At 40.4% G+C, this 50,681-nt stretch overlaps 8 protein-coding genes across 9 annotated transcripts in view; 7 read left to right on the top strand and 1 right to left on the bottom strand.

Annotated features, from left to right (window-relative positions):
- The window catches only part of fgf22 (fibroblast growth factor 22), a 17,781-nt gene extending 4,488 nt beyond the window's left edge, over nucleotides 1-13,293 (top strand). Inside the window, exons 2-3 of the mRNA XM_072439169.1 lie at nucleotides 10,769-10,872; nucleotides 12,053-13,293. Of these exons, the coding sequence (XP_072295270.1) occupies nucleotides 10,769-10,872; nucleotides 12,053-12,247 (299 nt within the window). The 3' untranslated portion in view covers nucleotides 12,248-13,293. The remainder of the gene's footprint in view (nucleotides 1-10,768; nucleotides 10,873-12,052) is intronic.
- Nucleotides 13,294-19,127: 5,834 nt separating this feature from the next.
- On the top strand, nucleotides 19,128-30,813 carry LOC140353508 (transmembrane protease serine 9-like). Its single transcript, XM_072438081.1, has 11 exons — nucleotides 19,128-19,212; nucleotides 19,275-19,425; nucleotides 19,728-19,854; nucleotides 19,927-20,181; nucleotides 20,248-20,406; nucleotides 28,057-28,284; nucleotides 29,288-29,345; nucleotides 29,472-29,619; nucleotides 29,703-29,841; nucleotides 30,007-30,270; nucleotides 30,339-30,813. Exons 1-11 carry the CDS (start codon nucleotides 19,155-19,157, stop codon nucleotides 30,495-30,497), a joined length of 1,746 nt encoding a protein of 581 aa, XP_072294182.1. The 5' UTR covers nucleotides 19,128-19,154; the 3' UTR covers nucleotides 30,498-30,813.
- On the top strand, nucleotides 23,005-24,239 carry LOC140353971 (duodenase-1-like). The gene is made up of 5 exons (XM_072438770.1): nucleotides 23,005-23,095; nucleotides 23,168-23,312; nucleotides 23,416-23,548; nucleotides 23,737-23,991; nucleotides 24,060-24,239. Exons 1-5 carry the CDS (start codon nucleotides 23,044-23,046, stop codon nucleotides 24,222-24,224), a joined length of 750 nt encoding a protein of 249 aa, XP_072294871.1. The 5' UTR covers nucleotides 23,005-23,043; the 3' UTR covers nucleotides 24,225-24,239.
- Nucleotides 30,814-31,313: 500 nt separating the features above from the next.
- LOC140353970 (serine protease 57-like) lies at nucleotides 31,314-34,001 on the top strand. The gene is made up of 5 exons (XM_072438769.1): nucleotides 31,314-31,448; nucleotides 31,532-31,685; nucleotides 32,267-32,396; nucleotides 32,468-32,722; nucleotides 33,793-34,001. Exons 1-5 carry the CDS (start codon nucleotides 31,403-31,405, stop codon nucleotides 33,955-33,957), a joined length of 750 nt encoding a protein of 249 aa, XP_072294870.1. The 5' UTR covers nucleotides 31,314-31,402; the 3' UTR covers nucleotides 33,958-34,001.
- A 307-nt stretch (nucleotides 34,002-34,308) lies between these two features.
- Nucleotides 34,309-36,644, top strand: LOC140353716 (spindlin-Z-like). 2 transcript variants are annotated; one of them, XM_072438409.1, is made up of 6 exons: nucleotides 34,309-34,447; nucleotides 34,502-34,628; nucleotides 35,145-35,183; nucleotides 35,263-35,504; nucleotides 35,583-35,816; nucleotides 36,045-36,644. In XM_072438409.1, exons 3-6 carry the CDS (start codon nucleotides 35,152-35,154, stop codon nucleotides 36,248-36,250), a joined length of 714 nt encoding a protein of 237 aa, XP_072294510.1. In that variant the 5' UTR covers nucleotides 34,309-34,447; nucleotides 34,502-34,628; nucleotides 35,145-35,151; the 3' UTR covers nucleotides 36,251-36,644. The 2 variants fall into 2 exon arrangements, with proteins under 2 accessions (XP_072294510.1, XP_072294511.1); XM_072438410.1 differs by having other exon boundaries at nucleotides 34,315-34,447; nucleotides 34,543-34,628.
- A 1,118-nt stretch (nucleotides 36,645-37,762) lies between these two features.
- On the bottom strand, nucleotides 37,763-38,713 carry micos13 (mitochondrial contact site and cristae organizing system subunit 13). The gene is made up of 4 exons (XM_072438428.1): nucleotides 38,572-38,713; nucleotides 38,215-38,371; nucleotides 38,079-38,136; nucleotides 37,763-37,954 (listed from the first exon to the last, which is right to left on the bottom strand). The coding sequence occupies exons 1-4, from the start codon at nucleotides 38,598-38,600 to the stop codon at nucleotides 37,857-37,859; spliced, it is 342 nt and encodes a 113-aa protein (XP_072294529.1). The 5' UTR covers nucleotides 38,601-38,713; the 3' UTR covers nucleotides 37,763-37,856.
- Nucleotides 38,714-41,106: 2,393 nt separating this feature from the next.
- Nucleotides 41,107-44,203, top strand: LOC140354124 (hydroxysteroid 11-beta-dehydrogenase 1-like protein). The gene is made up of 6 exons (XM_072439021.1): nucleotides 41,107-41,315; nucleotides 42,075-42,205; nucleotides 42,274-42,477; nucleotides 42,548-42,641; nucleotides 43,036-43,201; nucleotides 43,623-44,203. The coding sequence occupies exons 1-6, from the start codon at nucleotides 41,231-41,233 to the stop codon at nucleotides 43,804-43,806; spliced, it is 864 nt and encodes a 287-aa protein (XP_072295122.1). The 5' UTR covers nucleotides 41,107-41,230; the 3' UTR covers nucleotides 43,807-44,203.
- A 497-nt stretch (nucleotides 44,204-44,700) lies between these two features.
- Nucleotides 44,701-46,716, top strand: LOC140354215 (hydroxysteroid 11-beta-dehydrogenase 1-like protein). Its single transcript, XM_072439159.1, has 6 exons — nucleotides 44,701-44,853; nucleotides 45,185-45,315; nucleotides 45,384-45,587; nucleotides 45,658-45,751; nucleotides 46,041-46,206; nucleotides 46,277-46,716. The coding sequence occupies exons 1-6, from the start codon at nucleotides 44,769-44,771 to the stop codon at nucleotides 46,458-46,460; spliced, it is 864 nt and encodes a 287-aa protein (XP_072295260.1). The 5' UTR covers nucleotides 44,701-44,768; the 3' UTR covers nucleotides 46,461-46,716.
- Nucleotides 46,717-50,681: the final 3,965 nt, after the last annotated feature.

The raw sequence follows: 50,681 nt of genomic DNA, 5'->3' as shown, positions 1-50,681 counted from the left end.
CTCTGGGTCGTCTCAACTGAGAGTCGGGTAGTTTCAGATGGCAGTAAATGGGTAATACTGAAGGAATCTAGTATGTTTTATTAGACTTTAAATAGTAGTAAAATGTACAACTAAAATGTATTTAGCATTGGTCAATAATAATCCAGTCTTTACTACCATGAATGGATAAGAACTGGTGGCTCAGAAACATAGTAGTCGTCTGGCTTGCAGCATCCAGCTTGTCAATGGATTTACTGGGTTCATGAGCAGGTTTATTGAGGCTGGCCCCAGTCACACATCCCACTGTTCTGCACATTCTGTAGGTGTGAAGAAGACATACGGTCTCATGTGTATAGGAAGGAGCATGGCTTGTAAAACTGCTATACTAAAATTGGTGTGGCTACAGTTCTTGAGGAAGTGAGTGTATGCTCTAATCTCTCATTTAAAAGAAAACATGTTACGAATTAGGATATTTGAAATTGAACACATCAGCTCAGTTTGCATGTATTCTAAACTTAGCACTTTTAGAAAGGAGGCAAAACCAACTATCCTTGTTCGTCATTTTCCTCATTTAAAGAAGATTTGTGCTATAATTTAAAGGTTTTGTAAAGGTGGTCATTGAGTACAACCAGATCACATGAGAACAGTCAATCTCTCAACTAGCGGCGTATCTGCCAAACTCCCAGAGAAGCAGACAACTTTTTATATCAAGTCTCACACCTGAAATTGTGCACAGATTTTCTTTATTATTCTAAGAGAACCTGGAAATGTAAGCACGGGACATTAATGGCATTGTTTAGAAGCACTCACCTTCCTGCTTAAAGTGAGCCAGACACCATGCCCTGAAAAGTGTGTAGCCACTGGCCCATGAATAAATTACTGAAAGAGAAACCATGGTGTCGAGAGATGGAAAAAGAGTGATCCTAGCATCTCTTGAGCAGCCACAGCCGTGTGACTGCAGCACAGGTGAACCTTCCTGAGCCTCAGAAAGGGAAGCAATAAGAGCATGAATGTATTGCACCTGTTGCCCTAAAGACTGCTCTTTTCTTTTTTAATATTAGTCAGTTGCATCATGCTTTTTGTAATTGTATCTTTGATAATGTCTAAAAACTAAAGTACAGCCTGCTGAGACTGTCAACATTCAACTACTCAGTTTTAATTATACAGTATCATATTTAGTTTTTTTCTTTTTAAATTTAAACTAAATAATGAAATGAATAATTAAAAAGGTTGTGTGAGCTATTTCCTTCGAAAGTAAATGGACTGTGCATTTAAAGCGTAGGTGCATTACATTGTGCATGCATCCCAGAAGGCTGAGACGGATCACTTTAGATTTATTATGTACATGCTCTGGCCAAGGCGTTGTTGTGTAATATTGTAAATAGACTACTGCCTGTGTGAAGACTAAAGTGAACCCAATAATGTGAAAAATATGTGCGTGGCCTTCTCTGATGAATAACGTATGTGCTTGCAGGCCTGTGTGTGATCCTGCATTAGCAAACCTGTCAGGGTTGCCAGGGTTTTCATAGAGAAACAAGCTACTGGTACTTAAAAATAGCGCAAAACAAGGAACCCACAAAAAAAAGCCCAATGTGTGTCACCGCAGATCAAGTGCAATGACAAGCATATTTTCTTGAACATTTAACATGCTTAACAGCTTTAAACTGTTATTGTGTATATTAACATTAAACAAAACAAGTTTTAATCAAACACCGCTATTATTTAAGATGTAAAAGTGCCTTTGGAGCAAGCCCCCACAAAAACACAATCTGCAAGCAACTGTCCAGAATAAAGAAGCCCAAAGTTGATAAAGGAAGCGGACTATAGGCATGTGTGTATAGAGCAAGTGTGTAGCACATGTGAAGAAGACATGCTCCTGATTACCACACAGAGGGTGGCCCAATGTGTGATGTACGAGACCATTCAGACCACCTTCAACCATTATAATGATCATATTGTAATATAGGAAACATATGTGAGATCACTTATAGACTTATGTTATTTTAAGAGATTTTATTTTTTAATAGAACTTCACTATTTAGTCCTGGAGAGAGAGTGTGTGTGTGTGTGTGTGTGTGTGTGTTACCGATATATACATTACAGATTGATATTAATATTAAGTATTTTCAGTGTAACACCAGATTTGTCTGAATGTAAAAGTATAGCGTCTCATTTCCCCATGCACTCTCTTACTCTCATCTGCAGGGCTGAAGTTGGGTTCAGGGCCTTTTGACCAGTGGAGCAGGTGACAGCTCTGACAGAGGCTTGTGCTTCTGTCACCCCCGTCTGCCCCTGTCATTTTAATAATGAAAATAAGGGGCAGCTCCAGGTCATGGACAATATTTAGTGTCTCGCTGCGCATCATGAAACCTGTCTGCACTGAAAGCCTTAAATGGCAGTCATGTAATGTATTACTTTTAAGATGTATTACTTTGGTGCTTGTCTTCATGCTCTGTCTACAAAGAATATTTGTTCTCATGCATTTGACCCCTATGCAAAAATGTAGTTCTGGCAACCACACGCATGGGCTCTTTGGTGGTCCACATGATTTTGATGGTTACGTTTTTTATTTAAATTATTGTTATTTTATTGTATTAATGTAATCATGATGCCGACCATCAGACAGTTTGGTGGCACATGGGGCATGACTTCTTTAGCTCTTACGTACTGCTGTACCACCTATGCACCTCTACCAAGAACGTGGAGCTGTCATGGGTTACTGAGCTATTGGTGGTCTGACCTGCTCCTAAATGTCTGTCAAGCATTTGAAAACTTGCTGTTTGCTTTTAACGGATATGATGTATGATTTGGAGGCTCTCTTCCTTACCTGCCTGATTAAAGAAGAGGCCTACTGTTGGTTAGATTGCAGCCCCTCAGCTCCACATAGACACACGCTAACAGCCAGAGAACATGCTGGGGGCTTCGTTAACCTCTTTCACCTCCGCTACCTCAATACACAGGACCACCTCTTTGCTACAGACACTCAGCATCAGGTTCTCCTTTAGTGTTGCCCCAACCCAGTCGTTAATCTGGGATTTGACCAGAGAGGGTCTGTGCCCTCTGCATAGAGTCAGGGAGGTCCCTAATGAACAGAGTGATGTCTAATTACAGACAATCAGAGGACGGAAGGTTCAGGTTGAGGATTAAACACACACAGGTTGAAGCGTTGCGGTTTGATGTTGAACGTGGTGGTCTTTAGAAAGAGGTTTGGAAACCAGATGCATTTTTCACTCAGGTCCAAGTCCATGTGTCTCCGTGTGTGGTGATTGGGTCAGTCTGTCTGGGGACATATCAGACGGACTATCTGTCCCGTGAAGGGATGGAGGGTAATTGGTCACATTTGACCCCCCGGCCTTGTGGACTGTGGGAACGTAGGCATTATCTAGCAGCAGTAATTGGCTAATGAAACACTTCCGCAGCTCCTTCACTAGATTGTCATCCACAGTTGGGACAGGGCGAGTGTGGCAGGCACAAGTGGCCCCTGGGCATGTGTGTGCCAAGGAGCGCATATGTGTGTCCAGAGAAAATGGCAGGATGCGGAACTCCCTATGGCCATCTCCTGTCTTATCAGCAGCATCAGTCTCACGCTGGCAGCATACCGATACTCTGACAGAGCACAGCAAGGGCCGTGCTGCTGTGCATTTCAATGTAAATGAAAGAATGATGTCAGAATTTTAAGGAAACTTGTGGCTGATCCATGCAGAGAACCTTTAGTGAAGTGAATCATATAGTTGGTGCATGGTTTGATTCAATATTCAATAAGTCATATTTTATGTCACTATTCAGTTTAAATTCTATAAAAAGAATGGGTGGACACAAGGAAAATTGTAGCTACATCAGTAAAAAAGTGGGATGGGGAGACAGAGTGGGGTTGGTGGGGGATCTTGTGAAAAAGGGCTAAAGTTACGGTGCTGAGACAATGTCTCTGAGGTCCCATCAAGTGAGCCATTCATTGATGTTAGTCTAAGTTTGTGGAGCCAGCGAGACACTGTGATAGAGAGGGGCCCAGGGTGGCCTTGTCTTTTTGTCCCAGGCTGACCCCTGGACTCCCGCCTGGCCTCTGCGCCCCTCACCTGGCCTGTCCCAGCACTCTGGTAACAAGATACCTGTAATTTGCTCTAATGGCCTTTGAAAGACCTGGCTGGGTTAATCCCTGGAGTACTTCTTCCAGTGGTACCATATAAAAGGAGGGGGTAACAGGCCGAGTGCAGCCCTGAAAGAGGACCAGCCTCAGGATTGTGTGTGTGAGAATGTCCCTTCTTGTCGCTGGAGCATTGGAGTCACTTTTCAATAGATCACTGCCATGTGGCTGTTCACTGGTTCAAAGACCTGCGTTTAGGCTTGTACTGAGCTAAACGGTCTGCTTTACCCCTCTATTAGTGGATTTACCTGGCAAATAGTAGATAAGGGCTCATCATGACACCTACCTGTAACTGTTTGAATACTATAAATTACTTTTATCTGCTCTCTAGAGACTGTAAGAGTATTTATGTTGTTGTATTACTCCAAGCAGTGATTCCTTACATGTGTGAAGAACAATTATTTTCAGTTCTGTAAAAGTATTTATGTTGTTGTACTACTCCAAGCAGTGATTCCTTACATGTGTGAAGAACAATTATTTTCAGTTCAGACTGAAACTGTGTGAATCTGCTCTCCTTTACCTCAAGACAGACATTCTTGAGCCGCCAGTAATGGAAGAATAAATAACCTCTGCACAGTGACAGTTATAGGCGTGATACATGTGACCCAGTGTTGATGGGAGAGGGCTGACCCTGGCTGAGGGTAGGAAAGATGTGATTTAAGTGAAGTGCAGTCTGCAAAGTGGAGCTCATCTGCTTCACTTAAGAGAAACTGAGCCAAATACATATTTGCAAAAAAAAAAAAAAAATAGATTCTTTGGTTTGGATTTCAAATCTATTTTTGGTCAAGTCACAAAGTGGTTTGAGATTCTGAAAATAAGAACTGTCTGTGTAGGCAAGTCACAAGGCACAGGTATAAACACAATCACTCATCATGACATTTTGGCTCACTATACTGTTTTCATGTTAAATAAGAATTATGATTGCTGATCAAATTCAGTTTCTGAATGAAGTCGGATGTATAGAAATATGCACCTCAGTCTGTACAGCTCTTTCCTGTAAGTGATCTCTTCCTGTCTCAATGGCACTGCGGTATTCAAGAGCAGACAGACGATCCGCTTTCATATCTATGAGATCATCGACCTGTATTAAATGTCTCTTATCAAATATGAGACAAATATTAACTTTTTTTTTACTCAAAACCTAATGTATGTTTCTTATCAATAGTACATTAAATTAGTCATTTTGTTTTTTTGGCCTGTTTGTGTTTTGTTCAAACTACAATGGGACCAGTAATCTCTTAAGTCATAAATGGCTTTTTGTGTGGACTCTCCCAATGCATCCAGACATAGGAGTAGTCCTATGTCTGGAACAGTTTTCACTGTATACTCCAGTTCCCACATCAATCTAAAACAGGCACAATAGCTAAGTCACAACCAAGCATAGTTCAAGATGCAGATGAGTCATTAGATGCTGCAGAGGCCACTGCACCTAATGCATCAGTGGCATTAAATGCGGGTGCGGAGGACAAAATTCCCTACAGGGGAAATTTTAACCTTATTTTCTATTAAATAACTATTTACCCTGCCAGCTGTAAAATAAATCTGAGCTTTGGTTCTTCCAGTGTAGTGCAGCTTCTCCTGGTAAATAATACTCGAAGGTGTTTAAAGCAGTAGTGAGTGATGTTGCTATTGTCTGTACTGATAAACTCGGGCGTCCATTTTCCCTGAGACCAGGCCTTCAAGAGGGTCAAGGCAGATCAAAGGTGCTGGTCACAGCCATTAGGCCCGGCGGCCCAGAACCGACATGAAAAGCCTGTATTTTGAAAAGGAGGGCAGAAGGAAAAAAATAACAAGGCCCTCTTCATTTAAAGACCAAGCAAACTGTGAAATAATTGAAAAGGTATGTCAATCAGGAGCAGGAGCCCAGCAGGAACTCCCAACTTCCCAGGATCGGCCCCAGTCGAGCACTGAGCCGTGGAGGGCCGCTCAAGTGGACCGCCCAGGAAATTAGCCACCAGCGACCGGAGTTTACCCACTTTCGAGATGATCATTTGTAATAGACAAAAATCCGTATTGCATTTTTTATGTATTTAAAAAATATATATAACTTTGTGATAAATCTTCTTGATGTGTATTGCTGCTATTATTATTGTTGCAGTGGTCACAGATTATCAACTGCCCCCTGTCAGAAGACCTTTACTCACACCATGCTCTGAAAAGGCACTGAGTTAGCGTTCAGGCTTGACTCTGTAAATCTGACACAATGGTTTTAGAATACCTCTCTCAGGTGAGACACACACACACACACACAAACCTACACAGACACACACACACACGCGCACACCTAGACACACACACACACACACAAACAAACACACACAGACACACACACACACCTAGACACACACACACACAAATGCACACACACACAAATGCACACAGAAACACACACTCAGACACACACACACACACACACACACTCAGACACACACACACATCCTTTTCTACCCTTTTCTCTTTAGCCAGACAATGAAGAACCCACTTGTTCTTTTCTTTTTCTCAAGGTCAGAAAAGGCTTGAATGATCTGACGGTGGGCAGAAGTCCAAAAACGTGGATAATACCAGGAAAGAGTAAAAAGCACAAGCTTTTAAAAATCCAATAGAAGCTAAATAAATGGTAAATTCACACTTGACTACACATGTATAGTTGGGGCTTTTTGACACTCCCAGCCAAACATGTCAAAGGTTAAGAGATCTTACCACGGCAAATAGGAATCAAAAATACGTCGTTTTTTTTCAAAGGTTCAATGGACCAGCGGTGGCACTTCCACAGCAGGATATCAGTGCTACTGACATTCACCTTTGTCTCTCAAAGAATTAATTTGTCCCCATTGTGGTCCTCCACTCGGAAGTAATTTGGATAGTGTTTGAACACAAAAGCGAGCTCGATACACTTTGTGGTGTTTTATGTGGTGTGATTAAAGGAAAGATGTTTTGAATGTAATTTATATTTAATCTGTGGCAGAAAAAAATCTATTATAAAATAATTTTGCTGTTGCTTATGTATTGCAAATTATTATTAGTTGTTGTGCATTGTGACTTTTATACTTGGTGAGTTTTTACAGTCAGTAAAGTAGAGTAGTTTTACAAAAAGTGAGACTGGGATTTCCGTGGATCTGACTGGTGTCTCTTCCGTATGAAAGTCCATTCCTCTCATCCAATCATCTTTTGCAGTTTTTTTTTGTTTATCTGTTTAACCTTTTTTAACCTGGTAGTTCAACCAGGGTTGACTTGCTGGCAGCAAAGTAAAACATTAAGAGAAGAGGCAAGGATATAAGTTAAAAAAAAATCACACCCTTCTCATCTGTCACAAAATCTTGTCTCAAACACGCCTAGAGCACATGAAATATTGGCCATTTCTACTGGCACCACTTTCAGGAACCAGCGGTTTTCATTGGCTTGGACTAATGGCTCATAAATCCTAGCAAAGGTCCTATCGCTGGTTGGCCTTGGGCTAACGAGTGTTTTGTTTTGCACGCTCCAGGTGCCACCAGCGCTCCGGCCGTGTTTGTACACAGAGCTTGTAAAGTGGAGACTGCCATCAAAGTGTTAAAGTTTCCTGTGAGGATCAGAGGCAGCGCTGCACGATGGGGGTGCAGCTGGGTTGATACCTGGATGCGCTGTGGCATTCCCCTGTCCCTGCAGCTGTGGCAGAAGAAAGACACTCAACAGTGTGTTTGTTTACCTTCTCCTCCGTCTCCTCTTTGTACTGTGTCTGTGCGTGAGGATGACCTCACGCGGGAAGCATGACTGCCTATGTTCAGAGCTGTGAAGAGTTTCAAACATGTCCCGAGTGATGGCAGCAGCAGATGTGTAGGTCTTGGTCTTCTGATGTGATCCAAGAGGCCAGCACTAACTGCCTGATGGTATCAGCAGCTGTCCTCTTTAGAAGAGCTATGGCTTTGGTCAAGTGTGAGCTCAAGATGTGGACAAAACAACATAAAACTGTTAAGAAAGTGCACGGGTGTCGGGCTACTCACTTACCCAGAATTTAATGCTAAATCCCTGAACAATTCAGCTTTACAAAGAAAATTCAAATTGCTTTTAATGTCAGTTTAGGAATGAGAAATATGTTTTACTACTAATCTATTTTATGTGCATACATGTTCTACTGCAGTAATGACTTCTCTCTAAGTACTTCTAAGCTACTTCTAAGTGGTGTGGATAACGCAAATGGTCTATATTAGGTCAATATGAGTTGATAATAATTTGTTATCTGGAAATTAATTTCTTAATTTCTTCTTCCAAATAATTTGCGATTTAAGAAATTAATTTCCCAATTATTGGTCAAACTCTGGGCTGTATCTCACTTCGGGCTAGAGTCTATCTCAGTCGCTGAGAATAAGTGGTAATACACAACCAAGGCCTAAGAGCTGTATTGTATTGGATTCTACCCTGGATCTATATCTCTAGTGTTTTTGTAATGAATATGCCATTAGAAATTCTTCTGTGACTTTATCTTAAATTAAATGTGGTGGCTGATATACATTTGAAGCACACATTATAATGCATGTAAATCCTATGAAACATGTTTGCAGGGGTCACATGCTGCCTGATTTTGCACGGGTGTCAGATCACCTTCACCTTCGCACCTTTGGCTCCATGTTTACACCACATTTCCAAAACAAGCACAAACATCCAACCGTGGTTTGCTACTTTGGGTAAAAGGTTTTCCCTCTGAACACTCCAGGCTTAGAAGGGTGTAACGAGAAGATTTTATGGTCTGATTAGATAGCCAACCACATGAGGGTATTTTCGAAGAGGTAAGTGGGCAGAAAAGGATATTGATAAAGAAGCATGGCATGTAATCAGCCACTATTCAGCAGCTCCAGATCATCACCCAAACAACGTCTCAGTGAAACCACCACATGTGTGCACCTTTATGTTTGATAGAAAGCAAAGGATACAATTAACCAACATGTCTGAAAGCTTTTACAACCTTTTAGGGGCTTTTAAGCATTGGATAAGTGGAGTGCACGCACAGGTTTTATGTCTGTCAATAAACAACCGGGTATGATTAGGATGTAGTGTCACATCTGGGGAGGGACACTTTTTTATCACAGACACATGTTATGTAACTAGGCTAATTAAGTGTATAAAGAGTAGAGGCATTGTGTCATTTGGAAGTGTTCCATGTTAATGGAAGCGATGACTTGAGTAATACATTACTCAATAATGCATTATTATAAGCAGTATTACTGCACTGTACCAAAGAAAACGTCTGCACTCATGTTGGTGCACATGACATGTTAGACTACACAGTTCACTAAAATGTAGTGAACATGATTATAGTGTTTTTTCTGAAAAAAGAAAAAAACTTATTCTCCAGCTTGAACATTTTGATGAAGTTTATAATTGTACTTCCTGACATGAGCATCCGATCATTCCACAAATGTTACCTAGCAACAATATTGTAAACAAGGGCCCTAACTCTATATCAATTACATAATAGGACTTATGGATTTGTCAAATTATAGCACCTTCATTTTTTTAGATGATACGCAGAAAAATTGTGAGAAAAATGTGTACGTTGAATATAAATTGTATTTGTATATCAATGGAATAGGCCAGGGATTCAGTCATTTTTTCCTTAACGTTTTAACTTTTTCTTCACAAACTGCAACTTGACACTTACCACAAGATCCCACCAAACTCATATGTCATATTTGTACAGCTTTTATTAATTCCTAAATATCAGAGTTTGTGCCTAAAACGAGACTTAAAACCAGGAGCCGGCCTTTTTGGTGGTTAAACCCACTTTCATTCTCTGATTTTAACACAATTTAAGTTGTGTTGTTCTCTATGTCTTTTATTTCATTTAAATGATTTGATTTATTTTAATGTTTTTTTGTTTGAATACAAGTTGGATTAAATTGAGCATTTATTTTTTATTGTTCTCAATCTCTGCTATGCGCTATATACATTTGAGTATTGCTCAACAAATTATTGGATTGTTAAATGGATCACATAAGTGCAATTATTTATGGTTTATTTTGATGACATACTCAATATGCATATTTCACTTATCCAAATTAACAACTTCAGTATCATTAATATTTCCTTATCTTACATATAATGAACCTATACTCTGAACAGAATGAATGAAGTGCATAATCTGCTTTTACTGTATGTGGGAAGTGATTTGCATTTTAATTTGCCTTAGTCTACTGTATCTTTCTTAACTCAACACATTTTATCCAGGCTTGGGACCAGCATGACTACAGCAATGAGCTGTAGCAGAGTCACACCCTAAAATGTTATAAACTGGAGTTCGAAAGAAAGATAACATATATTAACAAGAGAAATAATATAGACATAGATCAAGACTTTTCTAAAACTATTCAGGAAAAGTTAGATTTTGTCCTGTTTATGTGTTTTGCTTTTTTCACTTACAATACTTGTTCGAATGAGTATCTAATTTCGATACTAGTTTTTGTATTGATTAGATTATTGATTGACAACTCACAGAGGACCTCTCCTTCTCTCTCTCTCATGCCTCTGTTGCATGTCCGCTGTGTCCTGCCTCTTCTCTCATGTGTGCAGGGCCGTCTGCTTTTCTACTCGCTAATGCCACAGTGTCTTTTGATGGTGGAAACTCCCAGAGCCATATGTTCCTAACCCAGACACTTGTTCCCTTTTATTTTGCAGGCCTGATGGAAATCCGATCAGTCAGTGTTGGGGTTGTTGCCATCAAATCTGTCAGCACCGGCCTGTACTTAGCCATGTCCAAGAAAGGCACGCTCTTCGGATCGGTGAGTTCACAACCTGGTCGACACGGGAGGGGACAGGGATGTTCCCAAGGTCCCAAATGGGTGCTTACTCGAACCAGAACTATGTCTGATATTTCTAGCAGAGTGGAGAGAAATCCCAGGAATCCCCACGGTCTAGTTTAAGGTCTGATGGTTGCTATCAATCACGCCAGTATACCTGAGCCGGTCCTGATGATACCTGCAGCTTGTTCTCTGTCAAAATATAGCGGAGAAAAGAAAAGCAACAATGACAAAGAGGCCAGCTGGGTCGTCTTTAAAGTGTGCGTGCCATCTGCCACTTGTTGTTCGCACAGCAAGCTTTCAAACTTAATCACAGTACTTTGTAGAGACCAGCCACGCATAAAGCCTGGGGTATATGAAGGGTACTGAACCTTTAGTACATTTAGGTATAAAAAGATAAAAGCAGCCAGCAAGAGCAACAGCAAAAATCTACAGTAACAGATCCAGGACTAAATCTGAACTAAACCAGGTAAACATGGAACATAACAGGACCAAACTAAGACACTGACAATACCAGGACAAATGCAAGACTAAATATGGAATAAACCAGGTCACAGAGAATCACTCATCAAGGCATTGTAGCAACTTAACCCGTGTTATGAATCCTCAGTAACAAGAAAAATTCAGGTGAATCCTGCCAAGCCTTTACTATCCTGATGATATCTCAAAGGGGGCTCATTATAGCACAGAGATACGGATCTGGAAAAGGGAATGCAGCAGTAGCTCTTGTCTCTGCAATATCTGTCAAGACTCTTTGAGAGGCTGATAAGACCTGGTAACCACCCATGGAAGAGCAGTGTGCACTCTCCACTGTTGGTTTGACCCCAAAGATTGACAAAGATAAGTTTAAGCCCTTCTTTCTTAAAAAAAACATGTAACTTTCAACTGAAAGGAGGGGTTTATTTATTGGATTGTTTGACAATACTGGGGCACAAAATTAAAGATATGTTTATAAAAAAGTAACAGTTTTCTCCACCAAAAGGAACATAGTGTAAAAATGAATTAAAGCATATTCAAAGAAATGTACCTGGTGGTCTTTTACTACATCCACAGACATTAACCTTTGCCCTCTTCCCTTGAGCTTTGTATACCGCAGCAGTGGAAAGAGTAGTTATAGATTCACCATGGAGAGACACCTTTAAACTCTTACCTCTGTCCACAGGTGAAGTACAACCCGAGCTGCAAGTTCAAGGAGCGCATCGAGGAGAACGGATACAACACGTACGCCTCTCTGCGCTGGAAACACGGTGGGCGGCAGATGTTTGTGTCTCTGAACGGGCGAGGGAAACCCAGGAGAGGTCACAAGGCCCGGAGAAGGCACCCATCCACTCACTTCCTGCCCATGCTCCCCTCCTAGCTGCTCATCACGGACTACTGTTCCCCTGTGTATATTTGTTTTTATAACATGGATTTAGTTAGTCAAAATGTTTAAGTTATTTCCTTTGAGTTCGAATTGTTCTTCAGTGTGACATAAGTTAAGCTACGCTCAGGCTTGACAACTGTTACTGCCCATTAGTGTGTAGCCTATTGTATGAAGCTTTACAGAGTATACAGTTCAGTAACATGCTGAGCCCAACAGACTCTTCAACTTCAGTAAATATAAGTCTGTCAAAAATGGCAGGGTTGATCCTCTGTAGACTTTATTCTGCCACGACGTGTACTCCTTTTCTTTTCTGTGTTAAATGTCATTCCAACCAAGGCTAACCAGGCTACCGTTGAGTAAAGTGCTTAAACCACTTAACTGTGACTATTTCTGGAACATACTCTAAATCCTGGTTGCAAAACAAGTGGGACTGAATACATCCTTGTACAAGATATAATTAACAATACTAAAACTAAGCAGTCATTTAAGTCTTGCCTTCCGTGTATAGCTATCATTCATTGTACAACTCATACTCATAATACATAATACATAATACATGTTTCATCTAATATAGTCATTCAGCTAGGCTGACATTTCATATTCCAAATATCAGCAATGTTAATGTTTGTGCATGGTTTAGTTTGACTAACCCTAACAGGACTGTTGTTAATAGAACATAATATATTAAAAACATTTTCCTTGATCTGTAAAAAGGGAGAATATTGTGTACATTGATATTAGATTGATAGAAGAACAGTGGTAAACTATCTGCTTATACATTTCAGTATGTACACTAAACAAATGCATCAGCTTGGTCAGAATATAATGTACAATATTGTGATGCACAGTGATAAAAACATACAGTAAAATTGCTTGCACTTTTACGGTACAGTGCTTTCCCATAATCTTCCAGTATTTTTGTACAGAAACTTTTTTTTTTGTTTTGTTTCCAGAGTACTGTTTCAAAATCAAGTTTCAAATTCAGCAATTTGAGTGCTTTGGTTTTTGTTGAGTTTGACAATAAAAACAAATGCAGAATAACGATGCTTATATGATTGCGTGGTTGTTCATTTAATGACATTTTTACCACATCTTTGACCCAAACAGCCTCATTATAATCATGGCACAGCTCACAGCATGATGGGCATTAATGCTGAGGACTTCCCTGTGTCGATTTTATGCACTACACACAGGGCCTTTACACAGAGGCGGAGCCTGCAGGGAGACAGGAGGCCACTTGAACCAAGGTTAGACTGCAGAAGAAAGGCCACACTCTGTCAAAGTGTGAGACCACTGTAAAAAGGCACATGTGCACTCAGACTGCTGGGCCACACAAGCGCAACTAAAGAGGTTTAAAGAGCTGTTGCTGCAATCCACACACACTGTGTGCTGAAGGTGAATCGAATATAATACACGTCAAAGCAGTTACAAATCCATAATATTAATTTGTGTGAATTACTAACACACCTCAATTATACTCTAGATTAGTCCATTATTAATAGAACAGCACGTTTTCAATTGTGAAACAGCCTGAGCTGACTTTTCACTGTGGAGCAGCAGCTCTGCTCTGAGCTTCCCCAGGGTGACTGAGCTTCTTCCCTCTCTCTTCCATCCCTCAGAGGGAGATAGCTCAGGTTTAGAAGGTTTTCAGTTCAGCTCCTTCCACGCAGCAACAGACTGGTATACTGTATATTGATGATAATACTGCAAACTACCGACAAGCCAAAGCTTTATAGTTAAATTTTAGAAAACAGAATTTACTCATTGTATATTTTTGTAATTTATTCGCCTCAACATCAGAAGCCATTATTTCTTCTACTTCTGCCCTTCTTTTTAAACCCTCCAAGAATCTTATTTCTCCTCTTTGGCCTGCGGGTGCAGCGGGGTGCTGGTGCCAGTTCCTGGGACACTAAATGGGAGCTGTAATTATCTACCACTGTCCTGTCAGTGCACTCTCCAGCCAAACAAGCCCAAACCTTTGGAAGTCCCGATCAAAAGCTTCAGTCTTTGATCACAAAACAAAACTCTAACACACTGGAAAATAATGTGGAATGTCCCAAATGAGTTGAAAGTGGGGGTGTTCAATCTACAAGTCACTCAATGATGATGAGTAAAGATGTTCAGGGACCCATATGAATTCAAATGTAGTTTGTATATGTTGTTCTTTAAAAAATACCTTTATACTTTTAGTATTTTGCTTTGCCCATTATATAATGATATAGCAATATATACAAGTAAGTTTTATAAACAGTAAGGAAGCTTAAGTGGAAATCCAGACTGAAACTCTCAGAATCTCTGCAAAAGCTACACCTATGCTGCCTGCTAAGCATATCATCGCTAAGCATTCCACATTCTGTCTCTATTTGAGTTTGTCCGGCTGGTCCTGAGAGTCCATGTATCATTAAACCAACATTTTCAATTATAAAAATGTAACTACAAGTTCAGTATCAGCAGTGAAATATGCTCAAAGATATACAAGGAGATAAAACTGCAGCTGAGTGACAGAAAAAACTTCCAATTTGGGGAGCCTTCGCCAAAATCTACAGGGGCACAAGTCATGCGGCTCCAGCAACAACAAACTACAGCTTCTGAAACCTTTGAAACCCTGTGTGGCCATTTTCTCTCTCAGCAGCTGAAAAGAACTGTGGTGGGTAGGGAAAAAAGCTCCCCTCGCCACTCATAATACCAATCTTATGTATGTCGACCCAAATGGGATGGACGGGAGGGGGCGGCGGGGTGGCAGACAGACTAAGGCACAATTTTAAAGCGCTTATTGAATTGCCATTACAGGTCCTGAGACTAATTGTGGCTGTTGTGTGTCCCTCGGTGGCCTAGGGGGCTGTGGAGTGGCCTGTATGCTCTTACCCAGTGGGGTGAAAGGGAGCCGGACCACCGTAGATCAATGGCAAACCTTTCACTCTTTCACAGGGCTTTGCTAATCCTCCTCATTTGTCTGCCATTTGTTGGAGGCACATTCACAGTTCTGCGAATTTAGGATTAGGCCTTGTTTTGTTACAAAAACAGCCCAAGTTATAGTAATGCTAAATGAAATGAGCCAAAGAGATGACGAAGGATGCGTTGTGCTGAGTGTTGGTATCAGTAAATTACTGTGAATTAAAATCTGTATAACGTAGTCGGGGAAGTCACAAACGGTCACCAAGTGATTATAGCACAGGGTACAACCTATTGCAACCTGCAAATGTTTTGTTTATTTCGGCAGAACGTGAAGGAAATATGTGATTTTGCTGACTTATCAACATCTAATCTTTGTAAATAAAAACAGTACTTTTGATGGAACCTTTGAAGTAGATTGAAGCAGCAGTAGTGTGTGCCCAGAGAGTGGCGCGTTGATAGTGTGGCAGTTCACTGTAGCCTTCAGTCTGGCCCTTCTCATCACTGACTGGATTAGTGTCCACATCTAAATCCACTCTCTCCACACGGGCAGAGCTGCTGAGTGGCACACAGGACACGACTCCCCTGGACACAGGTATGTGGAGCCAGGACGTTCAGCCTCATGGGCATTGGGCATTCTCTGGATGCCAGCAGCTGTGCCAGCCACAGGGGGTAAGGCCAGTGTGTTATGGTGCTCTTTCGTTTATCTACGAGTACACTACATCATACATTAACCGTGTATGGTTAAACAGGTGGATCTACCTGCAAATTACTTTTGCACTTAACATTATTTGGTTTCTAAAATACCATATACTATTGTAAATCGGCTTTAAAGTTAAGGTACACTTTATTGTCCCCAAAGGAATATTGGTCCTCTTCATGTGTCCCATTGAAACAATTTCAGAATTTTAAAATGAATTACAGATTGAAATTAGTTTTAGCAATGTCTACCAAGCATCCAGAGTTTTAGAGAGTTCTAGAGAGTTACACAACGTTATCAAGCTGACAACCTTTTTTCAAATGAACATTCTGACTGGCAATGCTAAATATCTGCAGTGGCATTTTTTGCACATTCTAACTTTTCCCCTATACATCAAAGAGCATCATTTAGAGGACATTATTTAGAGATTTAGTGGTTCGAGTAGATTCATTTGAGATGGTTCTCGTTCCCCTTCGAAACAGCATTATGAGATTCAAAACAACTTTATGTAAAGATTGAGTCCCTCCAAATCCTGCAACTATTCTGAGTGAGGTAATGATGCCAGTACAACTCCAGACGCCTGTGTTCTGTCACTGGGAGCAACACAGCACTTTTCACTGATGATCCTAGATGGTTTTCCTCAAACTCTTTTTACCTGCGAAGTTTGTGGAAAAGAAACAGATAGTGAAGTTTTGTGTTGGATTAAAACTTTTAGTTGTGCTATGACAAGTGAACTACTCCAGTGCCATGGAGCTGGGGTTATACTCCTGGAAAGAGCAATAATGTAGTACTTGGTATTTGTGAGAAAGATTACAGTATTGATTTATATAGTACATAAGTTGTACAGATAATAAATGCTATTGGCGAGAGTTCTTGTAGTGAAACTATGGATTCACACCAACACTGCATCAAAATTGGGACTAAACCTGGAACTAACTCTTAACTAGTCCAGGATATGACCAGGACTAAAACAGGATCTAACCAAGTCTACGTCAACACTAAACTGGGAGCAAGCCAACAAGGACATAGTGTGAACACACCCTATCCCTAATCAATTCTTTCCAAATGATGTGCAGTTGGGATGCAGTAATACAAACAACTGCAATACAACTGTCTTTACTATTCCTACTACTTTCTCATTTGTATAATATCAAAATAGTTGGATTAGTATTGCTATAGTGCTATTATGAAAATAGTGGTTATAGAAGTGGTAATAGCATTATGGCATTAGAGTACTCAGTGACTAACTAGTTACATTAAGTACATAGGTAGTATTGTGTATAGTACGTATTGTATTATTTCACTGCTGTTTTCTAGCATTCAGATTTGGATAATTGCAATCAAACCGTACTGTTTATAATAATGCTGGGTGAAAACTAGAAACCTTACACCTGAATGTAAGTTGAATGAGAGAAGTGTTTGTTTTTTGTTTTTTTAATCCCACAATGGGGAAATTTCGCTGTTGCAACGGACAGTTCAAGAACAGCAGGAGAATAGAAACATGTAATAAACTCAAGATAAATAACTTTAGAAATATACTTAAACCTAACAGCATGTGAAGGTAGAGCAAAAACTAAAAAGGCTTATGTTCTGTAAGTGACTATGACAGGACAGTGTAGTAATGGGACAGAGTTCAAACCTCTTACGCGCGTGGGAGAGCGACATGGTCCAGAGGCGCCTCCTTGTGGTGAACGGCTCTGCCTGACGCCATCGAATGACCTCTGAGAAATGTATTTATTTATTAAGGATAGCCCCTTGAGATGGAGCATCTCGTTTGCGAGAGGGTCTTCGACAAAACGTGTGCACTGAATGCCCATAGCAATAAAAGGGCCTCAGTTTATTTCATTGCACAACACAATTCTGCTTCAACATTGTAGATTTGTAACTCATTAAAATGTTCTGATTTAGTTTAAAGCTATTCAAAATACTTGTGACTCAAGCACATTTACTGTGTGAATATCAAATACTGCTCAATTTTAGTCACGGATATGGTTAAGAAATGTATTAAATAAAAAAATGAAAGATAAGAAGAAAGATATATATATATATATATATATATATATATATATATATATTAGCTTATCTTGTAGATGTCTATTTTTTTCTTTTTTCTGAGAAAACTGTGAGATAGAAGACCATATGAGATAACATCTCAGACAGATTAACAATTACAAGTCATGCAAGGGTATTCTTGGAAAAACATTTAGATGTATATTCATACACACGCACGCACGCACACACACACACACACACACACACACACACACACACACACACACGTTATTTAGAGTGCCCCTAGAAAATACACCGGGCAAAATGTCAATGGAACTCAAATATTGCTAAATTAAAAATCAATCACTTTGCCGTCATAGACAGTAATTCTGTCTACAGCATTAGACATGTCTTCCAATGCTTTTCAATGCTCTAAAAGCCTAAAATACTGCAGCAAATTAGACATCACGGGTGTCAAGGTCCAGGAAAATAGAAACTGGGACACGTTATTTAAACAATAGTTTAAAATGTTATTAGCACCTAACCTCAGATATGAATCAGCCTTCAGAAGAAAGGAAATGTAAACAGCTAATGGAAACTGATGACTGTCATTGTGGTATGGGTATCAAAGAATGAGAACAGTTTCACTCATATTGAAAACACAACACCAGACGGTGTTGCACTCACTGTGACTGCACAGTGAGAGTGAGAACTGCAGGTCAAAGCAAAATTGTATCTATTGATATGTTGACAATGTAGTAGTTTACTGCCCTGTTCAACTAACCACTAGTCAGGTAAAATGTTCCTTAACTTATTTCAAGATCTCCTTAAATTACCTGAAGTTCTTGTGTTTGGTAGCTCTAAACCAAGGCTATTCAACATAATTTCCCGAGGGCCAGGTTTTTCGGAGGGCCAAGTCCGGGCAGATATGCACAACACGCCACTACTGTAACAAAATTGAACTTGGGTCCAGAACAGATCGAGCCTTTTCACTGGTGGCCTGTAAACTATAGAACAGCCTGCTCCTTCATGTCCGCTCTGCGTGAAGGAGTTTAACCCTCGTACTCTCCTCGGTTCTGGATGACCCACAGAGTATAAAATGATAAGCTACACTGCTATAACTCAAATCAGGCTGGGTGCAAAGAATGAACAGGCTTAGGCTTTATGAGATAAGACACTTGGATCCTACTGTCACACATCTTGAGTGACATCCTGTGTACTAATACTGAGAGGATGAAACCTTAACCACTGATAGAGCCGCATCTGCTCTGATATAGGCGTATCATCAAAGACCAGACTTCTAATTCTGTTCTCATCATGCGCACGGCATTCTGCTTCATTCTGCTCGCTCTCCTCATCTCACGCAGGCAAAATGGTAAGAAAAACCATTAAGTAAAACAGTTTATGCTGGGGAACTTGTCCTGAGTGTGTCTTCAGTGTTTGGAGGGAGAATCATAAATGGAGAGATCGTCCCAGATGACACTCTTCAGTACATGGCGTCGCTGCAGACGGGCAGTGGGGAACACCTCTGTGGAGGCTTTCTCATTAGTGACCAGTTTGTGATCACTGCAGCTCATTGTGAATATGGGTAAGTTTCAACATAATACAAATATATACTTTATATCCCTGAACCTGTCCAAGCGGGGTATATAACAATTAATCTCATACTAAGGTCTTACCATCTTTAACAGCATGATACAGAGAAAATATTTCAGGGGTCTTCTTCCTGTAGCCAATTTTGAAATGTTTTGTTTCTGAACTCGATTGGTCAAACTTATGTATCCAGCTGTGTGAGTTCTACAATTATATATAAAAAAAAAAGTTAAAACTGTTACAAAACAATGTATCTACATGTCTTTTTATATAATATCTATATAATATACCTTTCAGCAAACCACAGAGTGTTGTCCTTGGCACCAACGATCTAAGCAACGTTGATGACACCATGAGATACAGAATCAGGAAATGTGACGCGTCTTTTAAATTTGCCCTTGACTCAGACATTATGCTTCTCAAAGTAAGTACTGTATTACTGTCTCAGCAAACACTCAAATACTACAAAATACACAGCACTTCTACTTTTGTCCAGCTGTCAAGACCCAGCCCGGTCAAACCTGTGCCGCTTCCAGAGCAACCAGAGAAAGTGTTCGAAGAGGCCCAGTGCAGAGTGGCAGGGTGGGGCTCGACCAAGACTGACGGCCCCGGGGCAACGCACCTCAGAACGGTCAACGTGTCCTTCATAAATCACGAGATATGTTCAAATAAATGGAGTGAAGCTGATGTTAAATTGCCAGACGGAGTTATTTGCGCAGGGGGTTACAACACAACCAAAGGATTCTGCCAGGTAAGCAGCGCTACACAGCATTATGCCAAATTGTTATTTTTCATCATTTTAACGTCTGCTTTACAGGGAGATTCTGGTGGGCCGCTGATCTGCAACGGCGCGGCGGTTGGAGTTGTGTCTTTCAATTATTTTAACATTTGTAACTATCCGACTTTCCCCAATGTTTACACAAGCCTGACTAAGTTCCTTCCCTGGATCACGCACGCCGTCTCACAAAACGGCTGCTGATTGACTCAAATGTATGACGATGTATTACTCCCTTTTTGTCCTTTTACAATGCAATATACAGTTCTGTAATAAAGCATTCTGAAATAATGATGCACTCGCTTTAATTGAAGTTTTTTCTGTTTATTAGGGCAAAGATATATCGCAGTTGCAAGAAAAAGAAAAAAACAGTTGTCTATGTGGGTATAAATTGTGGCGAAAAATTTAAGATAAGTTAAGATAAGCCTTTATCTGCCCACAATGAGGAAATTTCAGTGTTGCAACACAAAGTAGGTACAGAAGTAAAACAATACAAAACAGATAACTTATAAAAAACACTCTTGTAGAAAAGCTCTAATAAAACTCTTATACTATATAACAATAACAAAAGTAACACTCTTATTTAGCGCTGTTACAGACAGAGAATATTGCACTAAGATGATTGACATTATATAAACAAATAAGTCGAGTATTCCAACAGACAAAAAGCGAAGGCACTCTGTTGATTTGTTGAAAAATTATTGAAAAACCTTTATTATAACATGGCTTTAAGTTTAAATACGCCCCAATGCGTTTCAGCCCTAACGTGGCTTCTTCAGGGTGCAAACAGGTCAACAGGTGTGTAGGGCTCCTTTTTACAGCGAGGGACCTGTGGCTCCACCTCTTAGACTTAACAGTATCAGAAAACATTTTGAACAGAATATTACAAAGCGTTCAGGTTAGGATAGTATCATGTAAAATACAAAAATACAAAGATACAGTGTACAGTGTCCCCTGCAGGTGGGCATAATTTTAACAATGCTAAAGTTGAGAAGTCAATGTCATCGTTTAAGTTCACAATCCAAAATGTTTTGAGTTGGTGTAAGTGAGAGTCTATCTCGTCCTCGCACTGGTTTTGGAACAGATTCAATTATCATAACTCTTAATTTGTTGATATTTGTGTGGCAGTTACAATTTGAATGGTTGGAAGAAAAAAAGAAAAAAAAATGAAATAAGAAAAAATAAATATTGTTGATATGAGAGACGTTATATTTTGCTCATATTATAATAATAATAATAATAAGCAAGTAGCGGTCTCTGAGGACAGGGGTGATGTGTTCACAAGAGGATGTGGGGGAGAGGAGGGTGAGGAGGGTGAGGAGAGTGAGGAGGGGGAGGAGGATGAGGAGGGTGAGGAGGGTGAGGAGGGTGAGGAGGGTGAGGAAGGTGAGGGGGGTGAGGAGGATGTGCAGGAGAGGAGGATGAGGAGGGTGAGGAGGGTGAGGCGGGTGAGGAGGATGAGGAGGGTGAGGAGGGTGAGGAAGGGGAGGAGGGGAGGAGGATGTGCAGGAGAGGAGGATGAGGAGGATGAGGAGGGTGAGGTGGGTGAGGAGGGTGAGGAGGGTGAGGAGGGTTAGGGGGGTGAGGAGGGTGAGGAGGGTTAGGGAGGTGAGGAGGGTGAGGAGGGTGAGGAGGATGAGGAGGATGAGGAGGGTGAGGAGGGTGAGGGGGGTGAGGAGGATGAGGAGGGTGAGGAGGGTGAGGAGGATGAGGAGGGTGAGGAGGGGGAGGAAGGGGAGGAGGGTGAGGTGGGTGAGGAGGATGTGCAGGAGAGGAGGGTGAGGAGGATGAGGAGGGTTAGGGAGGTGAGGAGGGTGAGGAGGATGTGCAGGAGAAGAGGGTGAGGTGGGTGAGGAGGGTGAGGAGGATGAGGAGGGTGAGGGGGGTGAGGAGGATGAGGAGGGTGAGGAGGGTGAGGAGGATGAGGAGGGTGAGGAGGGTGAGGGGGGTGAGGAGGATGAGGAGGGTGAGGAGGATGAGGAGGGTGAGGAGGGGGAGGTGGGTGAGGAGGGGGAGGAGGATGAGGAGGGTGAGGAGGGTGAGGAGGGGGAGGAAGGGGAGGAGGGTGAGGAGGGTGAGGAGGATGAGGAGGGTGAGGTGGGTGAGGGGGGTGAGGAGGATGTGCAGGAGAGGAGGGTGAGGAGGATGAGGAGGGTGAGGGGGGTGAGGAGGGGGAGGAGGATGAGGAGGGTGAGGAGGATGTGCAGGAGAGGAGGATGAGGAGGGTGAGGAGGGTGAGGCGGGTGAGGAGGATGAGGAGGGTGAGGAGGGTGAGGAGGGGGAGGAGGGTGAGGAGGGTGAGGAGGGTGAGGGGGGTGAGGAGGGTGAGGTGGGGGAGGAGGGTGAGGGGGGTGAGGGGGGTGAGGAGGATGTGCAGGAGAGGAGGATGAGGAGGGTGAGGAGGGTGAGGCGGGTGAGGAGGATGAGGAGGGTGAGGAGGGTGAGGAGGGTGAGGAAGGGGAGGAGGGGAGGAGGATGTGCAGGAGAGGAGGATGAGGAGGGTGAGGAGGGTGAGGAGGGTGAGGTGGGTGAGGAGGGTGAGGAGGGTGAGGAGGGTGAGGAGGGGGAGGAGGGTGAGGAGGGTGAGGAGGATGAGGAGGGTGAAGAGGGTGAGGGGGGTGAGGAGGATGAGGAGGGTGAGGAGGGTGAGGAGGATGAGGAGGGGGAGGAAGGGGAGGAGGGTGAGGAGGGGGAGGAGCCTCCTGAATTGACCCAGATACGCTGTGACCTGGCCTACATTATAGGGCCTATAAGATGAAGATCAGATGTGAGGCACAGATTCTGTTTGTACATCTGCTTTTGAGGATCCTGCCAGTCTGCCAACAGACCACAGTCAGCATGCAGCCGTACCACAAGCTTCTGCTCTTCCTGCTTCTTGGAGGACAAAGCGGTGAGACTTCTACTTAAATCATACACAAACAGCTCAATTGCAATTTATTCATTTTATCCTTTGTTCATTCAGGACATGGGGCCAAGATCATAGATGGAAACAACGTCCCTGATCATTTGATGCTGCACATGGCATCGCTGTGGAACAGTAAGGAACACATATGCGGAGGCTTTCTGGTCAGCGACGACTTTGTGCTAACGGCTGCTCACTGTGAGAGGTAAGATGTCTTTGAATAACATTTAGCCATTTATTCATGTATTTATCATCGTGGGCAATATTTAAACTTTAAAGTGATTAACATGCTATGGTTTTTCTTCAAGTGTTTTAAGTGTGATACTCGGAACACACCACCTCAGCTCTGCCTCTAATGATATGAAATATAATGTGGCAAAGAAGTGCAAACATCCATCCTTTGTGGAGACCTCGAAGGGCAACGACATCATGCTCCTCAAAGTAAGTATTGAAATAAAGCTCAGCGCCAGCGTTGAATAAACAAAACATACCAATCAGGCACGTGCCAAATGGATCTTTACATTACGACATCTGGAAGTCTTTTGTCCTCAAAGTTGTCTCTCTCCTGAATTGAAATGTAACTGTAAATGTGACATAAGTAACTTTTTTACCTCTGAACATTTCTACAGCTGTCTCGAAAAGCTCAAGGCCCCAATGTCAAAGTCATTGATCTTCCAAAACACCCAGTTGGATCTTCTGTAAATCAATACTGTGTAGTGGCAGGATGGGGTTATGTGGTCAACAGAGGTCAGCCTGTGAATGACCTTAAGAAAACAAGTGTCAAAATCATCAGTCTGACCGAATGCAAGAGGAAATGGGGAGCGTTGCTTCCTCACAGCACCATCTGCGCCGGCGGATTCAACACGTCCAAAGGATTCTGCCAGGTACTTGGTCACATGATTACAATTTTACTATCCAAATTCTATAAATAAAGCAAATTCTCTGTTTTTAGTGCGACTCAGGTGGTCCGCTGGTGTGCAAAGGCGTTCCTGTCGGCATTGTCTCCTTTAACAGAAACGCGGAATGTACCTATCCATCTAATTTCCCCAATGTCTACACTGATATTTATGAGTTCCTTCCCTGGATCAATGGCATTTTGAACAGTGGGGACTGCTAAATACAGTTGGTTCAGTAGTAGTTTCCTTTTGTATAGGATTTACATTGCAAAACAAGAAAAATAAAAAAATATATAAAAAAAAACATGTTTGCAACAGTCACTTTTGAATGAATGAATGAATGAATGAAACCTTTATTTCCCCATAAAATCATTACACAAGGTAAGGAAGACATAAAGAGGCCACAGAAACAATAAAATATAGTCCATGTGTCAGAAGTAGGATTACATTATACATAACAGCTGAATAGAATAGTATTTATTGTCATTGTTAGTGCTACTTCCTGATCAGGCAGCAAATGGAATACTGCCAAAGACAAAGGCTGCGCTGCCTCTCCTGGTCTTCACGCGCCTTCTTCAAGACTGTAGGAGAGCTTCAGACCGCAACACGATCTTCTGAGCAAGATTCAACTGTTGGTCAAAAAGGAGATGCTGTACATTGGTTTCCATGAAAAATGATTACGCTGTCAACATTAAAAGTCCACAATTTCCTTAAAAAATACAAACGTTGCTGGGTTTTTGCAACTTGGCTGTGGTGTTAGAGCTCTAGTTCTGTTTATTATCAATGATTGTGCCACACTTTCAATGGCTGTGTTGTTTATCTCCACAGGAGTGTGCTTAACCTAAAATAAAAAATATATATATTATTTTGGCTTTCATATGTTTAAAAATCAACAAATTGCTCTACACTAGTTACAATAAACAGTTTATTTTGGCTCTGTAGTCCAGTGCTGTTTAAAAGACCAACAATAGTGAAATTGTAATAGTCTTTTGAAAAGGCATTCATATGGAAGACATTTCTCAAAACATAAAGCCAATATATAACATTTTTGGAAGAAGTGGTGATTGTGCTTAAAACCATTAAACCTTTTTTTTTTAAATTGTTTTTCTTTTATTTCATTTATGACACCAGTGAGTAATTAAACTTCAATTAGTCACTTTATTTTGATAATTTTGTCAATTATTAGACTAAGTACATTTCATTAATTTGAACCTGAAGAGCTCCAAATGTTTAGTGATTTAGTATTCACAAAAAGATGGATTACATTTGGTTGACATTTTCATTATTTATTCTGTTTTAGCTTTAAAGAAGCTTCTCTCACACATTATTGTTGTAATGTGGGGAGAATATCTTTATGGTTTTGGGGATGAAGGGGTAAAATCACATGCCTTCCAGGTAAACAAAACATAATTAATTCTCAATAAATCATAAAAAATGTTTTATTGCAACATTTAGACAAGGATTTACAACATCACTTGTGCATGTGTTGTTTCTGTCATGATGAGTGCTTGTCAACTTCTGCTGTTTCCTGAACTTGATGACAAAACTGAATAAAACAAATATATTTCTATAAATTTTATATATATATATATATATATATATATATATATATATATATATATATATATATATATATATTTGTATAAATAAAAACATGCACTTTACTGTGCTATGTGTTCCAAATTTGACAAACTTCTACTCAAGCGAACTGGAAAAGTGACCCACTTAGATATTTTGATAAAGTTCACATGCAAAAGAGATGTAAAAATGATTACGGTCCTGAGAAGCAGACAATGTGGTGAGTGTGGCTTCAAAATGTAAACCAACCACTATCTGTCATCTTTACATTCTAATCATTTCACATGAATTTAGTGTGACCCACTTTCACATCATTGGGTATCACTACATACGTATCTACTTAAAGTGGTAAAATGTTAAACTTCTATAGAAAAGCATTCTTTTTTGTATTTTGAAAATGCGTTGTGCCCTGGGTCAGAGACACTCTCGGGTTTCTTGTAACCAAATAAATGTCAACACAAGGTTCTGAGCAACTAACCACGACTCTTACACAGGTCTTTGGTGAATATAAAACACAAGAGTCCAACGTTCCATCATAGTATTTGTTGTGGCACAGGTATAGTATTGAAAAGCCTACCTTTATACTTAAATATTATTAATTATAACTGCACTGCTCAAAACATTCTGCATGAGCTATAAGAACATTGCAACTGTATGCTTCTTATTTGTGCTTCCAAAAACACACTACACTAGCACATCACAAGTACTTTCTCTTGAAGAATATTCACTATTCTGGCAGTTCACCCGCTTCCAAACAACCACTAACGCACTCCTCCACTCATGCACGCCCCGTGTATACTAATTAGTAGTAGGAAATCTGAACATTATCATTGTGTGTAAAAACGAGCGCTTTACTTGCTGAATAGAACATTATTATTGTATTGAAAAAATAACGAAAATGCCTGTCAGTGACCAGGGACCCACACCATGACAGGAAAGTGCATGCCAAAAAAATATGATGGTAGAATCATGAAATTTGGCATAGAGGTAGATGGTGACAAGAGATTTAAAAAATATTATCACAGCAACGCTGTCCCAACCACATGTCAAGTCATATTGGATAAAAATTTGCTAAGCATGAGTTTCCCCCAAATGTCGTACTTTTACGAACTCCTCCTAGAACGTCGGCCCAAAAAAGCTGACATTTTGTGAAAATGTTGTGTGGGAGTGGGACATCAAAAGTTATCCAAATTATTTTTATATCTTTCACGGTCCATGTGCTAGAATTTCAGAAATTTTCCAAATAAAAAATTTGCTGCCGCTTGTGCATACAGTCTGAAATGTGTCAAATTTGAATCAGTTAAACCCTTCATCCTAAACCTCCTTCAAGTGAAACAAATTAATTTGGCGCAATAGTGCCACCTACAGAGTACTATTTTTATCACGATGCCAAAATGGAATTTTGTGGCAAATTTCATAACATTTTGAAATATTTCGTTTTTCGAAATTTTGGACCATAAAAAGTTATCCAAATTACAGTCTTTGTGTGGCGCAGCCGCAAACTTTTCCCTTTATCTATAAAGAGGATAAGGCGCGATAGCATCACAGATTCAGCATTAGGTGTAATCAAAGGAAAATTGGGCGCGCCCCCTTCTGTAGTGTTGCTAGGCAGTATGGCAGCGGCATGGTGGTGGCATGGTGGTGGCATGGTGGTGGCATGTTGGTGGCATGTTGGTGGCATGTTGGTGGCATGTTGGTGGCATGTTGGTGGCATGTTGGTGGCATGGTGCATGCGATCATTGCCACTTGTGGCTATATTTAAGTAATATTTTTGGTATTTCAGCTTATGCTGTATACACAGTGTGTAACTTCTTATTTTGATAAAAATCTCTTCTGCTGCGACACACTAGAGTCAGTATAAAAGGGACACAATGTTTCTACAACATAGCGGTGAAGGATGTTCCATCGACAAGTCCTTTCGGTGTTTCTCCTGCACACATTTCTACAGCAGACTGGTGGGCCTGTGCACTTCTTTTGATTTTCAATTCTAATGTCTATTTACAAATGATGCTTCCTTTTATTTCTTAATAATACTCTTATGAACTACTACTTTTTTTGCAGTGACTTGGAGCGTTACAGTAAATAGAAACAGAGATGATGGAACCATGCCGTACATGGCCTTAGTGCGGAACAAAATATATTCATTTTGTGAGGGCTTCTTAGTCAGTGACCACTTTGTCCTCACTGCAGCTCACTGCGCAGATAAGTATGTTACAAGTGATGAGAAAGAGACATTATTATGTCTAATATTTCTAACTCGTAACTCTGATTTAGAAAACCCAAGAGTGTTGAGCTCAAAGACGGACAAGAAATTTGCATTAAGAGGTCAATCAAGCATGAGAGCTTTACAAATAAGAACAAGGGTGATGACCTGATGCTGATTGAAGTATGTACAAACTCATGCACACAATGCAAATACAACATCCTTGAAAAAATATTGTTTATTGTTTATCATTTTTATTTTGTATTTTTTAGTTAAAGGAAAAAGCTTCGCTAGAAGAAGGTGTAAAAATAATACAACTCCCGAAAGAGGACATGGAAGTCAAAGCACATGATAAGTGTCAGGTTGCAGGATGGAAACGCGTTATCAATGTGTCCATTATAAACAAAACCTTCAGTCAAATGAATAAGAATACATGGAAGAACCTTCCTCCCAATGTCATCTATGCTAAAGGAGAAACCAAACACACTGGACTTTTGGAGGTAAGAAAATTTCTGAAAATTGTCAAATCCCACATATTAAGTGATTCAGTGCAACTTGAATTGTGTTTCAGGAAGATTCTGGTGATCCTTTAGTGTGCCACAACACAGCTGTTGGACTTCTATCTTTTACTAAGGGCCAGGATCTTGTGTTTGTAGACATTTCAAAGTATATTACTTGGATAAATAAGACCATATATAAAAAGTGTGCTGTGGTGTAAAGAAGATAATAAAAACAAATGTTTAATTTCTGGGTCTCATAGTCTTTCTGGTGTGGTTAGATAATATTCAACCTGCCTGGTAATGCTAATTGTCAGAGTGACAAAAAGGAGCTTTTTTCACTTAGCGTTTAAGTAAGTTAAGTTAAACTTTATCATCCCTCAGAACTTAGTCTTGAACACATAATGCTTAGCGCAGAGTCATAATAAAATACAATGCAATGCAATACAGTAAGAATAGTACAAACATTGAATAAAAATCAATACAATTGTCATAATCACAGACTGCACAAATGTTAGATAGAAAAAACAGTTGTTGTAGTATTTTCACAATAAACACAACAACGGGTCAAGCTTACACTTCGATAAAAGTTACCCAGGTCACGCCGGAAAAGAAGGTTTCAATCGCAGTTGTTTTTTACCTGATAAAAAAAAGGTAATTAAATAAATAAACAAAAAAATATTACTGCAACTACTATGGGTCATGCGCTAATTATCAAGTTTACAGAAATCAGGGACTATCACATCATATGCTGCAATTTTACAAATGGTTCATAGTAAGCACAGCAGAATGAGCAACACCTATAGATGTATGAACATTTATATGTTCTGAGCATTTTATGAAGCTATTTTTGCATTTTTCTCCAGGTGCTTTTTGCACAGCAAAAAGAGTAAAGATGTTAAAGAAGATAACAGAGTACCCATGTAACTTCTGGTTTCTCAGTTTGATAACAATCTGTCACAGGCTGTATAAAAGTGGCAGTGTCTCTTCAGCTTGGCATTGAGAGATGGATCATCAACAGCTCTTCACCGCGTTCCTCTTTCTCTCTTGTCTACAGCAGACGGGTGAGTTTCTTTAACTGAACTCATTCTAATTTACAGGTGTGCGTGTGCGTGTGCGTGTGCGTGTGTGTGTGTGTGTTTTACACTGGTGTGGCTTTATACTTGATAATAATAGTACTATATTTGCAGTGACTGGGAGCGTCATAGTAAATGGAAAGAAAGTGGCAGATGGGGACATGCCGTACATGGCCTCAGTGCAGAGCTTGTGCGGTCATGTGTGTGGAGGCTTCTTAGTGAGTCAAAGGTTTGTCCTCACTGCAGCTCACTGTTTAGATGAGTAAGTACAAATCTCTAAAGTGTTTTTGTTCTTTTTACTGCAGTTACTTCTACTACTTCTACTTCTCAAACTCCCTTGTTTAGAAACCCCATCCGTGTTGTCCTGGGCAATCACGACCTCGGAAAATCCTCAAATAGTGAACAGACTATCGAAATTGAGGCGAAAATAAAGCATCCAGACTACGTTAGTGTGGGTCGTGGGGATGACCTGATGCTGCTAAAAGTATGTACAATACACACAACCTGTAGACCAAAGTACTGCTGTCTCAGTCCGTCCACTTACTAATACCTATTATAATTGTGCTAAGTATCACATTGTACATTTAAGAACTATATAATAGGCTGGATGAGAAAATCTAACCCTTTTCATTATGACATCTTTTTTTAGCTGAAGAAAGAAGTTGTGATTGGAAGCAACGTGGGAATAATACAACTCCCGTATACCAACATGAAAGTGGAAACAAATGAGATGTGCCATGTTGCTGGATGGGGAGCGACACAGTCTTATGGGAAAAATACCAACCATCTATTGACCACCGATGTGTCCATTATAGACATGGACACCTGTCAAAGGAAATGGCGTGATTGGCTCAACCTTCCTAAAGATGTCATATGTGCAGGAGGATACACCACTAGAAAAGGATTTTGCCAGGTAAGAAATTGTTAAAACATTTCAAGTCTGTGTAAAATAAGGCTTGACTAAATTGTGTTGTGTTTTAGGGTGATTCTGGTGGACCCCTTGTGTGCGCAAATACTGCAGTGGGAATTGTATCTTTCAATAAAGATCGCAACTGCGACTACAGAGATCAGGTCCCCAATGTGTATGTTGAAATTTCACAATACATTGACTGGATCTTCCACACCATGATTTCCAACTGAAAGTATATCATTTTGTGCTCAGAGCATTTGCTGCATGTCACTCCCCGGTCTTATCCCCCCCATTTCATGCTGCACTGTCCTGTTGAATAAATAAAACCTTCAGGCCCAAAAAAAAAGTGCTTAGAAATGCTTAATTGCTTCAAGGAGAGCTAAATAAAAGTTTTAGTTTTTTTTTTTTGTCTATGATGGTTAAATATGTATTATTGGGGCGTTTGAAGCGTCAATTTCGGCTGCCTCTGGATGCTAAATCAGCCTTGAATAGACCCTGGCTCGATTTTATATTTGCCAATGTTTTTTGTATGTGATTATACTCTTATTTCAGTGAAGAAAATAAAAAAGAAAGAAAGAAAGATGAAAAAAAGAAAGCGTCTGCGTCTGTTCTCTGACAATGTATTTTCACAAGCGAGCTGCAGGGGAAGCTCTTATGTCAACATTACTTAGTTCTGCTTTAATTTCTCTGCATTATTGGGATGTGGAAGCGGGTTAAACCTGGAACAGTTGGAAACAGCGATTAATCTTCGTCACATTTAGTCAAGTTGTTGTAGTGTAGTAGTGGTGGTAGTACTCATTTACACCATCATTTACACCATAAACAACAGGAGTCCATCTAAATACACAGAAAGCCGCAAGAGGCTACTACATGGACTGATATGTGCTGGATGTCTTGTATTAGTTATCATTATAAAATTGTTACGGCCAAAAGAGGACATAAAACAAAGGAGAAGTTCACTTGCTTCATGTCTTGCAGCATGTTCTGTTGACATGTTTGCTAACGGCTTACTGGTGAAAATTGTCCAAGAAACGTCTGTTGACATATTCTCTGAAGCAATGCCAGAAAATGAGCAAAACGGCTCTTCAAAAATGACCAGACCAGCCCTGAAACATCCTTGCAGATTCAAATCAGCATGGAAATAGGATCCATAGTGTTGGTATTATCCGTGGTCTACTATGGTAAGCTGCATTCTAGCACCGTACTTTGACAGAGAGCGGTCTGAGGAGATGAAATGAGCGTGTGAATAATACCTTGTGCACAGGAGCAGAGGGATCGCACATTGTCGGAGGCAGAGACGCGGTGCCGCACTCTCGGCCGTACGTGGCTTCGTTGCAGCAGCGCGGACGGCACGGCTGTGGAGGGCTCCTGGTTAAAGAAGATTTTGTGCTCACAGCGGCTCACTGTCAGGTTACTGTGTAAGACAAATATCACCTACTTCAGTTTGATAACGGGACAGAAACACAAATAACCTATTGTGAAGCGAGTTGTCAGAAAATAGGAACCTGGAAATTAATCAATACCGAAACTAGATACTCATTTGATCTATGTATCTATACTGAAAAAACAAGTCTGCAAGACAAAGTTGGCTCATTTGTGAATAATTTTACAGTGGTCTTGATGTGTGTTATAACTGGATTAAGACCTCTTGATTTGTGTTAAAGAATACATTACATTTTGTTGTTTGTTTTGTTGTTGCTTTTAATGGCGGCTGGCAGCCAACTGCAGAGGTGCATTTACCGCCACCTACTTTATCCTTTAGACTTTATTCTTCAGACTTTCTCAGTACAATATATAAATATATATTTGCACACTATATAAAATGGAATATTTTTTATGACATCGAAACTGGTACTGAGCCTTTTCTTTAGTATCAAGAGCGTGACATTTTAATATCTTGACAACACTACCTTATATCATAGTATTTACACCCACGACAATTAACAGCCATGTATTATATCAACATTTAAAACTTTGAAAATATTGTACATTTTGTTAGGCCATTCACAGTCGTACTTGGAGGTGATTTGCTGGCAGCTAAAGAACCCACAAAACAGACTTTCACTACTGTGAGATCTATTCCACATCCTAACTACGACGGACACGCCAATGACATCATGCTCCTTAGGGTGAGAAGTAAAATACCAATTCATCTTGGATTACACACTAATAACTGTTATATTTTTGTGATTCCCTACAGCTGAATGCCAAGGCCAACCTCACTGCCGCAGTTCAGCTCATTCCTCTGCAGAGAGGCCGGCTTAGAGCTGGCGGTAACTGCATCACTGCTGGATGGGGAGACATTGGCGATAATAACACCTTAGCAAACAGGCTGCAGGAGGTCAACGTCACCATCTTGTCCCAAAGAAGATGTCGTAAAACCTGGGGAGCAGTGCCCATCACACGGAGCATGGTCTGCGGCACTGGAGTGGACAACTTTCAGGGATTCTGCTCAGTAGGAAATGCAAAACTTTACGGCCACACTATGATCCCATCAACACACTTCAATTACTCACTACAGAGTAAAGAAGATGTGAAGAGCATCAGTTTGTTTAATACACACATTTATGAGTTTATTTATGCATCAATATGTAAGCATTCTCTATAGGACATCTCATCTCTCTAGTCTAAATGGTTCACTTTACTCCAACTGTTTCCAGCAGAGGTCGCACTTCATACAGTCTCTGCCCTGCATGATCTGTGCTCTGTTCAGGTCCTAAGTTGTCCAGCAGAGGTCGCACTTCATACAGTCTCTGCCCTGCATGATCTGTGCTCTGTTCAGGTCCTAAGTTGTCCAGCAGAGGTCGCACTTCATACAGTCTCTGCCCTGCATGATCTGTGCTCTGTTCAGGTCCTAAGTTGTCCAGCAGAGGTCGCACTTCATACAGTCTCTGCCCTGCATGATCTGTGCTCTGTTCAGGTCCTAAGTTGTCCAGCAGAGCTCGCACTTCATACAGTCTCTGCCCTGCATGATCTGTGCTCTGTTCAGGTCCTAAGTTGTCCAGCAGAGCTCGCACTTCATACAGTCTCTGCCCTGCATGATCTGTGCTCTGTTCAGGTCCTAAGTTGTCCAGCAGAGCTCGCACTTCATACAGTCTCTGCCCTGCATGATCTGTGCTCTGTTCAGGTCCTAAGTTGTCCAGCAGAGCTCGCACTTCATACAGTCTCTGCCCTGCATGATCTGTGCTCTGTTCAGGTCCTAAGTTGTCCAGCAGAGGTCGCACTTCATACAGTCTCTGCCCTGCATGATCTGTGCTCTGTTCAGGTCCTAAGTTGTCCAGCAGAGCTCGCACTTCATACAGTCTCTGCCCTGCATGATCTGTGCTCTGTTCAGGTCCTAAGTTGTCCAGCAGAGCTCGCACTTCATACCCATACTGCCCTACTTTCAGCATCTTCTGTGCTCTAGTTGTTACACACATTGAGTCGCACAGAACATTAGGTGATCACATTGTGTAGGGCTTAATCAGTGAGTGAAGTACCTGTACGTGTGAGTGACGTACTCCTTGTCCCGTGTGTGTGTGTCAGGGTGACTCGGGCGGACCTCTCGTGTGTGATGGCGCTGCTGCAGGGGTCGTCTCCTTCTCTGGACGTCGATGTGGAGACCCCAGGACACCTGACGTGTACACACGCATATCATCATTCACAGATTGGATTGTAAATGTAATTAACAATGAGCCATTGGCGGTGTAAAGTACAACAGAAGTGAACATATAGAATATAATGAATTGCCCACTTTTTCTTTTAAATACAGCATTTGGAAAATTGTTTCAATACTAGAAATAAAGTGGATTGCATTCAGTTTTTCGTTCTTTAATCAAATCATTCACTTCATGGTGCATTTTGTTGGCATCTTATTAAGTCTGATTATAAATGTAAGAAAAATGTATTCTAGTTATCTAAACAATACACGGTTAGAGAAAGTTACATTTTACAACGAAATGCATGGATCTATGACGCCGCCACATTTGGACTTCATTTCCCACGAAGCTTCGCGCGAGACTTCGCGTAGCTTCCCTACGCAGCAGAGTGCATTCTGGGAACTGGCGTTTTTTCCCCGATAGCAGCAAAATCCCCGAGATTCCGCGAGATTTTACACTCACATGCGGTTGATTTTATGACACGTTTATGTGACCACAATGAACACAACGACAAAGTGTGCAGCTATGGCATCTACATAAAGGTAATGCGACATACGGGGTGTTATTGTGAACGGTAGTTTGATAGCCGCTGTTAGCCGCCCACAGAAAAGCCGGGCCTCCTGTGGTGTGTCTGCAGTGAAGAAGAGGCTCTGTCTGCAGTGAGGCTCTGGGTCAAATGACTGTGGCTGATCACCGCCTTCACGCCATTCACTGCAGTGACAGGTGGGCTTTGTCATGACACAGACCCACCATAAAGAGTGGGGAGGCCAAAATGGACTGAACTTCTGTGCAAGTGCTTGCTAATGCTACAGGCAGTGGATCTACAGGGCTAATTTAACATAAGGCTACTTCACATTGAACAACCCCGTGATAGATACTGTATGTTGTGGTCTTGTTATGTCTCCAGTCTCCCTTGGCTCTGTCTATGTCTCTGAGCTGACCTTAACTCAAGGGATTATTTAGGGAAATACTTATTTTATTGTTAATTATGGCTATTACAATCCAGTGGTTTAATCATACTGACCTTTTCCTACAATATCATTCTTAAGGATATAACATGTACGACAAATAACTTTTTTCGTCAAATACTATTCAGTTAAAGTCAATTTCACGGCTTAAATCCATTCTAGGTACCCCTTGTTGGGACTGTAACTGCTGATCTTAAGTGGTCTGTAACATTGACTTCCATTGGTTTGTTGCCACGTTTTTCTAATTACTCTGTTTTTCTTCTATTAAAAGTCTTTGAATGTCTGGAGACATGTCCAAGAGAAGGGGCAGGTGTGTGCAGCTTCTGTATGTAATATATCCTTTGGACTCAACATAAAGCTTGAAAACCTTCATGTATTTGTATTTTCAGAAAGCGTAGTAGTGGGGAGCTGAGTGACACAATAGATCCAAACAGCATTCTGGGACTGCGTATTCAACATAACTGGCGTGAGAAGGGAAACCAAAGCAAATGGAAGGGAACAGTACTTGACAGACTAAGTGTAAACCCATCTCTTTACATGGTTAAGTATGACGGCTTTGACTGTGTCTATGGCATTGAGCTGTTCAGAGATGAACGCGTGTCCAACCTACAAGTCTTATCTGAAAAAGTTGGTACGTCTGTTTCTGTATACTTTATCTCTGTGTTTGATTATAACAAATAACTTACCAATGTCTATTTTGTCCATACAGTAAATAATAAGCTCAAGATTCCTCCTGGAGCCGAGGAGCTTGTGGGAAAGGCTGTGGAGCATCTGTTTGAGAAGGAGGATGGAGAGAAGAATGAATGGAGGGGAATGGTCCTCTCCAAAGCTCCAATAATGACACACTGGTATTATATAACATATGAAAAGGACCCTGTTCTTTATATGTACCAGCTGTGGGATGACTATGCTGATGGAGACCTTAGAATACTGCCTGAAGCAGGTACTGTCGTACAAAGAGATACTGTTCATTGATAGTATTTTAGAGGCAACAATTATAATTTTTTGCTCGACTTAATATGTGAGGAAAATCAATTGTCTGCACTTTCCATGTGATTATAGCTACTTTACTACTAAAACACATAATAATAAATAAATAAATAGAATATGCAACTGTCCAGAAGTATGTATTTATTAATTATTGATTATATTTTTGATTTTTTTTTTTTAGAAAACAAGCACTTGTTGCCCCCAGATAGAAAGCCAGGAGAGGAGACAGAGAGCCTTGTGGGAAAACAAGTGGAGTACGTCACGGATAAGGGCTTGAAGAGAACTGGTCTGGTAATCTACCAGGTCCCAGCCAAACCATCTGTGTACTACATCAAATATGATGATGACTACCATATTCATGTTTATGACTTAGTTAAGACCACCTAGATATTAGAGGCAGGTTTATTTCACATTTCATCATTTTTAAAGCCATTAGAGGGTTCAAGGTTAATACGCTTTGCCGTTGAGAGGAAAGTGCAATATTATTTTTGAATGCATGGTAGTATTGTTGAACTACTATCCTAAGCTTTGAGAAAGTGACTTTCTTCAAACATTGCTGCTTTAGTTTTAGATTTATATTTTATATTTGGGCAGTTAGTGGTAACATTTCCCAACCGCTATAAAGAGCTATACAATATGCCCAAAATGCCCACAAACATTTGATTGTGTTACATAATTACAGTTTACTGGCACTTTATTTGATATACAAACTTTTAAGTAACAATTTAATTGACAATAGATGACTAGATATGATACTTCCATATACAAGGTACACTGTACTTTGGCAAGGGGAAAAAAGTGCCTTGAAGCTTGTAGAATTGCACCCAAGTGTTGTTTTGTGTTGCTGCCAGTTCTTTGTTTAGCACATCATCAAAACTGGTGTTTTTTAACAAGTATGTTTCTGTATGTGTTTAACATGATTTGAAACATATTTCTAGTTATCAGATAGTTGAATGATTACACATTAGATGCACAAAACAATAGTGCAGCGATAGTCTAAAATTGTATAGTTTGTATGATGGTTATGGTTTTGGCTTGTAACAATTGTTAATTTATAAAGGCAAAACGCAGCAATAACCTTTAGAAAGTGTGGCTGTACACCTCTTAATACATGACATTACATGTATTAACTACTTCAATGGAGAAAAAAATGCTGTTTACCCAGAGATAAATACTAAATTGCTTAATTATTTATGTTGATATTTGTGTGACACCATGGGTTTTGCTTGTATTCTTACAGTTAGTTATTCTGTAGCTGTTTATTGTGGCAAATAACCCTGCATGCACCATCTATGAGAATGGTTTCATCATTGTGTGACTATTGTGGTGAAATAAGTCTAGTCTTTCTCTACATTCATGTAAATTCAAGTTAATGTTACCAGTAGTACAGCCATGGTGCCACAATATCAGGTACTGGAGTATGTGATGTACATATGATCACATATAACACTCTTAATGTTGCAAGATCATTTGTGTTATTAAATATTTTTTTCCATACTTGAATTTGAATTTTCCTTCTTTGAAGAGTTGAGGTTTTAGTATTGTAATGATGCATTTTGATATATGCAACATTTGAAGCATGTTGGGTAAAGAACAAGGCAGAAAAATCTCTCTAACTTGATGGTGCCCTCTGAGATCCCGCAGATCCCTCTGAGATCCCTGCTCTATAACACTATAATGAACCTGGTTTTCTTCTATTAAAAAGTTTGTGGATATGTCCAAGAAAAGGGGCAGATGTGTGCAAATGTTGAAATATTTGTATTTTAAGAAAGCATATTTCAAAGATGATTCAGAATTACAACATTTGAAACCTGTTGGGCAAATAAAAAAGGCAGAAGAACGTTCCCTGTATATATACACAGAACCATCTTTAATGAAAACAGTTACTATTGTCGACAGTTAAAATGGCCAGTTTATTCTATTGATGAATTGGCTTAACATAAGGAATCAAGTGCAAAGTCAAATATAAATAAATGTTAGATGCCTAGATGGTTTACTTAGTGAGATCCTTCATGAATTGAGCACCCTGATGGGTGTAATCCGATGCTTTCGTTGGAGCTTCTGACAGAGTTGAAATTGTCCATCTGACGCCTGTAAAAAAGAAAAAACAGAACATACATAATTAATTCCCCATAAACAGTCCCTAGAATCGTACAAACAAAGCAGATCAAATTGCAAACTTGTGACAAACCAAAGTTGTACAGATATTACTTACCAGAATTCCATGCCTCAAGGGGCGCAAACTCCAGCTTTGGAACAGCGGGGAGTTGAGCCTATGGGCCACATACACTTTAGTTTTATGTGTCATTCTATCGTTAGTGACGGTAGTAAATGTATATTGTATTTTGTACCTCGACGCCGAAATACTTCATCCACTCCTCCACTGCAGGCGGAACTGCAGCCTGGGCTTTCTCCAGAGCCACAGCTCCCTGAGCACTGCTGCCCAGCAGCCCCGAGTCACACACCACATACACGGCTCCTCCAGCAATGGTCAACTTTGTCGCAAGCCTAGAGAAAATGTGTTTTTAGTTTACAATGATTTAATTTAATGTCATTAGAGTCAACATTTTCGGGAGATGGAAGATGCCGTCCCCAGAGCAAACGGAATGCTAAATGTCAGCAGTCAATAGTCTGCTAACTAGCTTAGCCACGCTAGCAAGTGATAAGATGTTGAAAAATGAATGATGAAAAATATAAAATAGACTGACTTTATTACTGGCAAAATCCTTGCTGCCATGGTCGCGTTCTAACCTATGGCACACTGAGTAGACGTGATCTGTCCCAAGTACACGGAAACGATAGGGAAAGTCGAGGCTGGACAGTAGAGTTGAAGGACGATCCAGTCCAATATGTAAATAAATATACTAGACAAACATTTGAGTGATGTAGCCGCGTCACTTGCAGCGGCCATCTTGTAACTGTAAGAACAGCAGCAACGGCAGGAGAATAGAGAGAACTATAAAAAAGCAATATAAATTAAAAAATAGATTCAATTCTAAACACAGCAAGTAAAGCCAGAATATTCCTGGGGTCCGAAGCATGGAACTATAATAAGATCTGGAAGATGAAACCAAGATGGCGGTGCATTGGTCTCAATGGTCTTCTGCATTACTTCCTGCCCATGGCGCTGTAAAATTAATTGGATAGGGTTTGATAGGAATTGCTAGCTTAAACTTTTAAGCTCCACCCCAGTGGCCAGTCCACTGGTACTGTAGCATAACAATGTATTGTGATTATGGTTATGTACAGTCCCTATGTATTGTGATTATGGTTATGAACAGTCCCTATGTATTGTGATTATGGTTATGAACAGTCCCTATGCATCGTGATTATGGTTATGAACAGTACGTTGTTGTTGTTGTTGTTGTTGCTGTTGTTGTTGTTTTATGGCGGTTGACATCCGAGTGTTGCATTACCGCCAGACTTTATTCCTTAGACTTTGTCGTAGTCCTAAAAGTTCTTCTTCCAGTGCCTTGACTTCCAGTGCTTTGTCCTCAGACTCTGTCGTAGTCCGTAAAAGTACTCCTTCCATTGCTTTGGTGTTAAAAAGTCTACGCCGTGCGTCTACGAGCTGCCACTCGTAGACGCACGGAACAGTACGTATGCATTGTGATTATGGTTATGATTATGGTTATGTACAGTCCCTATACATCGTGATTATGGTTATGAACAGTCCCTATGCATTGTGATTATGGTTATGTACAGTCCCTATGCATTGTGATTATGGTTATGAACAGTCCCTATGCATTGTGATTATGGTTATGAACAGTACGTATGCATTGTGATTATGGTTATGTACAGTCCCTATGCATTGTGATTATGGTTATGAACAGTCCCTATGCATTGTGATTATGGTTATGAACAGTCCCTATGCATTGTGATTATGGTTATGAACAGTACGTATGCATTGTGATTATGGTTATGTACAGTCCCTATGCATTGTGATTATGGTTATGAACAGTCCCTATGCATTGTGATTATGGTTATGTACAGTCCCTATGCATTGTGATTATGGTTATGAACAGTCCCTATGCATTGTGATTATGGTTATGAACAGTCCCTATGCATTGTGATTATGGTTATGAACAGTCCCTATGCATTGTGATTATGGTTATGTACAGTCCCTATGCATTGTGACTATGGTTATGAACAGTCCCTATGCATTGTGATTATGGTTATGTACAGTCCCTATGCATTGTGACTATGGTTATGAACAGTCCCTATGCATTGTGACTATGGTTATGAACAGTCCCTATGCATTGTGATTATGGTTATGAACAGTCCCTATGCATTGTGATTATGGTTATGAACAGTACGTATGCATTGTGATTATGGTTGTGTACAGTCCCAATGCATTGTGACTATGGTTATGAACAGTACGTATGCATTGTGATTATGGTTGTGTACAGTCCCAATGCATTGTGACTATGGTTATGAACAGTCCCTATGCATTGTGACTATGGTTATGAACAGTCCCTATGCATTGTGATTATGGTTATGTACAGTCCCTATGCATTGTGACTATGGTTATGAACAGTACGTATGCATTGTGATTATGGTTGTGTACAGTCCCAATGCATTGTGACTATGGTTATGTACAGTCCCTATGCATTGTGACTATGGTTATGAACAGTACGTATGCATTGTGATTATGGTGCAGTATGTCCCAAGTTTTACATTTTACTGCAAGTTTAAACAACATCCACCATCACAGACCTAAAATAAAAAAGGTGTGATGAAACTTCAAATCAATCAAACCATTGTTAATGCACAAACCTGAATGATCTGCTGTGTTGACCACTTGTCAACAACCTCGATGTTTAACATTTAGTCCAGCCCTCTATTCAAATTAAACGTTTGGACAAGCCTGAAAATTAAAGGTTTTAAATTGACTATGGTAATCTTGAAGTCCCAGTTATGCGCCCTAATAATACACTGGTGTGTGTGTGTGTGTGTGAGTGTATACAGTAATTCAAAATTAATGTGTTTAATGTGTTATTTTGAGTATAATTTTACAGTCAGAATATGGCTGCTGGAACTGGAGTTCTGTTTACCATGGCGACCCATTTCTCCAGGTCATCTAGTTTTTTCATACAGACTCTGCCTTGTGTTGCACTTTCAAAATAAATCACTGCAGATTCAGCAGCAAAATGTTTTATATTTGCTATTAAAAACACATATACTAATACACTAATGATATTGGAGTGTAACAGAGCAGTTTTGCTTCACTGGCGCGTTCACGTCCATGTTTCACGTTAGCACCACTCCCCTGACGTCGGGAAAGGAGGGGCTATTTCCTGGCTATAAATCCATTTGTGATTCAAGAAAGTTTTGCTCTTTCTGGATTCTGCGGCTCATAGCTGTATAATGAAAACTTTAGCAAAGATAATCTTTGTGAGTATCGGTGTTGCTTTTATAGCTGTCAAATGGAATACGCCAAGTTTTCAGCCAGGTAAGTGCCATTCAAATATACATAAGATAAGATATTCCTTTATTGTCCACACATGGGGAAATGTCATATATACGTACACACATGCTGGTCATATATACGTACACACATGCTGGTCATATATACGTACACACATGCTGGTCATATATAAGTACACACATGCTGGTCATATATAAGTACACACATGCTGGTCATATATAAGTACACACATGCTGGTCATATATAAGTACACACATGCTGGTCATATATAAGTACACACATGCTGGTCATATATAAGTACACACATGCTGGTTATATATAAGTACACACATGCTGGTCATATATAAGTACACACATGCTGGTCATATATAAGTACACACATGCTGGTCATATATAAGTACACACATGCTGGTCATATATAAGTACACACATGCTGGTCATATATAAGTACACACATGCTGGTCATATATAAGTACACACATGCTGGTTATATATAAGTACACACATGCTGGTCATATATAAGTACACACATGCTGGTCATATATAAGTACACACATGCTGGTCATATATAAGTACACACATGCTGGTCATATATAAGTACACACATGCTGGTCATATATAAGTACACACATGCTGGTCATATATAAGTACACACATGCTGGTGCTGTGGCATGTAGCCCGCACCAGAAAAGATGTCACTGCTACTTAAGATTGCATAATACTTCCAATAAATAATATTTTAACATTGTAAGAAAAAGTGATCTAAACAATATGTGTTTCCAGAGACCCTTCGAGGTGCCAGGGTCCTGGTCACTGGGGCCAGTACAGGCATTGGAGAACAAATGGCTTACCACTATGCTCGTTTTGGAGCTCAAATAGTAATAACAGCAAGAAGAGAGAAAGTGTTACAGCAGGTCAGTGGCCTCTTTACACAAGTAAGGCTTATTCCAGTGACTCTTTACATGCAGTGGTTTTCTTTTAGGTCGCTGAGAAGTGCTTAAGTCTGGGGGCCCAGAAAGCGCTCTACATTGCAGGAGACATGGCCACTGAGACAGACCCCGACAGAGTGGTAGACTTTTCTCTGGAGAAGCTTGGAGGACTGGATTACTTGGTTCTTAACCACATTGGCCCTTCCCCTTTCAGCATGTGGAAGGGTGACGTAGAGCACTCCAGGTGGCTGATGAAGGTAGTGCAGCTCTGGAGAAAGCACAGATCTGGGAGCTTCAGTTACTAACCCTGACGTGTGTTTTCCAAAGGTCAACTTCTTCAGCTATGTTCAGATGGCCTGGAAAGCTCTGCCATCACTCGAGCAGAACAAAGGCTCTCTGGTGATAGTTTCCTCACTTTTAGGTAGGTTGGAATTAACTTTAGCCAAAGACCCAGTTTGTGAATTCAAAAATGAAACATGTACAGCATATCTTGCATTTAGTATAAATCTGCACATTTATATTCAACTCCCTATTTACTTCAACATTAGCAAATCATAGCAATAATAATTGAAGCGGCTTACATACTTAACATTTTATTAAAAGAAGAGATTGTATCAGCACTGAAACGTTAATATGTAATGTGCCTGTTTTTTTATAGATTTCTTATTTTTTTTTCATGTTACATCTTATTTCCAACTCTTTACATTTCTTTTTGTGTGTGTGTGTGTTTATTGTTTTTTTTCTCTATTTTGAAAAAAAAATAAAAAAAATGAAAATATACATGTATAAAACATAAAGTTAATACATCTCCACAGGTAAGCTAGCTGGTCCCTTTACTGCCCCTTACACCTCTACAAAGTTTGCCTTGAATGGCTTCTTTGGCTCTCTTCAGCATGAACTGGCAATGAAAAACAGCAACGTGTCTCTGTCTATCTGTACTCTGGGTCTCATTGACACAGATTCTGCAATGGAGAAAGTAAGGTAAGTCCCCTATTTTAATAACATTTTATCCGTGCCATTAGGTGTGTTGTGTTACATGACAACACCAGCACTGCCCACAGTTTATTTCATATTGAGCTGGTGGGCAGGAAATGCTATGGTAGAATTTGGTCTGTTAAACTTACATAAAGTAGATATTTTGTCCTGGTTACTAGTCAATATATCTGTTATCCACATGAAACAAAACTTCCACGGCCACGTTCTTGTTGCTATGACTGGAATGGTTCCTCTATATTTAATTTATTCAATGACGTGCATTTTTATTGCCAGAACATATATCACCTGCTTAAGGTTAATGCCTTCCTGTGGAACATTCCAGGCAAAACAACAACATCTCCATGTAGGAAAGAAGGTTTCAGATCTTCCACCTCAAATATGTTTAATACTATTCTCTGATTCTTAGGGGGGTCGTTGATATCCCAGCTGCCCCGGCCTCTGAGGCAGCTCTGAACATCATACAGACAGGAGCCACTCGACAGGCAGAGCTCTACTACCCCTGGAATACATATATTATAACTCTTACCAAAGACTGGATCCCTGCTGCAACCAACTACATTATCCGGAACGCATACAACTATATACCATGAAGACATTAAAGCCAGAAGGAATGTACTATTAAGTGATACATTTATGTGACATAGTGTACACACTGGACCTTGTAATCATGTGAAACAACAACGTGAATCCAGTTATTTAATGTGCGTAACTATGTATTTAACTGTTTTACATACAGTATTTAATAAGTGTTGGTTATGTTCTAACCATATAGGCTATAACATGTATTGTCCATATAAGTGAGTTGAGATTGATTATTTTGCTCATTATATTTTTAACATTTAGTAATTTAATTGGTCATTTGCAGCGTTTCATTCTATTACGACTATAATGTTTAAAACGTTTGTAGACAGGTAAAACTAAGATTGTTAATGTGCAGTATTTTGGTATAGCAAAGGACCTAAGCACTAATATAAATGCTCTGTTTCTACATTTGTAGATACTGTTGTTTTTTTTTAAATGTATTATGCATCTACAGTACAGTCAATACAGAAATCTCCTCTCCACATGTGTAACATAATCACATTCTAGAATATGAAATGATATGTTATGAAATCACCTTCTCTGTCTGAATAAACCCTTAAATCTCTCCTTACCCTCTATTTTTAAACATGTTTTATCAACCCAAGCTCACAATATGTTTGACTGCATTACTCCTTTACTGCACAAGTGTGGTGTGTGTTAGTGGTGTGTGACCTTTGGCCACAAGAGGGCAGTGGTGTTACAGAAACACATTGAGATGAATTCACACAGTCTTCTCTTTAGTGTCAACCATTTAATAACAGTCATTTTGTCCAGAAGAGGATTAGAGGCGTTTCTAACTGAAACATTTTGATTTTGAGCCATGTTTGTACAGGCAATACTGACGTGTCCTTCAGCCCACGTGACCTGTCTGCACGTGTGACCACGCCCTCCGTGAGCTGATAGTCATAAAAAGCAAATTTTAGGTTGTACGTATCTAGAATTGTTCTAGTTGACAACATATTTAGCTAAGATGAGGACTTTAACAAAGATAATTTTAGCAAGTATAAGTGTTGCTTTCATAGCTGTTAACTGGAGCACAGTGACCTTTGACCCAGGTAGGAGAACCACAAGCACAGTGTTCAGTTTTGTACTTATGATCATTGTGCTTGAAACATTTGTTGTGGCTGTGAAAAAGGACTTAAAGGCCTCTACAGTTTTAGGATTGTGGGAGGAATTTGCAAAGCCGTCAAACCGCGGTTTAGTTACATAGGGCTGTTGACAGTTTCCTCAAAATGAAAGTCTTTGATTTGTTGCAATGAATCAGTGATGTTAAAAGCCTAGTTGAAAGTAATCAGAATGGCCACATTCAGATGATGCAGTAAAACAACTTATGGAGGGTTTAAATTGCCACAATGTGAGTTTTGAACAAGTAATATGTGTTTCCAGAGACCCTTCGAGGTGCCAGGGTCCTGGTCACTGGGGCCAGTACAGGCATTGGAGAACAAATGGCTTACCACTATGCTCGTTTTGGAGCTCAAATAGTAATAACAGCAAGAAGAGAGAAAGTGTTACAGCAGGTCAGTGGCCTCTTTACACAAGTAAGGCTTATTCCAGTGACTCTTTACATGCAGTGGTTTTCTTTTAGGTCGCTGAGAAGTGCTTAAGTCTGGGGGCCCAGAAAGCGCTCTACATTGCAGGAGACATGGCCACTGAGACAGACCCCGACAGAGTGGTAGACTTTTCTCTGGAGAAGCTTGGAGGACTGGATTACTTGGTTCTTAACCACATTGGCCCTTCCCCTTTCAGCATGTGGAAGGGTGACGTAGAGCACTCCAGGTGGCTGATGAAGGTAGTGCAGCTCTGGAGAAAGCACAGATCTGTGAGCTTCAGTTACTAACCCTGACGTGTGTTTTCCAAAGGTCAACTTCTTCAGCTATGTTCAGATGGCCTGGAAAGCTCTGCCATCACTCGAGCAGAACAAAGGCTCTCTGGTGATAGTTTCCTCACTTTTAGGTACCTTAATGTTTCTCATTTCATTAACTATATACAAGCAATGCAAATGAGTTGTAATTATAGTTTATTAGCCATATTTTTGTGACACTCCGTGATGGTAAATTACTTATGTAGAGACATGTCAAACTGCCAATAGTTAGTCATTGCCTCATTTCTTTCTTCACCACTAGTGTAATGATTACACCAAAAGAGAAACAACATATTCAAGTTCAATTGCAGTAACATAGAGTTCATTTTCTCTATAATCATTAACCATTGTGTAATAACTGACTTCAACACATTTTCACAGGGAAAATGCCTGGGCCTTTGACTGCTTCTTACGGTGCCACAAAATGTGCCTTGAATGGCTTCTTCGGCTCTCTTCAGCATGAACTTGCAATGAAAAACAGTAACGTGTCTCTGTCTATTTGTACTTTGGGTTTAATTGATACTGCGACTGCAATGGAGAAAACCAAGTTAGTGCTAAATATTCAGTGCTGCATATTTGTTTGTTTTCTATTGTTAACATTCTTTTCTTATGTTTAGGGGTATCGTAAATATCCCAGCTGCCCCGGCCTCTGAGGCAGCTCTGAACATCCTCAAAACAGGAGCCACTAGACAGGCAGAGCTCTACTACCCCAGGACAACATTTATTATAAGTCTTACTAAAGACTGGTTCCCTACAGCGACAAACTACTTTATCCGGAGCACGTACAACTACAAACCATGAAGACCTTACCAAAGCACTAGTTCAATAGTGAATGCCCACACTGAATAAATTCATTCAAGCGCTTGCTTTACAACTCCTCTATCAATATGAATTGCATCAATGAGTGTATGACACATTGTATCCACAAGGGGGCAGTAGAGTAACAGAAGCAAATGGGCATGACCTCATCAAAAACTGCTGCTTCTGTTGCTAGCACCAACACTCACACCAGCTTGTGTTTTCTGTATGTTTTAAACACTGAAATGTTCTATTTTCCCCTCAGTGTTACAAATGAGTCCTTTCTTTCCTCTGTGTGTCACAGCAGACACCTCTATTCATCATGGTCCTTCTCTAGTTCTGCCACAGTAGACTGAGGAGAAGCTTCCTGCAGAGCACAGCTTTCACAGTGGTTCCCTCTGTCTTTGTTTATCTGCAGCAGTGTCTCTTGCTCCTGTGTCTGGGCTCTGCTCATGCTGCTACTCAGGTGTGATCCTCTCCTGCTGATGAAGTACTGGTGTACTCTCAGATTAAGCCATCAGCGATGAAAAGGACTGAGGTCTCACTGTGGTCCTCTACTGCAGTGTTCTGGTTAGGGAGACTGATAGGCTAAAGTCATTTGCACACATGTTCTCTTACTTCTTATCTTGACACACTTGATGGTTTGAGAGTTGGACATAGCAGAATTCCTGCTCAGGCTGTAGGAAAAATCTTGTTCCTTCTGTCTCTTTCCCATTGAGTAGACACAAATATGGAGGGGCCTCCTGGGGAGGAGCGCAGCAGAGGCTCCGGAGAGCAGCCAGAAACACCTGCAACAGATTAGTGCTCCTAATGCTGCCTCATAAATCCTCTCACTCTTCTCACTATCTCCATCTCCACCGGAGGAGCAGCACCAGCAGCAGCAGCAGCAGCAGCACCAGCAGGAGCAGCAGCAGCAGCAGCAGGAGCAGCAGCAGCAGCAGGAGCAGCAGCTTATTTATTCATGCCACACACAAAAAACAGACTTTCATTCAACATTTGCAATGCAGAGTCTGTCAACAATAAAAGACAATGTCTATGAGCTACAGTCATAAAGGCAAATGACATGTAAAATGAGTCTGCAACCTCTTTGAACACTGCATATGGCCTCCATTTTATATTAGCGCATGCTGATAAAGCACAATTGTCAGGTTTCAAACAATAAAAAGTCACCTATCTACAGAAATCATACAGACCACTTCAGCCATCATCCACCGATTTATGGTTGGGCCTCGTCCTGGCTGTTTGAGCACAAAGGACACTCTCCTGTTCCTGAACCTGTGATGATCTTTGTCAAGAGTACCACTAACTGGGGGACTGTTAGGATTACTTTGCAAAAGTTTTTTATAGCTTGTTGAAATACAATGTGGAATGATTTTGTTAGTATGACAAGAAATCATATATAGCATAATAATAAAGTGCAGTCGCAGTGTAAGTAGAGGACCTACTGTAGGAATAGTAACAGTATCAGACCCTGCTGAAGAACACAACAATGTGGAGCCCATTCATACATATCATGATGCTAAAAAGATATATTTGTCGCACAATGGGGAAAAGTCAGCTTTGAGTTACAAACGCAAGAAAAGCTGCTGAATAGAAATAAAACATATTCAAGGAGTAACAAGGAATCAATATATCAATTAAAACTATACGTTTTAAATATACTTTGAATGAAATGAAGGTACTAAATAGTGTAGAATAGGCAACAAAATATGTTGAGTGAAAAACTATGTGGCTACAAAAGTAGTATGTACAATAAATAGCAGATACAGTATCTACAGTGCATAAAAGCCCAGAGCTATGCAAATAAGATAAATTACAATATAACAAAGAGATCCGTAAAATGTCAGAAAAGATTTAACTAAGGCTTGAAGTTACAGGCTTTAAGGCCCATGAATAATATGAACGTTATAGTGAATAGTGTTTTATAAATTCATTAGGCCCAAAGTCACTGGGATAGGCTCCAGTCACCCGCGACCCCGAACGGCAACAAGCGGTAGAAAATGAATGAATGAAAGTTTATTCTCAAGCAACGTCCTCCTATTTTCCTCATTCCTTGGTGATTGCGTTGCACCCGTGAGTCCAAAGAAGCTATTGATTAAGGTCGGCCGATTACCGTCAAAGAATGTTAATCTTCCTCTAAGTTTGAGCCTGACCTTTTACAAAGTTTTCACAAAACATTGTCGCTATGATAACAAAGGAAGAGGGTGAGGCGGGCGAGCGCGGTCAATGAAAAGCTATGAAAGGGCGCATCAGTGTGAATCTAAAGCGTGGGTGTGAGGCGGCTGACACAGGCCGCTGACCTTTGACCTGGGCCCATTGAGCGGCGCACAATGCTCAACACCTGTGTTCTTTCACTACCGCCGCTGTTATTATTTACAGCCAGGACGAGAGGAGGACAGAGAGGTGTTACCATCTACCTCTGGTCCTCTGTCCTCTCCAATAATCATCTCCAAAACATGGCGGACAGAAGGAGGTGAGTCAAGTCGTACATCCGGCTTCTAATGGTATTTTGTGGAGACGGCCTCTCCTTGTGCTGCTGACAAAACACGTCACTGCGAGTTAGAGAAGGAGGACTTGGGGCTTATGCTCACACCTGTTAACCGGACTCTTTGGTCAGCAGAGAAATAAAACTGCTTGAATGAAAATAAACTACTTGAGAAGCACTCTAATGCATAGGAGTAGTAATATAAGACACAATATATGACGCAAAACCATCAATCAAGGACTGGACACAAATTCTAACGGCCTTTTTTGACTGAATTTAGACTAAATGGGACACTAACTTATGCTGTGAACTTTTTGTATGTCTATGCCACTTTTGTCTCTTTTGTGTTTCTAAAAATAAAATAAAAACCATACCAAAGAAAAGCTAAATCAAACTTGACCTGTGTAATTACATGAACTGAACTTTTTAAAGTATCAAAAATTGTAGTTAAATCTGTGCTATTGTTTTTGAATGTCATTGGAATGTTCCAAATTCCAGAATGGAGACGACTGGAGGTAAAAAAAAGACTCAACCACACTTTCTGTATTTAACGAACATCCGATAAAAATGTTGGTCTTTGTAATAAAAAAAAAAAATCCAGGTTAGAAATGTCTTGCTCTATAACAATATTTTGTTAAAAAAAAAACACTAAAAAAACACTTTTTATATTTTTTGTTAAAATTGTGTTTAAGCATAACAAAATATAATGTATAGTTGTGCTAAATCTGTAGGCAAAACTTGAATTTAAAAAATAAATAAAATTGAAAATAAATGAAATCCCATCATCCCATACATTAAATCCCATCATCCCATACATTAAATCCCATCATCCCATACATTAAATCCCATCATCCCATACATTAAATCCCATCATCCCATACATTAAATCCCATCATCCCATACATTAAATCCCATCATCCCATACATTAAATCCCATCATCCCATACATTAAATCCCACCATGTTCCACTTCACCTTCGCCTCCATTCCAGAAGAACCTTTTTGTTTCCAAACATTTAAAGGATCTCTTGGATTATATTTTGTCCATATCAGTAGATGAGTGAAGCGGCAATGGGGGAGTCACAGGGTCCTGGGTGGCAGGCTGGGGGCTACATGAATTGTCCTTTTTTTTGTCATTGGGGGAGAGAAAAATCCCAATTAACAAAGGATAAGAAGTGAACCGTAAACACCCTCAACAAGGCCCAACAAACCTACAGGAACCAGAGCAGTCTCTCTCTCTCTCTCTTTCTCTCTCTGTTGCTTTCCCTCTCACCCCTCCCTCACATCCCATCGCACTGACCACTCCCCCCTGCCGCCTCATGCTCTCTCTCTCTCTCTCTCTTCTCTCTCTCTCTCTCCCTCTCTCTCCTCCACTCCCCCATCACAAAGGGAAGACTCAGAGCTTACAAAGTGCCAATTAACACTGAATGTTTGGCCCTCGCACCTCCCTCTCTGAACTGCTGACAGCTCTGGTGTTTGGGTTAATACCAAAGGCCTGCAAAGAATTATAATTCTCCTTACCCCCTCCCCCAAAATGCCCCCTCCCTCTCTTCTTCCCCTTTATTTTGTCTCCAATGGGGTGGTTTTACAGTTCAATGCACAGTCAAAGGGTGATATAAAATGACTTTCCAAAGAATTTCATACGAGGAGAGGGCGAGCGATTGGTGAGCTACGCTGGGACTGCATATGGACTGGGGCTAAACCCGTCGATGGGTCGGTTAGAAGAGCTTGCAAAACACA

This window comes from Eucyclogobius newberryi, unplaced genomic scaffold (genome assembly GCF_026437365.1).
Source record: "Eucyclogobius newberryi isolate DKJ021-1_F unplaced genomic scaffold, fEucNew1.0.hap1 SCAF_9, whole genome shotgun sequence".
NCBI classification, from domain to species: domain Eukaryota; kingdom Metazoa; phylum Chordata; class Actinopteri; order Gobiiformes; family Gobiidae; genus Eucyclogobius; species Eucyclogobius newberryi.
This window is presented reverse-complemented; position numbering and strand designations above follow the sequence as displayed.

Excerpts from the sequence above, each read along its gene's own strand:
- LOC140353508 (XM_072438081.1), top strand. The coding sequence starts at position 19,155 with ATGCGCACGGCATTCTGCTTCATTCTGCTCGCTCTCCTCATCTCACGC. Across the intron at positions 19,426-19,727 it reads GCAGCTCATTGTGAATATGG|CAAACCACAGAGTGTTGTCC; the intron begins GTAAGTTTCAAC and ends TATACCTTTCAG. Across the intron at positions 20,182-20,247 it reads CAACCAAAGGATTCTGCCAG|GGAGATTCTGGTGGGCCGCT; the intron begins GTAAGCAGCGCT and ends TCTGCTTTACAG.
- LOC140353971 (XM_072438770.1), top strand. The coding sequence starts at position 23,044 with ATGCAGCCGTACCACAAGCTTCTGCTCTTCCTGCTTCTTGGAGGACAA. Across the intron at positions 23,313-23,415 it reads ACGGCTGCTCACTGTGAGAG|TGTTTTAAGTGTGATACTCG; the intron begins GTAAGATGTCTT and ends TTTTTCTTCAAG. Across the intron at positions 23,992-24,059 it reads CGTCCAAAGGATTCTGCCAG|TGCGACTCAGGTGGTCCGCT; the intron begins GTACTTGGTCAC and ends CTCTGTTTTTAG.
- LOC140353970 (XM_072438769.1), top strand. The coding sequence starts at position 31,403 with ATGGAAATAGGATCCATAGTGTTGGTATTATCCGTGGTCTACTATG. Across the intron at positions 31,449-31,531 it reads ATTATCCGTGGTCTACTATG|GAGCAGAGGGATCGCACATT; the intron begins GTAAGCTGCATT and ends CCTTGTGCACAG. Across the intron at positions 32,723-33,792 it reads ACTTTCAGGGATTCTGCTCA|GGTGACTCGGGCGGACCTCT; the intron begins GTAGGAAATGCA and ends TGTGTGTGTCAG.
- LOC140353716 (XM_072438409.1), top strand. The coding sequence starts at position 35,152 with ATGTCTGGAGACATGTCCAAGAGAAGGGGCAG. Across the intron at positions 35,184-35,262 it reads ATGTCCAAGAGAAGGGGCAG|AAAGCGTAGTAGTGGGGAGC; the intron begins GTGTGTGCAGCT and ends TTGTATTTTCAG. Across the intron at positions 35,505-35,582 it reads AGTCTTATCTGAAAAAGTTG|TAAATAATAAGCTCAAGATT; the intron begins GTACGTCTGTTT and ends TTGTCCATACAG.
- micos13 (XM_072438428.1), bottom strand. The coding sequence starts at position 38,600 with ATGGCAGCAAGGATTTTGCCAGTAATAAA. Across the intron at positions 38,372-38,571 it reads AGGATTTTGCCAGTAATAAA|GCTTGCGACAAAGTTGACCA; the intron begins GTCAGTCTATTT and ends CATTTTCTCTAG. Across the intron at positions 38,137-38,214 it reads TGAAGTATTTCGGCGTCGAG|GCTCAACTCCCCGCTGTTCC; the intron begins GTACAAAATACA and ends TGTGGCCCATAG.
- LOC140354124 (XM_072439021.1), top strand. The coding sequence starts at position 41,231 with ATGAAAACTTTAGCAAAGATAATCTTTGTGAGTATCGGTGTTGCTTTT. Across the intron at positions 42,206-42,273 it reads GAGAGAAAGTGTTACAGCAG|GTCGCTGAGAAGTGCTTAAG; the intron begins GTCAGTGGCCTC and ends GTTTTCTTTTAG. Across the intron at positions 42,642-43,035 it reads GATAGTTTCCTCACTTTTAG|GTAAGCTAGCTGGTCCCTTT; the intron begins GTAGGTTGGAAT and ends ACATCTCCACAG.
- LOC140354215 (XM_072439159.1), top strand. The coding sequence starts at position 44,769 with ATGAGGACTTTAACAAAGATAATTTTAGCAAGTATAAGTGTTGCTTTC. Across the intron at positions 45,316-45,383 it reads GAGAGAAAGTGTTACAGCAG|GTCGCTGAGAAGTGCTTAAG; the intron begins GTCAGTGGCCTC and ends GTTTTCTTTTAG. Across the intron at positions 45,752-46,040 it reads GATAGTTTCCTCACTTTTAG|GGAAAATGCCTGGGCCTTTG; the intron begins GTACCTTAATGT and ends ACATTTTCACAG.